The sequence below is a fragment of the Aptenodytes patagonicus genome, chromosome 7 (genome assembly GCF_965638725.1).
Source record: "Aptenodytes patagonicus chromosome 7, bAptPat1.pri.cur, whole genome shotgun sequence".
NCBI classification, from domain to species: domain Eukaryota; kingdom Metazoa; phylum Chordata; class Aves; order Sphenisciformes; family Spheniscidae; genus Aptenodytes; species Aptenodytes patagonicus.
In genome coordinates this window covers 2,182,712-2,234,874 of record NC_134955.1, presented here as the reverse complement: position 1 = coordinate 2,234,874, position 52,163 = coordinate 2,182,712, and the positions used below count along the sequence as shown (strand labels likewise).

The following is a 52,163-nucleotide window of genomic DNA, read 5'->3' as shown; positions in this document are numbered from 1 at the left end:
GCTGTGCGGGAGAGCTGGGCTGCCCGGGGACCGCGGCGGGGGTCCCGGGCCCTGCGGGGCCGGCCCAGTGTTGCCATGGGGATCAGGCCTCCGTGTCGTGGAGTGATGACGCCGTCGCAGCGCCGCCAAGCGGCGAGGCGGCGCGCGGCATGCTGGGAAATGTAGGCCGGGGAGGGGGGCGACCGCGTCGCGGGGAGCCTCTCCGGGGGGGAACGCGGCTTGTGGGTGTGCTGGTGCCCGACAGACCGCTGCCTGAGGCCGGGGGAAGAGGGCCGGGAGCAGCCCAGGCAGCCGCCAGCTCCTGGGCTGGGTTCTCCAAGTGCTCTGGGGTGAGGGGAGGGGGGGGGGCTCAGCAGCCGGCCCGCAGGCAGCCGGGCCCCGGGCTGCCCCGGGCTGAGGAGCCCGGCGAGGGGGACGCGGCCTGCACATCGCGGGGGCTGGTTGATGTGTATCAGTAGTGGCTACAAACGAACGGCAGCCAGGATTTAACGAGCTCCAGGGTAGACATTTGCGTGGTCGCTCCTCTGGTAGGACACGGAGGAGTCTCCACCGGCCAGGCAGGCCTCGGCCTCTGCCTCCTCCCCGGGGCAGAAGGGCACCATTGCCAAGCTGCCATCGTTCGCCACATCCAACACCAGGACACTGATGACACCGGTTCACAGATGACTGGCAGTAACAAGTGACAAGTAACAAGTGACAGGACGAGAGGAAACAGCCTCAAGTTGCGCCAGGGGAGGTTTAGATCGGATAGTAGGAAAAATTTCTTCACCAAAAGGGTTGTCAGGCATTGGAACAGGCTGCCCAGGGAAGCGGTGGAGTCACCGTCCCTGGAGGTATTTAAAAGATGTGTAGACGCGGTGCTGGGAGACATGGTTTAGTGGTGGATTTGGCAGTGCTAGGTTAACGGTTGGAGTCGATGATCTTAAGGGTCTTTTCCAACCTAAACGATTCCATGATTCTATGATTATTTCCCTGTTTTCATTCTCTTTGTGATTATAATAATTTCTGTGCTGGTATTCGTCCTTTTGATCCTGTGAGCTACTAGCAACTCCAGACTGAACAGTCTAGCTCTGCCTCTGATTGTACCGTAGCTTCCTACACACCATCGCACAGCTCTTTCCACAACCTGGTTTTCTCAGCAGCCTGAGCCAAGGTCACGCAGTTGGGCCATCTTAGAGTTGGACCTCGGGTTCCTGACACAGAGGGAGGTGAAAGCTGGGGAGAAGATGAAAGGGGGAGGGTTCCAGAGAGACGTTTACAATCTATAGGAGGAAGGTAAAGAGCAGTACGCTTGGCATATCTTCTTAATGGCAACTGCACCAAATACAACCGTACGTTGCAACTTCACAGAAGAGTTAAATTACGTCTTCAATTTTCTGTTGCTGACATTTGTACCTAACAGGCGCACACACACAATTTTCTTCCACTGAGGTTGCTAACCTAAGAAATTACCATTTTCACTGTTTACAAAAAGCCATGATTATCTATTTTTCGGTGGGGACATGTGAAAGAAGATGAAGAAACCCAGGGCCAAGTCAAGTTGGTCTTCAGGAGATAGAGTCATTAGGAATCATCGAATCACTTGGATTGGGAGGGGTCTGAGGGAGTCATCTAGCCTTGCCTGCCAGCGTCCCAGTGCTTTTCAGCTGAGCTGCTCCAACCAGTGGGTCCGCAACCCGTCTTGATGCTTGGGGGTTATTCTGGCTCAGGGACAGGACAGGGTGTTTTGTCTTCGCTGAACTTCAGGAGGTTCCTCTTGGCCCATTCCTCCAGCTCGTCAAGGGTGCCTCTGAAGACTAATCCTGCCTTCATGGCTATGAACTGCTTCCCCCCTCCAGTTTACCGTTACCTGCAGACTTGCTGAGGTGCCTTCTGCCCCTTGTGTTGGTAACTGATGATGCTGATGATCAGGATCGGCCCCAGTGTCGTTCCTTGAGTGATGTCGCCCATAATTGGCTGCCACTTGGACTTCAAGCAGTTGACTACCGCACTTGTACCTTGAAGGTCCTGCCCCTCATCTTTACCTTGCCCGCCTGGCAGGGGGGCAGCTGCCGTTCCCCATCTCCTTCACCACCGCTTTGTAGGAACAGGCTCCCAAGGGCCAAGAGGGAACACAGGAGCATTTCTTGGGCTTGCAAAGGATGGGATTAGGAAACCTGTAGTTTAGCTGCAGATTCGAGTGACGAGGAACGAGCAAGGGCAATTAGAAGGGCTTCTACAGACACCAGCAAGTGGAAAGCCAACAAAAAAAGGGTCCAGTGCTGACATGACAGGAGCCAAAGCAGAGGCCCACCGCACCCATGCTGTACCAGTGCATTACGCAGGATATAATTAATATTTGTTTATATTGAATCCAGACACCAGTGTACTACAAAAGCGTATCTTGACATCGGTGTACGTGTTTTGTAACACTGCTGATACCATAACCATCAACAAGCATTTCATAACACAATTAAGCAGAAATAATAAAGTAATTATGCCGTGAGAAGGGAGACAAGAGCTTGCGGTATAGAGGCAGAAACAGATTGTGGAAAAACATATGCAAGTAGTAAAATCTTCAAGGTAAGAAAACGGGATGAGAACAAGCATGAAAGATGTCTGGTGGGAGCAGAACAGGCAGGAAGGACGCCTGGTGAAACTTGAACGAGTCCAGTCCTAAAAATACCATAAACTGTATCGTGAGCAGATGAGATTCCTCTCTCTATAGAGGGTATGGCAGAGCTGGCTGCCAGACAAGGGAAGTCTTTTCTGCTGTACAAAAGCTTTTAGTTTTCCAAATTTAATACATACAATCACACCCATATATAGTAGTTGTCTAAATTGGACTTCTCTTCAAAACATCTCGGTTGAGAGCTGTCTCAATAATTGTAAGCTGCAAAAATAGAACTTTCTTCTGCATTTGGGGTAGACTGCCTTTACAGACAGCGAGGAGAAAGAGATCCTTCTGGGCTGGGATCCATCTGACCTGGGCTTCCATTTTGTGATAAGGTGAATCACTTTCTAAGGTGACTACTTTTTTCCAGTGATTACCAAATGAACCTGGGAAGCTAGTTCAGGTGCAGATAACAAGTCACCTACATTTAGTCAGGTGGATCCCATCGCTTGTGGTTTTATTGTGTATTGCACCAGAAACACACTATATCTTTTTCACTTCTGAGAAAACACTCTTCCCTCTACTGTTCTCCTTAGGGCATCCTTCACCAGTTTGTTCCTCAGGCTGTCAATGAGGGGGTTCAGCACGGGAAAGACGACGGTATAAAACGCAGAGATCACTTTGTCTGCGTCCAGCGAGTAGCTGGAGCTGGGCCATAAATACGTGAAGAGGAGGGAGCTGTAGAATAACCCGACGGCCGCCAGATGCGAGGTGCAGGTGTAGCGGGCTTTGCGCCTGCTATCTGCCACGTGGATCCGGGGGATGGTGCTGACGATGCAGGCGTGGGAGACAACGGTAGCCGGGAAGGTGCTGGTTTGTATAAGGCCACACAGGGTGAAGAGGAGGACCTCGTTGATGCGTGTATTGGAGCAGGAGAGCTCCAGCAGTGGGGGATGTCACGGAAGAAATGGTTGATCACATTGGAGCCACAGAACGGCAACGTGAACGTGAAAGACGTGTGCACCAGCGAGGTCAGACCCCCGCTGAGATGAGCCCCAGCTGCCATGGAGGTGCAGACCCTGCAGGACGTGGCAACAGCGTAGAGAAGAGGATGACAGAGGACCACGTAGCGGTCATAGGCCATCGCAGCCAAAACGAGCCACTTGGCATCAGCAAAAAGAAACATCTGTGTTGCACAGCCAATTAAAGAAACGGTCTTCCGCTGTGCTAGCAGATTCACCAGCATCTTGGGAGCAATGGCAGATGAACAGCTAAGGTCTAAGAAAGATAAGTTGCTTAGGAAATAGTAGATGGGGGTATGAAAGCAGGCATTGAGCTGGACGAGCACAACGAGGCCAGCATTCCCCACCAAAGTGGTGGCGTAGATGAGCAGGAAGAGCCCAAAGAAAGATATCTCCACCTCCGCACGGTTGGTGAAACCCAAGAGCATGAACTCGGTGCAGTGCAGGTTTCTTCAGGCATTTCATTGCCTTGTGTTTGGCTTCGTACACGTAAGATTTGTCAGGGGATCAGTCAATCCTAGTGGGTGAGCAACGCACAAACACATTACATCCTCCACAAGACAGAGGTAGTGGAAATGCAAGCATCTCACCCAATATCAGAGGGGGAAACCAGTGGCTTAGATGATGCCCATTGAAAGGGAAGCTTAGGAGGACATTCGGAGAGACCTTTAAAAACACACTCGGTGTGTGGAATTCCTTCCTGAATATTCCTTTCATTCATATGAAATAGGACCTCAGAGGGGGTTTTATTTAAGAGCTAGACCACAGTGCAGATATAGAAGAAACTTTGTATGGTATCTCACTTGAGGAAAAACATATTAATTGAGTATAATAGCTGCTACACATTTACCTGTGTGAACAGTAGAGTAAGGAGTTCAGGCACAGTTAATAATGACCTTTCTGAGTCAGCAGTGAAATTCAACACTGGAAAAAGTGGATTGAAATGCTGGAACATAAGCAGATTTTTTTTTTTTTTTTTTAGACAAAAAAGACATAATTAGTTTGGAACAAACACAAATCATTGAGTTTAAAATGAAATTAAACGTTGCATCTCATTCTGGGATTTCTTACAAAATATTTTGTGGGTTTGTTTTCCTGAGGCTGATTAATTGTTAAGCAATTGATGAAAAGAAAGCCATGAATATTGTTTTTAAATGTTCAAACACAAACATTTTTAGATTTTCCAAGCAATTTTCCCCACTTTTTTTTTTTTTTTTGGCTGAAACTATTAATTGAATTTGAATTAGACTCAGTCCCCTAGAAAACTAATTCTGGATATTAATTTTACCTTTCCAGAAAAAGTGCGTAATTTAACTTAACTTTGCAAAAGTTAAGAAACATTTCTGCTGATGCCAGTAAAAATTCTAGGCAGGGCAGATATATCTTGCTCACCTTTACGTTTACAGGAAATACAAAAGGACATCTAATAAAATAACTGCTAACACAGGTCAGTTAAATAATCCTGTAAATATCGGCGCTATGTGGACAAAATCACAGACAAACCAGAAACGTCTGTGTTCCTGAAAAAATAATAATAATCTAAGCTGATTCATTCAGGATAGGATATTAGGTGGTTACAGTAGAGTCTGGGGGTTCAGAAAGGAGGGCTTCAGTTCCCACCTGTGTGTCCAGGCACTCTAGCCGCGGTGACTCTCACCTGTATTTGGCTGTCTAAAGGTTGGTCTGAGTGCATCATCTTCAGTTCCGCCTATAACCGTTGCAGAGGGATAGGTGGGATGCATCACATCCCGCATACGTGCGTGTCTGTTGGTGAGAAAGGAAGCCTGGATGACCAACATAAATTCACTGCCAAAATTTTAGGTGGTTACACTCGAGTGAGATGAATCCCATTTTAGACGGCTTGTGCTTTGATCTTGTCTTTCAAGATCCTTCATTCTTGGTGCAGGCTTGGTGCATCCTAAAATCTGAACCATTTTCTGGGTGTGACTGTTTACTCCAGAAAATGTCTTGGGTGACTCAGGTCATGACATACGTCCCCCAGTTACGTTCCTAGAATAAGGTGACGAGTTCCCCAAAATTTCAATTGCGTTTTATTTTGAGCCAAGACCAGTTAAACAGCGACCATGTAACCTTACAATTTATTTTGACGCTATCACAGGCAATTGGAGAGATTTCTGCTGAAAGTAAAAAAGAACCTTTCTGCCCTGAAATGTATTCCATAGTTACGCATATGTGACTGCTTCTTCCTATTTTCAGCTGTTGATCATACTCAAAAATTTAGGTATGGAAATCCTACAGCTGCTAAAAATTCAGTGGTCTCTGATGAAGACCTGCAAGAGATTTCAGTTCCCAGATCAATATTTTAGGTGCAAAAATTAATAAAAAAATTTATCCCCCCTTTTTAAAGATATATTCCTAATTATTTTTTCTTTTGTGGTATCATGATGCAGCAACTCTTTTCCTTTAGTGCATCTGAAATTCATTCAGTCAACAAGGCAACTGACTTAGAACAATTTCTACACAATTCCCTGCATGGAAAGAAATTTTACTCATTAGGAGGCTTACCTGCTAGGGAAATACTTACTTTTTTCCTGGATGCAGGAAATGTTTCTTTTGGGGAATGTCAGAGATTTTATATCTTCCTTTTGGACACGGGAGACCATGATGCTCTCGAGGGAAGAGCAGAACAAACAATTAAAACGCTAGTGGTGTTGTCTCGGCATGGAAATGTTTCAATGAAATGGTACGCTCTAAAGATATTGTAAGCACTCTTGGAAATGCTTCTAATATTTCCTTTGACTGGAAACACATAAACTATTTTTTTTAAAGCATCAAAACAGTGCTGAAATGAGGATGGACATTTTGGCAAAGTGGAGGCCCAACCTGTGATCTGGAGTCACGGATACCAGGCCACTGGGACCTTGAAGCAACCACTTCTTGGAAAAAAATTCAAATGCGCCTCGAAGTGATCATGACAATTTAGAAAATGGATTTCAGGCAGTCATTAGAACTTTTGGTAACGTGATTATGATCATCTCAAATTAAGAGGTGCTGGTTCTCACTAGCTAAAGACCCTATGTAATACAGGAATTGTACACCCGGAGGAAGATTTAGAGCAGTTTAACTTATCTTACTCATACTTTAAGCAGTAATTGCTTTCATTAATATCAATTTGGTTTTTAAAAAAAAGGAACTAATCGTTGTTCTTTCATAGAAGAGTTGTGATATTAATTGACCTAAAGGTGTTCAGTGACTACAGTAAGAATATCAAGCAGCTATCTAGGTGGACAGATACAATAAAAAAAAAGCTTTCAATTCAACTGCTCTTCACTAGCAGATGTTTAACTTGTTGACAAATGTGCAACTGATGTCTTTTTCTGCGAGGAAACTTGGGTAACTCTTTCAACCTTTTTATTCCAACCAACAAGCTTTCTTTGCACTGCTTGCCTTTTCCTTCCTTCTCTCTAGTTCATATGTGCAATGGAGGACATCTATACGTTCACAGGCAAGCACTTAAGGTCTTACCGTTTTATTTCATCGGAACTGAGCCATTCCTCCCAGTGGTCGCCAAGAACGTCTAAATGGGATGAGGACAACTTTGAGGTACGCTATTTGTGTTGGGCAATACACCAGACCTCAAAGGTTCTGGAGATCAGAGGAACACCCAAAATGCATGAAAATTCATCTTAACTAGTTTTAGACATCTAAAAGTTACTAATCTAAGTAAGTTAGCTGGGTTCTTTTAGCTATCATTGGCAAGAAATAGGCACTTCCAAAGGACGACTCATCCCATTGTAAAATAAGTTTCTAAGGAAAATGGCATGTGTTGCTTTCTGCAGGTCTCTCCCTCCCTACGCTAACTATAAAATAAGCCCAGACGGCTAGGTTAGGCTTGCATAGCTCAATTTTATGCTGCTGAAATGATACAAAATGGATCCTACCCCATCCCTCAGCACTTATGCAGAACACAGCTTGAAGCTCTGGGATACGAGTTCACAGATGACACCCCTGAGGCAAGACCCTAGATACTGATCAAAGCAATCACATGGGAGGAAAGCAAAACACCACAGCCGAACTGATTTTTATTTCTCCCATTTCAACAAACTGTCTGTGAAGAGATGGAAAAGCTCCACGGAGGCTTCCAGTAGCCAGTGATGGATGTATTTGGACCTTCTGAAACTCTGGGCAGGGGCTAAGCCGTGACACATGACAGGGATGTAATGGATGCTCTGGTTTGTGGGGGGAGTGATGTAGGAAAGCCCCTCCAGAGGAAGATGGGAAAATTACCATGTTTGGATTGTTACTCATTTCTCTGCTCTTTCATTTGATATTCTTAGTATGGGGTTCATCACTCAACTTAAACAATTAAAAGTTACTTGTCTAAGCCTAACTTCTAGGCTACTCCTGTAGTCCATGTAGAGAAATAATCACTCAAATCCTAGAAAGTATCCAGAACACAAACATCTACGTATAGGCTACTGTGGACATCGCTTGTCTGAGTTCAGGAGAGGACTGTGTATCTCTCTTCTGATCCAGTTGTGCTTTCAGGGACCAGTCACGTGTCTCATATTAATCAACTATCTCATATGACTACGGACTGTAAATCGGTAAAAATACACCTTAATGGTCCAATAAGGAAGACTGCCAGCGATGTAAACTATCTTTAGATGGAATAAGGAGAATGCAGACTGGAATTCAGCTTGCATGCGTTGGTATTGTTTCATGAGGGCCAGCAAAAACTTGAAATCGTGATTACCCTCCCTTCAAGTCAGCTCCTTCTAGTTCTAGTATAAAGGCTGATCATTTCACGAGGCCAGCAACCCTCTGCAGCCTCTTGCTCTGTATGACCCCAGGACTTAGAGGATCTGTGGCCAGAGAGAAAATGTCATTATGTAAAAACAACACGAAAAGAAAGCTCCAACTTGTTGTCAAAATAACATTACCTAGAGAAGAATATGAATCTTCTGCTTATGTTCTGGAGGGTTTTTTTCATTGTTGCTATTTTTTGTCTCCTAATGAGCTCTGTATTCATGAACCAAAGACCTCAGCAGACCGCAACCATTGCCTCGCTCCATGGGATCCCCCCGGGACACATACAGCACTTAAGGGAAGCTGATTGGGAAAGTTGATTGTGAAGACCTTGCCATTCCCCTGCTGACTGTGCATCCCATTTGTAGTCGCTGCCAGACAGGGAGGGGCAGAATGTGCCAACAGCTTACTTGATCCTGTAGTCAGAGCTTCTCTAAATGCCATTGTGTCCAGCTTTCTGGAAGCATTTGTTCCTGAGGAAAAGAAAGCATCATTTTTAACGTTAGTTTCCAAGGTAGGAAACATATCCATAGCCTGAAATATTATAAAATCTGACCGTTAATTGTGTCACTTTTATTCTCTATCCTTACTTTGTACTTTAAATCTTGCACAGAATGCACATAATCGCAGTCTATGCTCATATACACAACAGTAAAAAAATTAATTAATGAATTTTCATATAAGGAATGCTGAAAGTAAAGTCTACAAAAAAAATAATGCAGTCAGAGAGGAAAATTGTTTTGACCTGAGCTGGATTCTTTTTCTTGTTTTGGAAAATAGGAGAACAAATACTTGTGAATGTCCATGTGGCTTCTTTTCCTAACGTGGAGACTTTTGGACTCCTGCTCCTGGAAGTTTGTACTTAGAGTGAGAAATGACATTCAGGTCAGTACTTCACAAGAGAGGTCTTTGCCCTCAACTGGGGCAGATCTGTGATAGCTGCAATTCAGCCATTCCCTGTGGTTACAGCAGATGCAGGGTTGGTTTAAGTTAAACACATGTTTAAGTCTTAAACCCAAATGACCAAAATCCACAGAAGTTCTAACATTGGCTTGATGAGCACTGAAATGTGGGGTTACAGCAAAAGAAGAATCATTTAACAGCATCAACTTGTCATAGAGACCGTAGCGTTGGTCACTACAAATAGTCCAACTGACTTGTCTAGAATTTCCTATAGCACAGAAAATTATTAGCAATGAAGCTGTTGGGCTCTGCAAGTTGCTGCTAATCGGTTGAACTACTGTAACTGTCTGAAATTATTTTCTTAATTAACTGTCTTAATTATTCTCAACACAATGCAAATAGCAACAGCTCAAAAGATCTTTCAGTCATTCAATTGTTTCAGTAAGAAGCTCCACCTTGCAAGCTCGGGCATTCATTTAATACACCTGCAATTAACAGTTCTCATTTTCTACAGAACTCTAAACAGAAGTGTCAAAACAAGACCACAATCTGAAAACGAGAGGCATTTTTCTTGAAGTCAACGTTTTAAGAGAAGTGAAAAGGTAATTATGAGATTAGTGTTCTTTCCTTTGGTTCACCCATAGACATGCTGTTATTTAACATGCCTATAAAAGTCTGATGGTCTGATTTGTCTGACAAAATATTGTCCCCTACAGAGACAGACTGCCACAGTTTATCTAATCATTGTGTGCTCTTTATAAGCAGTGATGAGAAACCAGCACCTCTAGGAGGCAATTCATTTCGCCCCAAAGTAAGTAGACATTTTAAGTAGCTTACATGAATTTTGCCTTAAAGTGCCTACTTCTTTTCTATGACTGTCAACAAAGCCTTGAATGGCTACCTCAAATGTAGCTGTCCACCTAGGAAGTAGGTAACGTTAGGCAAGATGGATTCTGTCTTCGGTGTCAGGTCCTATGTTTCTTTTAATTTATACGCAACTCCTTCCTTAACGTTGGACAAAACAAATGTGATTTTGTGTCAGGACAGACTTTCTTCCTGCTGTTAGCATGAACAGGTTCAGGGACGCAGGGCAAGGTCCATGACTACACTGCTCCTGTCTTCTCCTTTGATTTGTTATGTTTGGAATCAGCAAATAAACTTTGATGAAATTATCATCTGCTCTTTAACATAAACTGCTTTTCTACATGGATTTTTTTTTTTTTTAAATTTGGGGGTATCTTCCTATGAGGACTTCTCAGAACTGCACTGGCCAACTTAAATGTTATACTTAGAAGTCGCGAGCAATTTATTACTCCGCTATTTAAGAACAACAGAGCAGATAATCAGAATCATCCTGTTATTCCTCCTAGGCACCATGGACACAGATAAGCATTTGAGAAAATTTAACAATAGAACTAAGCAGGAAATATTAAAAAAGGTCAGAATGAATAACAACTTTCTCCTCTTTCCTGGAACAATCTCAGTAATGGAATAAAAGTAATCCTTCTTTGAGACTGTCATTACAGAAGTGTTAAATGGATAACAGCAAGCTTCTCAAGAGAATTGAGTTAAGCATCCACTTCTTGCATACTAACAGACAGCTAGGTTTCCATTAAAATAAAGCAGCATCCAGTTTTCTTCTACTACATTCCTGCCCGACATTCCCAGCATCATTATGACTTACTCTTCTATCCAGAGTTGTAACTTACTTGTGTTCTTTGATTTTTCTCCTTCTTAAAGATTCAGGCTCATTAAGGGAATGGTCAGAAGAAACAAGACAACTGTTGATGAGTTCATTCTCTTGGGAATCACAGATATTTGGGAGCTGCAGGTCTTTCTCTTTGTGCTGTTCCTTCTGATCTGTGTCACCTCGTTGGTGGGGAATCTCGGCATGATTGCATTAATCAGGCTTGACTCTCGACTCCACACCCCCATGTACTTCTTCCTCTGCCACCTCTCTCTGGTAGACCTAAGTAATTCCTCAGCAGTTGCTCCCAAAATGCTAGTGAGCTTCTCTGAAGACAGGAAAGCCATCTCTCTGCCAGGGTGTGCAGCCCAGATGTACTTTTGTGGAGTCTGCATAATCATCGGGTGTTACCTGCTGGCTGCGATGGCCTACAACCGGTACATGGCCATCTGTTACCCCTGCTCTGCGTGGCCACCATGTCTCAAAAGGCTTGTGTCCAGCTGGCTGTGGGATCCTACACAATAGCTACTGTGAATGAAATGGTGCTTGTCAGCTCAGTGTTCAGTTTACACTTCTGTGGCCCTAATGTTATCAATCATTTCTTCTGCGACATTCCTCCGCTCCTGAAACTTTCCTGCTCCAGTACTACTGTCAACGAACATGTGCTTTTTACCATTGCACTCAGCACTTTAGTATTCATTGTTGTCTCTTATGGTTATATTCTTACCACTGTCCCGAGGACCCACTCCTCAGAGGGCGGGCACAAAGCTTTCTCCACTTGTGCCTCACATTTGACATCAGTCTCAATTTTTTACGGGACTATGATCTTCATGTACCTCCGCCCCAGTTCTAGCTACTCCCTGGACCAGGACAAAGTGGCGTCCATTGTCTACACCCTGGTGATTCCCATGCTGAACCCCCTGATCTACAGCCTGAGGAACATGGAGGTGAAGGACGCTCTCAAGAAACTCCTAGAAAAAGTTCTTGTTTCCTTTAGAAGTCAAACTGGTAAAGAGGTGTCAAACTAAACAAAATAAACTTGGACATTCTTGAATTTCAGTCTCCATTTGGCTGCTGACCATTTAAACTAAAAGCGAAAAGAAGATGGCAATCATGAGGACCCAAGTGTTTGCGCATGTCATTGCTAGAAGATACAGTGAGCCACTGCTTGCTTTCTCCTCTGTCAGGGTGTAACTGTACCGTCCGATTTCACCCTTAAACCCACTAATTATACTCAAAGCCTCACATGCACTCCTTTCCCACATGCCACCCCCTACTTTAAAGACTTGGTGTTCTTTGCGTCACTCCATAAGGAGCTGTATTTTTCAGATTGAGAAGCATCCCTCACATTTAGTTCTTCTGGCAGATCTTCAAGAGGGGATGATGGGGCAAAGAGGAGATCCAGGTCCTCATGGATGTTTGCTAAGAATAAACCTGGGCTAATATGTTTGAAACCAGGAACATTTCCAATTGGCAGTGTAGTATGAGTTTGCAGAAGCCAGGTTTAACATTACTAATGAGCAGTGCTCTTTTAAGATCAAATAAATGAATGCTACATATGTGCATTCCCCAGAGAAGGTTCAGCAATCAGACACAGCTTGATGCAATCAATTCTATGTGACATCTTTACAGGACCCTTTGCTGATACAGAAAACCCATCTATTTTTAAAGGACAAAAAAAATTTGCAAGTCCCAGCTATGGATTTAAATAGAAAACGTCATCTAAGGTGATGGATCACCACTCACAAATATTTATTCATTAGCAGAACCAGTGCCAGACCACACCACATCAACTGAAGCCCTTAGCAGCAGCAGAGAAAAGCAGAGCTTTTGTCTCAAAATACTTGTGGGGAAGCTCTTCCTATGTGCCACACTTAGGAAAAATTACCTTAGGAGATACACATTTCACCCCTTTGATAATGAAGTGCTCAGAGACAAGTAAATACAAATTGGCCATTTCCCTGTTAGATACACAAAACGAGGGACATGAATCTTAGCCATGCAGAAACAGAGTGGTTCAGACACACCTGTAACAACGTTCATCTTAGAAAAGATATTTGGGAGGATGACTAGTCCCTAGCCTGATGTCAAACTCACTGAGCAGACCATGAAAAACGACTGGACATGACATGAGAAACCACTGGACATAACAAGTAACAGTGAGGAACTGTTGAATTAACAGCACCATGATGGATAGCCAGATTTCACCAGTGGTTAGGAGGGCACCAGAGGTGCTAGAGATGGGCAGATGGTTGAAGGGGAAGCGTTGGACACCCTTTGGGGAGCAGACCCTCACAAGGCCAGCAGTGCCTAGGAACCACACCAGAAACACCACAGGTCTATTTTACCTGGGTATCAGGAATAGCAAAATCAGGTGTGAATGTAGCAAAACAGGAATGAACGTGGGGAAGTGATCAGGGTGGGTCATTTATCTGGGAGGAGACCATGGTGGAGAAACATGGCTGATGAGGGAAGAGCAAGAAGGGGACAACGAGAGAAGGGAGGCATTAAAAGGGGCTGGTGGCCTCTAAGCAGGCTGCTGGTCAGTTTGCTTGTCTGGCCAAGCCCTGTGCTTGACCACCGCAACTGGTCCCATCCTCTTATTAAATTGCATTCACAATGACGAGCTATGTACTTATGACTACTACTGCCAACAACTGTGTTTTAGAGCTTAGAAATTCTTTTGGGGAAAAGATGCAACTACATGCCAGGTATAAGCAATGCAATTAGTTCACCATAGTCAGCTGGGACATCAAACTGAATGAAAATCTTCTGTCCACCTGGCCGCGCAGAGACAGGAGAAAATGCACATGCCTAGTAGAATGAGAGCTCCTCACCACTTCTGCTGTATGCGATAGGTGGGGACCACAAAGAAAATAGCTTTAAGGAGAGATGGAGCAGAACATCAGAGTCTAGCCCTAAAAACAAGAAGTTTTGTGAAGAAAAAGGAAAGGGGTTTAATATTAAAGATATTCAGGGATAGTTCATACCTGGGCTAGACGGACAGAGCAGTGTTTTCTTTCAGAGTCCATGGAATTTTAGAAGTAGAGGCACGTTCCTGCCACGTATCTGCATGGCTGCTGTCAGGGAGCTGCAAGAGCCAGCTGGTGCCCAAGGGACAGGGAGCAAGGAGCTAAGGAGGACCCCGGGGCAGGCAGTGCCTCACTCCCAGGGGACAGACCTGCAGGGGCTGAACACAGCAGGCAGAGCCATGGGCTGGCATCAGGGTCCATCAACAGCCACAGCAAGCGATGAACTATGCTCAGGGCCCATCCACAGTGAGCCATCAGGAGCAAAGGGAGACGGGCCAGGAGCAGGGTCAGAGACAGAGCTGCACTCTTGATCTGGGGTCCATCCAGGAGGCAGAAACACAGCTGCAGCCCAACACACCTACTGTGTAGTCAAGGAAGGACTGATGGCCCTGGACTGAGCTTAAATGGGGCTTCTGGGCCATAGGCAGGGGCACATGTGTGGAGTGGTCCAGGTGAGGCTGGTCAAGGCCATCAAGTCTTATTAGTGCCCTCAAGGCCCTGGCAGCTTCTAGGTGGAGTCGGGAAGTAGTAGCAGGAAGGCTGAGTTTTGGCCATGAATTAGCAGAATAATACTAGTGAGAAGGTGAATCTCTGTAAGAGGAGTCGTTCTTTTGGAGAAGTTGAGGAACTCGTTAAGACTCCACTGATAAGGATTGTCCTATGCCATTTAGCCCCTCCTTTTGCTTTCCAAATTGAAAGAACTAAACACAAATCTCACTTTCTGAATCAGCTGAAATACCTGCTTTACATGACAGTAAGTTTTCAAGGATCCACAGCTTCCCAAGTAGAGGAAACACAGTTTCTAATATGAAGATGCAAAGTACTTAAAGGGTGTCTACCAAGAGGACGGAGGCTCTCTCTTCACGAGGAGCCATATGGAGAAGACAAGGGGCAACAAGTAGAGGTTGCACCGGGAGAGATTTCATCTCGGCATAAGAAAGAAATTTTTTACAGTAAGAACAGTCGTTCACTGAAACAACCTCCCCAGGGAGGTGGTAGAGTCCCCATCGCTGGAGGTTTTTAGGATACAATTGGACAGGGTGCTCGATAGTCTCGTCTAGGTTCCCTTTCCCACGGAAGGCTGGACCAGATGATCTTTTGAGGTCCCCTCCAACCTGGGCTATTCTATGATGATTGTATGAAGTGCCACCAAAATAATAAACACTACTCCATGTGCGTGTGCGTATGTATGCCTGTGCAGTGCAAGGTGAATGACAGTTATGTGTTAGTCTTTAATCTCCTTGTTCTCAGTGTTGATGTTGGATCTATGGATTGCACTGCGTCTAAACAGCTCATCTCACATATTGTATGTGCATAAGTATTTAAGAGAGAAAAAAACTTTCAGTGGAAAACAGCCCGCTTAGAGGAAACAAGGTATCTTAGCAAAACATCATTAGATTTACTCAGCTACTTTCTGCAATAGGAGTCTTGGGTTTGAAGTTTTGAAAGTCCTTGATTCCAAATTTATAATGCTCCATGGGTATAAGGAAGGTGGTCGTGACAGATATGTGCATCTTTGCACGTAACTTTGGGCAACCTGATCTAGTGAAAGATGTCCCTTGCCCATGGCAGCGGAGGTAGACTCGATGATCTTTGAAGGGCCCTTCCAACCCAAACCATTCTATGAATCTATGATTCTATCTTTTGTATACAGAATTTTAAAAAATACAGAGGAAAGGGAGGAGAGAATGGCACCAAAACGCTGAATGCTGACTTTTTTTGATCCCCAAAGTCTTGGGAATTTTGAAGCCAGAACTATAGCCTGACCTGAATTTCACGACTGGATAGTATTTTTAAAGGAGAAAAATAAATCATTCACAACCTCTTTCATGTTGCACTTTTTCATATCTGACAGCACCATACAAAAGACAGATAGGAAAATCTGCCCTGGTTGCATTGCAAACAATAAAAAAGCACATATTAATAATTTATTTGAATTTTGCTTAGGGAAAAAAACCCTTTTTTTCCTTAAGAAACGCCTTTTCCACAGCAAATACGGAGAAGTGAGAAAACAGACGAATATTCGCAACTTAACCGTATTCTTGTGCACTGGTTCTACATTTTGGCTAACATACACTTTGTAAGAATGCAAGGTATTCATATGAGAAATGAAATATGGCAGTGATTGTCAGAGTAGCTCAGGAGGCATATTAAGCCGTCTACAACTGGTCTATATAATTATATTAAGCAGTAAAAGTCAATGTCTTTGTCAAGGTTTCAACTGAAGTTCAGCAGCAATAGGCATATGAAATTTTTTTGAAGGCACATCAAGAATTTCAGGAATCCTTTATCTTTAGGAGCAGATACATGAAAATGGTTCATTTTCATCCCTCACTGGTTATATGAGATTAGCCAGATGATACGCAAATAGGTGAAGTCTGATTTTCAGTGGCAAATGTGAAGTGCAAATGTGCAGATGATGATTATGGGGATTTCATTGATACAGGGTATTTTTCTTCACTTCATTTGGACTCCCCCATATTTTATTCATTTACAGGGATAGCTTTATAGAATTAGAGGGGAACTCGTTCCAGAAATTCAGCTTCCCTTCCCAGCATCCTGGTGCAAAAGAACATGTCAGAGAAGACTGTATGTGTAAAGATGTGAGTGAGCAACTGCAGGGAAAGAGTGGAGATTCTCCTGAATCAGCAGTATAAAAAAAGATCACCAAACAGAGCTTGCCAACATTTTTCTGCCGGTTCCAGCTGGCCGTTGGGTGATGGCGCTGTCTGTACTCCCACACTGCTGTTCCAACAGGGCAGCCCCACTGGTGAGAATATGAGAATAGCGCTGCGGTGTGAGACGAGTCAGCCCAGGGGTATCGATTTCTGATGGCAGCCAAAAATAGATGTTCAGAGAAAGAGTATCAGAAACTGGATGTGTATGATCCTTCCCTGTTAAAATTTTTCCAGCTCTGGCAAAGAAAATCACAGCTGTCTGACAGAGCTCCCCCTCTCTGGTGTTGTAGGCTATTGGGCACAAGAAAAAAAAAAGAATGTCTCGTTTTTGAGGAACAATTATGGATGAGCACCTAGCTCCAGGAGGGGGTTACAGCTGATGACCTCTCCTCAGAGATGAGTGCACCTCTTTATCCTGGCTGAAGATGCTTATATTCCTAATGGAAGCAGGTCCAAAGTGAGGTCTTACTTCCCCTCAGGCCTCCAAAAGTTTGAATGAACCTTTGGCACACCTCATCCAGCACCGACACCTCATCAAAAAAGTGTCATGAAACAAAGCAGGTCACTGAGCCCAAAGTTTTGCCGTTCAAACAGCTGAAGTTAAAACCCCAAACATATTTGCTGAATCCTGTGCAGTTCCCTCAGAAGCTCTTCTGACTTCTTAAGGTGTCCGTCTGGCGTCCAGGCAGGTGGGAAAGAGATTAATACCTGGTGCTAGGGGAAATTATCTAGACTATCCATTCCACCACTGCCTTCCCACTCCACCAGCCGTTGGGAAGTCATTTCACCAAATATAGGTATTTCTCCTCCTCCTTCCAAACAGAGAGATCAATCGCTCTCTAGAAATGCTGATTCCTCTGAGCTGAATATGGAGGAAGCGTTGTTTCCCTTGTGCGCTGAAAATGGCTATTTTCCGCTGTTAACTATACAGAAAGTTAGTAGCTTTGACCTAGATAACTAACTTTTGGCCATCTGAGGAGGATTTCACCTTATGACATGTATCAGATTCTGCATCTCCTGATGTCTTCAGACCAAAATTGGAGTATTAATGTGTTTCACCCTCACAGAAGTCTTTTGGCTCAAAATAGGAATAACTGGATAAAATTCTGTGTTTAGACAAACCTCTAAAAATCCCACAAATCCATTAAAATATTTGGTCTCTTAAGATTTGAAGTGTAACGTACGGTTCACCAAGTCTTGAACAGGCAATTTTAAAAACTTTTACCTAAACTACAATTGTTTATGACTTAAATACTTAAAATTATACTTGGGCTTGTGCTTACAAGAAGTAATTGCAGTGCTACCCCCGGGGCCACTTCCCTTTGGCATTTAAAATTGGTTATGGTGTCTCAAAAGGGAAATTTTGAAATGTGATTTCAATTCTTCCACTACTTTGCTATCACTTTGAATGAGCTAAATCTTTGTGAAGGACTAAGCCACTTTGCATTTATTTCTTACCTACAAATATCTAACATCTCTGGAGATTGGGCAAGGGGTGTCTGCAATTTTCTTTTGTGTATTCTGCTATCAGTATTCCTGTTATTGGATGAGTTTCAACCTTCTTGCAGATTGGACATTTTCAGGTACAGAAAAAAACATTCTTTAATTTTACAAATCTTGAACAGAGATACGTCAGGATGATTTCAAGGTATTTTAGTCTATATGAGAATTTATATAGGTCCAAGGCATGTTTGTCGTTGGTGATAGATACGCCATGATAAGACAATGGTTTCTGTAAGAAACCTCTTTTAACCTTGAGCAAAGTACTTACTTACCTTGTTTTTGTCTACTTTTTCTCACCTATAAAGCATAAATGACTCTCATCCTTCAAATTGCTTTGAAATCAAAAGATGTAAAGTTCAGAGCTTGTGCTATCTACTAATGTCAATAATATAAGGAGATGATTTTCAGAAGTAGGTAAGTGATCTAGAAGCACAGATCTCAAGTCCATGGAACTTCTCATGAGCCACTTGGTCTCAGATACTCCAAAGTATTTAGAAAACTAAATCCTATAGAAAATTCCACTCTAGTTATTTATACTATAGCTGGAGTAAATTTCTCTTCTCGCTCCCAGAGGCTTACGGTTTTCAGATCCTGAAATATGTTTTTTAATGTGGTATGATATTCATCAAAAACATTACCACAACGGGTTTACTGAAGGCAAAATTTAGTTCTTTGCCTACGCAGTGTAGTTATGGAAATTATAAATGCCTGAACAGAATCAGAGGTTGAACGTAGCTGTTGATGTTGGCACAGGCTTTAAAATGATTGTGCGTATATGTGCTTAAATGAGAGAAAGATGTCTCTCGAGTTCCACATCCATCTTAAGAAAGATGCTGAGTTTCACATCATTCAGGTTCTTATGGTTGACATCATAACTGATAGAGTCCACCTAGTCTAGAGAGTTCATGTCTTGAATAAGAATTGGATTAATCTCATTAAACATCAGGGATCAGACTCACCTCACCAAAATTTAGGTGTTTACATATGAGCTGATTGCCACATTTGCACAGGTGCCAGTGAAAAGCTAGTTGATACAGTTGATACAAGTCTTCTGCAGCTCTTCTATCATTTCTGCTTGTCCCATACAGATGTCTTGGCTACCACAGTGTACCTAAAATGGCAAAAGGCACGGATGCTTTGGCACCTTAGAATCATAGAATAGAATCATAGAATAGTTTGTGTTGGAAGGGACCGCTGAAGGTCATCTAGTCCAACCCCCCTGCCGTGGGCAGGGACATCTTCAACTAGATCAGGTTGCTCAGAGCCCCGTCCAACCTGACCTTGAATGTTTCCAGGGATGGGGCATCCACCACCTCTCGGGGCAACCTGGGCCAGTGCTTCACCACCCTCAGCGTAAACAATTTCTTCCTTAGATCTAGTCTGAATCTCCCCCCCTTTAGTTCAAAGCCATTCCCCCTTGTCCTGTCACAACAGGCCCTGCTGAAAAGTTTGCCGCCATCTTTTTTATAAGCCCCCTTTAAGTACTGACAGGCTGCAATAAGGTCTCCCCGAAGCCTTCTCTCCTCTAGGCTGAACAACCCCAACTCCCTCAGCCTTTCTTCACAGGAGAGGTGTTCCATCCCCCTGATCATTTTCGTGACCCTCCTCTGGACCCGCTCCAACAGGTCTGTGTCTTTCTTATGCTGAGGGCTCCAGAGCTGGACGCAGGACTCCAGGTGGGGTCTCACCAGAGCAGAGCAGAGCAGAGGGGCAGAATCCCCTCCCTCGACCTGCTGGCCACGCTGCTTTGGATGCAGCCCAGGATACGATTGGCCTCCTGGGCTGGGAGCGCACATTGCTGGCTCATGGCCAGCTTTTCATCCCCCAGTCCCCCCAAGTCCTTCTCAGCAGGGCTGCTCTCCATCCCTTCATCCCCCAGCCTGTAGTGATACCGGGGGTTGCCCCAACCCAGGTGCAGGACCTTGCACTTGGCCTTGTTAAACACGGTTCACACGGGCCCGCTTTTCCAGCTTGTCCAGGTCCCTCTGGATGGCATCCCGTCCCTCTGGCGTGTCAACCGCACCACTCAGCTTGGTGTCATCTGCAAACTTGCTGAGGGTGCACTTGATCCCACTGTCTATGTCGTTGATGAAGATATTAAACAGTACCGGTCCCAATACGGACCCCTGCGGGACGCCACTCGTCACCAATCTCCATCTGGACATTGAGCTGTTGACCACTACCCTCTGGATGCGACCATCTAATCAATTCCTCACCCACCGGACAGGCCACCCATCAAATCCATACCTCTCCAGTTTAGAGAGAAGGATGTTGTGGGGGACCGTGTCAAAGGCCTTACAGAGGTCCAGACAGACGGCATCTGTAGCCCTTCCCATGTCCACTGATGTAGTCACTCCATCATAGAAGGCCACTAGGTTGGTCAGGCAGGACTTCATCCTTCCTTTCAAGTCAGGAGGGATGCACCTGCCTTTGCTGACTAGGAGATAAGTGCTGAGCAGTCTGGGCTCCCTGGGCTGCAGTGGAGACAGAGTCCTCCAGTTGTATTGACTGGGGTGATGGCTCAGCCATCTCACCTACCTGAGACAATAACCTTGGGCTAAGGCAAACTGCCTCCTTGAATTGAGCTTTTTAGGATTATTTCTTAACCTCCCTTCCAGAACAGTTTCTAGTTTGGAACGATGCTTCATTTTGCAACACTTTCCCTTGACGGCATGATTGCTAATTCAGGTTGTGAGAGTCTGCTTGGTCTTTAAAACACAGGATAGGATTCAGTTTCAGGTTAAGGCATCAGATTTAGGCATCTACTTATAAACGTTTATATGTAAGTTATACATCTAAATTTCTGTCATGAGTGAGGAATAAACCAGGTGTCAAAGTTAAGTCCAGAAGGCTACTCAGGGTCTCAGGAACAGCTGAGAAGTTGAGATAGCTAAAGTTATCACCTACTAGCTGGTCATCTGAATCGCCCTTTAGAGTCCATTGACTGTATCAACTAGGCATCCACATAATTTGCGCAGCCGTAGCAGTCTGGTACCACTTGAGACATCCCGGTGTGACCTGTCATTTGTCCAATTTTCATTCCAGAGGAGCACAAGCCCTCCAACATCCCTGCATCAAATGTGTCAGCCGCCTTCAGATGTCTCGGATACCCTACAGCATATCAAGTGACATTTATTAGTGTCTTCCACAGCACTATTAATGTAGGCATTCTGCTGCTCTCCTTTTACTGCATGAAGACTCAGGATCCAGCAACTGTGACCATATACTACTCGGAAACTTTCTTGTCATGGTAAAGCCTTAAAACATCTTAGACAATACTGCATAAAGACAGAACATGAACAGTAGGAGCTATAGTGATGAGAATGCCGTAAGATCCTAGATATACGTTAAAGTGGTTGGACATATTTAATTTGTTAGATGTGGTCTGTGTGCTGAATTTTGGCTTTATTGCAGGAAAAGGATACAGGTCTATGGATATTTGTCCAAAAGAGTAGATCTGTGTCATAATGAGAGTGTCTGAAGGATTGTTTCACTCCAGAAGTCTGTTGCGTGTTTCTTCCCGTGTTAAGAAAGGATATCGAGAAGTGGGATTTTAACACATAGTCTTTTGATCTAACATTGAATTTTGATTTTCTAAAGACGGTAGTAACTCTGTTGGGCATTAAAGTGTGTATAAATTAGGCATTCTTCTGTTAAATCTGTGTAATTAGACTGCAACCAACGTGAACAGGGGTTCAGCTAAATGTACCATGAGAAAACTTTCTCAACATTTTCTCATTTCTCTGGTCACCACAATAGATAATACAAAATGGATGGTATGTTGTGTCTGGTACATTATTTTCCATGGCAGATTCTCTCCCCTTCAGAGAGAAATACAAGCTCTTGTTACACTTACCTTGCAACAGATTTGAGTTGACCTTGTTACTATTTCTTATCTTGACAGTTAAACCACTGGAAGAATAATGGCTAGGGAAAACCAAAGTGTAGTGACAGAATTCATCTTTCAAGGCCTTTCCTCCCAGCCAAGGACACAGACTGTTCTTTTCACAGTGTTCCTGGTTTTTTATCTGTTCACAGTTTTTGGGAACATCATGATCATTACAGTGATCAGAGCTGATTGCCAGTTGCAGGCACCCATGTACTTTTTCCTTGCCAACCTGTCCTTCTTAGATATCTGCTACGTCTCCAGCAACATCCCCCAGATGCTGGTGAACCTCTTCACCAAGAAAAGGACCATCTCCTTCTCTGGATGTGCTGCTCAGATGTATTTCTCTCTGGCTTTTGGCATGACAGAGTGTGTTCTGCTTGGGGTCATGGCCTATGATCGATACATGGCAATATGTCACCCTTTGCTGTACACCACTGTCATGAACAGGAAGGTTTGCATTCACATGGTCATGGCTTCCTGGACCAGCAGCCTGCTGAGCTCCATGGTCATCAACAGCCTCACCTTGCGGCTGCCCTTCTGCGGGCCTGACATCTTGAACCATTACTTCTGCGAAGTGCCAGCAGTGCTGGCCTTGGCCTGTGCCGACACTGCCCTCATGGAGTTGGTCATCTTCATCTTCAGCATCCTCATAGTCTTCATCCCCTTTCTTCTGATCATCACCTCCTACGCCCATATCCTTTTCGCCATCTTGAAGATTCAGTCTGCACATGTGCAATCCAAGGCCTTCTCCACCTGTGGATCCCACCTGACGGTGGTAACCATATTCTATGGGACAGCCATCTGCATGTACATGAATCCTAAGTCAAGGCCTCCACAGGACAGGGACAAAGTGGTTGCAGTGTTTTACACCATTGTAGCCCCAATGCTGAACCCCCTCATCTACAGCCTCAGGAACAAGGACATGAAGCGTGCCCTGAGAAGGGCAATGAATAGACCCAAATCCCTGTTTATTTAAAGGCTTTCCAGGGGTTGGTAGTATTGCATTTAGTTCTGAGTTGAAACAAAACTCAAATGTGATTATTTCTCTACCTGCAATTGCCCTAGACTTATTTTTACAAAGACTGAGATGAAATCATAGATGTGCTAAATTCAACAGCACCTAAACAAAAGGACTTGTGTAGAAATAACTTTCTAAATAACATTTGGGATTTGGCCTAAAACCTGGAAGCTAAATAAAGACATTGTGACTTCAGCCTGCCTCACTCTGGCAATTCATTTAAAACAGAATTGGAAAATGCCAATAGCATCATGACAAGAAAGAAAAAAAGAAGAAAAAAGAAAAAATATTTAAAGAACTATGGGAAAAATTAAGTGCTTTATATAAAGCTTAAAATGTATTTTGCTTCTGAAGGGTTTCATAATTAACTTCAGAGCATACAAACATTTAAGTTATGTTGCAAACATGACCTGCTACTGTGATTTCTCTTCAGACCTGAAGATTTCCCAACATCTGTTATGTTGGTTAGCAAACAAAACTGCCATCTTCTCCCATAAAGGGCGTAGTTGTTTGCAACTAATATTGATCCCTTTGCGCTGTGAGTATTTTCTCAACCCTGTTTCCATAACCCGCTTTGCTTCCTCTGTAACTGATTTCTGCCCCTCTTAATTCCTACTGTATTTTAGTCCAGCTCTGGGTCCTCGTCGGCCAAGATCAGTTGTTAAACTGATTTAGGTGTGTTAACAACACACCTAAAAATAACAGTTGTCCCAGATACACAAATTTGTAATTATAATTTTGTGGTGTACATTCTTTTTTTAACGTTTGCCAACACGAAACAACCAACCTCAATAGGCGGGATTTGTACTGCTGTGGTTTCCTCTGCAAGCTAGCAGAAAGCAGAGTCCCAGCAGAAAGTAAAGGAAGTTTTTCTGAGCAAGATTGGTACTTCTTGTCCCTGCCTAAGGAAGATCACAGCAGCGACTAGAAAGGTGTTTTGAGGGAGGTCGGTGACCCTGCCTGGAGGTTGAAGTGTGGAAAATGCAATTAGTGAACAAATGTCGCTCATTAGCCAGTATCCCAGCCACAGAAGTGTGCTTACACCCGTCCTGCACAGGGAAGGACCAAACTAAGGGATAGTTTCAGCCCTGGCTCGTTATGCTGCTATCAAGCACCAACATCTGGAGGTGGCATTCATGGGTCTGAGCCTAGAAACCCACCCCAGAGAGACAGGTCTGGGCTCTCCTGCAGCTCAGAGCAGGGCACATGGCCCCAGCTGTGGCTCTTGCCTTCCTAGCAAGGGCAGGGAAAGGAGAAAGCTTATTTAGTGTTGTACCTTCAGCTACTCCCTCACTCTTATGCCATGTAAGATATAAAACATATGAGGACAAACTCCTTGCTTGGGTTTTTGGGCAGATCGCTGTCCCCTGGGGGAAGGTCACATGCCAGATGTCTGTCCCTACTGCTATATGCCACCTTTGAGGGTGGCCAGGGGAAAGGTTTGGGTCTGACATCTGGCACGGGTCCTTGCTGGGGTAGGACGTAGTGCCACTTTGGTGAACGACTCATTCTTCACAGCCCCAGCAGAGACGTGCTAGGCTGGCGGATATTCCTGCTGCTCAGCACCATCCCAAACCAAGACCCTCCAGCCACCTACCAGGAGCATTAGTTAGCCTTGAATTATGTCAGCCGAGCAAGCCCAGAATTGAGTTTGGACTTGGTGGGCTATGTACTGGGGAAGTCTGCATCTCCTGCAAAACCTCTTGGGATAGCTAAGTGAGCCCTTGGATAGATGAAGCCTTTAGCAAGACAAAGATAAATGCAAAGATATTTAGTGCAGAGTAAGCCAGAAAAGGGGAAGTGTAGCCAGAGCCAGACACCAGCTTTTTCCTAGACCAACCCAGGCTCGAACCACACCTAAAGGACTCTTTACTTTTTTAAAATGTTCTTCCCATGACTTAAAGATAGGGAAGATAAGGCAAAGATAAAGTATCTGATTAGCGAAGGCAAACAAATGCATATGAGCTGTACATGTAGGGAGAACAGGCGATTTCTTAACCCTTAACAAGACTAAATAAGAGGCCTTGTCTAGCAGTAGGTGGAGGCAATAGTCATAGCATGACCCACTGGAAGCCCCTCAGCAGGCCTGAACTCCATCACCAGCTAAGTCGTTAAATCTATTTCCATCACAAATTACACTTCTCCCCTTCCAAAACAAGGAATTCCCCTGGGGGCCAGTCACCCAGGAGTCATCAGCTTAACAAGCCCTTCTGGGCATCGGGAAGAAGCCTCTAATGATCTTGAAACCTTCTTAGAAAGCTCATAGTAAAGTACCTGTTCTTCCTAACAAGCCCCTGGGGGACAACTTCATAGATACCAAGGAGAAGGAAACTTTCCTCTTTGTTAAAGGCAATGAGCATGTCTAAAGCAATTTAGTTTGTCACAACTACTCCACACCCTGAAGTCGGCGGTTGGAGAGTTTATGGGTTGGCATACACCTTTCCAGTCCTCCACTCGGTTGGTACAGAAGTTACCATTGGAGTTTGAAGGACAACAGATCTGTGCATCACACCACCAGCAGCTGAGAGAGCAGCTGCCCCTGGCCAACAACTTCTGGTTGGCAGAAGTCACTCAGCACCTTGCAACAAGTGCTTGGGACGTCACAAAGGGTCCATCAACAGCCACAGCCATGGCAGATGATGAACCAGATTCAGGGTTCATCAAGGGGTCCAATCAGCAGCAAAAGGAGATGTGGCTGGAGGTAAAATACAACGTACATACATTTGCCCATCCAGGAATAAAACTATCTACAGCACAGGTCCAAGGTCCATCCAGGAGACAGATGCAGCCAGGCACATCTACAATGCGGCGTAGGGAAGGCCTGAAGGCCCCCTAAAATGGGGTTCCTAGTCCATGGGAGGGGGTGAGTGTGCATGTGGCAGGGCAAGAAGACACCAGATGAGGCTCATCAGGGCCACTACGACCTATTGTTGCCATCATGGTCCTGACCCACATGAACTACCCCCAGTTCACAGATGCTAACTGTGCTGGTGGTTCTCAGTTGCTTTCTGCTGCCTGAGGGGCTGAAGTCTGTGAGGTGGTCTCCTCCGTAGCCAGCTCTATCAGTAAAAGCATGGCTTGATCTGCAGCCATCCAAGGCTCATCCCGACATTTACCCTCCAGCTCCTTCCCCTGCACAAGTCAAAACATAGTCCTGTCTGCTGCTGCGTCGCAGGCTTGCATCTCCCTGAGACATGCTGCTGCTTAAAACCAATTCACTTTGATAGGGTATTGAATAACATTAATATGTTAAAAAGGCTAAATGTTGTGAAAAATGCTATCAGTCCTAGTGAATTCACTGTTCACGCATGCCAACGTCTTGGCAGGCTTGGGGGAGTTCATAACTTCTCATTTCAGACTGGGGAAGGGGACATTAGGACCTTATTTCTCTTAGAGAACCTCTTGGAAGCGAGCGCTTGCCTGAATCACGAGTGGGGTGGTGCGTGGTGTGAGCTCCTCGATGCGACCTGGAGCTAGCCCGTGTGAGCACGGGGAGAGTCGAGAAACACCAAGCACAATGCAGGGGTCTGCACCCTGAGGTGCTCTCATGGGAGTCATGCATGAGGAGAGGCTGAGCAACAGGATGGCTGATGAAATTCAGCATATCTATATATAAAGCAATGCACAGGGGGGAATAAAAAGCATTAACTTCAGTTCAGAGCCCCAGGTTTTGTACTTCATTGCTGTTTCATATTCTGCGCTGAACTAAGCAAATGGAGAAAGTGCCTCTGGCTCTTAATAGAATCTAGAGAAGAAAACTTACTTTAAGGAAAGACTCAGAAAATGAATTTGAATAGGTCATTTAATGTGTTCTTTATATATACAGAAAAGTATATTCAGTTCAAGGGTATGAAGTTATACAGCTGCTATCCTGGAGGCTAGTGGTGATCAACAAGTAAGTTAGTGCAACATTTTATGATTCAGCCTAGAAATATTCAGATATATCATAGAATCATAGAGTGGTTTGGGTTGGAAGGGACCCTACAGATCATCTAGTTTCAACCCCCCCCAGGCACACCTTCCACTAGACCAGGTTGCTCAAAGTCCCATCCAACCTGGCCTTGAACACTTCCAGGGATGAGGCATCCACAGCTTCTCTGGGCAACCTGTTCCAGTGCCTCCCCACCCTCATAGTGAAGAATTTCTTCCTTGTATCTAATCTAAATCTCCTCTCTTCCAGTTTAAAGCCATCACCCCTTGTCCTATCATGACTGGCCCTTGTAAAAAGTCCTTCTCCAGCTTTCTTGTAGGCCCCTTCAGGTACTGGAAGGCTGCTATAAGGTCTCCCCGGAGCCTTCTCTTCTCCAGGCTGAACAACCCCAACTCTCTCAGCCTGTCTTCACAGGAGAGGTGCTCCAGCCCTCTGATCATCTTCATGGCCCTCCTCTGGACTCGCTCCAACAGGTCCATGTCCTTCTTACGCTGGGGGCCCCAGAGCTGAACACAGTACTCCAGGTGGGGTCTCACGAGACTGGAGTAGAGGGGGAGAATCACCTCCCTTGACCTGCTGGTCACGCTGCTTTTGATGAAGCCCAGGATACGGTTGGCTTTCTGGGCTGTGAGCGCATATAGCCGGGTCACATTGAACTTCTCATCAACCAACACCCCCAAGACCTTCTCCTCAGGGCTGCTCTCAATCCATTCTCTGCCCAGCCTGTATTTGTGCTTGGGATTGCCCCGACCCATGTGCAGGACCTTGCACTTGGCCTTGTTGAAATTCATGAGGTTCACATGGGCCCACCTCTTAAGCCTGTCAGGGTCCCCCTGGATGGCATCCCTTCCCTCCAGCGTGTTGACCACACCACACAGCCTGGTGTTGCCAGCAAACTTGCTGAGGGTGCACTCGATCCCAATGTCCATGTCGCCGACAAAGATGTTAAACAGCGCCGGTCCCAATACCAACCCCTGAGGAACACCACTCATCACTGGACTCCACTTGGACATCGAGCCGTTGACCGCAACTCTTTGAGTGCGACCATCCAGCCAATACCTTATCCACCGAGTGGTTCCATCCGTCAAATCCATGTCTCTCCATTTTAGAGACAAGGATGTTGTGAGGGACAGTGTCAAATGCTTTGCACAAGTCCAGGTAGATGACGTCAGTTGCTCTTCCCTTATCCACCAACACTGTAACCCTGTCATAGAAGGCCACCAAATTTGTCAGGCATGATTTGCCCTTAGTGAAGCCATGTTGGCTGTCACCAATCACCTCCTTATTTTCCATGTGCCTTAGCATAGTTTCCAGGAGGATCTGCTCCATGATCTTGCCGGGCACAGAGGTGAGACTGACTGGCCTGTAGTTCCCTGCGTCTTCCTTTTTTCCCTTTTTAAAAATGGGGGTTATGTTTCCCCTTTTCCAGTCAGTGGGAACTTCACCGGACTGCCACGACTTCTCAAATATGATGGATAGTGGCTTAGCAACTTCATCCACCAGTTCCCTCAGGACCCATGGATGCATCTCATCAGGTCCTATGGACTTGTGCACCTTCATGTTCCTTAGATGATCTTGAACCTGATCTTCTCCTACAGTGGGCAGTTCTTCATTCTCCCAGTCCCCGCCTTTGCTTTCTGTGACTTGGGTGGTGAGGCTCGAGCACTTGCTGGTGAAGACTGAGGCAAAAAAGTCACTGAGTACCTCAGCTTTCTCCATATCCCAGGTAACCAGGTTTCCTTCCAGAGAGGGCCCACATTTTCCCTAGTCTTCCTTTTATCACCGACGTACCTATAGAAGCTTTTCTCATTGCCCTTTACGTCCCTGGCCAGATTTAATTCTATCAGGGCTTTAGCTTTCCTAACCTGATCCCTGGCTGTTCGGACAATTTCTCTGTATTCCTCCCAGGCTACCTGTCCTTGCTTCCACCTTCTGTGGGCTTCCTTTTTGTGTTTGAGTTTGTCCAGGAGCTCCTTGTTCATCCACGCAGGCCTCCTGGCGTTTTTGCCTGACTTCCTCTTTGTTGGGATGCATCACTCCTGAGCTTGAAGGAGGTGATCCTTGAATATTACCCAGCTTTCTTGGGCCCCTCTTCCCTCCAGGGCTTTGTCCTGTGGCACTCTACCAAGCAGATCCCTGAAGAGGCCAAAGTCTGCTCTCCTGAAGTCCAGGGTCGTGAGCTTGTTGTGCGCCCTCCTCGGGGCCCTAAGGATCTTGAACTCCACCATTTTGTGGTCACTGCAGCCCAGGCTGCCCTTGAGCTTCACATTCCCCACCAGCCCCTCCTTGTTGGTGAGAACAAGGTCCAGCATAGCGCTTCTCCTCGTTGGCTCCTCTACCACTTGGAGAAGGAAGTTATCATTGACACATTCCAGGAACCTCCCGGATTGCTTATGCCCTGCCGTGTTGTCCCTCCAACAGATATCGGGGTGGCTGAAGTCCCCCATGAGGACCAGGGCTTGTGAACATGAGGCTGCTCCTATCTGTCTATAGAGGGCCTCATCCGCTCGGTCTTCCTGGTCAGGTGGCCTGTAGCAGACCCCCACCGTAATGTCACCTGTCCCTGCCCTCCCTTTAATCCTGACCCATAAGCTCTTGGTCGGCTCCTCATCCATCCCCAGGCAGAGCTCCATGCACTCCAGCGGGTCATTGACATAGAGGGCGACACCCCCTCCTCATTTCCCCTGCCTGTCCTTCCTAAAGGGCCTGTATCCCTCCATGCCAACACTCCAGTCACAGGACACATTCCTCGGCAGCCTCTCTGGTTGACCTGGCTCTGAGCAGGTGGTTGGGCTAGGTGATCTCCAGAGGTCCCGTCAAACTTCCGCTATGATTCTGTGTGAAGATCCAGATTGTCACCGTCTCTGGCTCATAGACTTACCTTTTACCTTGTTTTGCACAGTGGCATCATGATTATTGCATGGGAGGTAGAGTAACTAGGCAAGAATTTTGTACTTGAGACAAGGCTGATGTAGCTATGTTAGTGGGCGCAGTTTGAGAGCAGTCTAATTAATTTTTCAACCCTAACATATGAGGTGCCAAATGGTTTTGAAGGCAACAGAGACCTGCATGAAACATTCTGCTTAGAGAGAGAAAAAAAGGAAAATAATCTAATATGAGATTGTCTTTCAGAAGTACGTTTTCCTCCTGATAAAACTGGTTAGGGCATGCTTCACCTCCTTGTTTCTCAGGCCGTAAATCGTGGGGTTCAGCATGGGGACTATAATGGTGTAAAAGATGGATGCAATTTTCTCGCTCTCCAGTGAGTTTGATGAACTGGGTCACGTGTAATTAAAAGTAGCAGACACATAGAAAACGATGACAGCTGCCAGGTGGGAGGCGCAGGTGGAGCAGGCTTTGCACCTGCCTGCAGCAGAGCCCATCCTGCCCACGGCCACCACGATGCAGGCGTAGGAGGTCAGGATGAGCAGGTTGGTGGTCATCATGTTGAAACCCACAAATATTAAACCCTCATTGAGGTGCGTGTCAGTGGAGGTGACAATGAACAGCGATGGCCCATCACAGTAGAAGTTGCTGATGACCAGGGGGCCGCAGAAGGACAACCGGAGCAGGGCGCTTGTGTGCACGACAGCATTCAGCAACTCTGCAAGGTAGGACACTGCGACCAGGCTCATGCAGACGCCAGGAGACATGATAACCTCATAGAGTAGGGGCTTGGAGATGGCCACATACCCGGTCATAGGCCATGGCAGCCAGCAGGTAAATCTCGGCTGTGGCAAAAACAGCATAGAAATAAAACTGCATGAGGCAGCCAGCAAAAGAAATGGCTTTGTTTTTTGTTGGAAGGTCCAGCAGCATTTTGGGGCTGATGGTGGAGGAGTAGCAAATGTCTTAAGGACAGGTTACTGAAAAAAAAAGTACATGGGGGTGTGAAGCTGGGGGCTGACCCTGATCAGGGCGATCAGGCCGAGGTTTCCCGCTAACATCAGCACGTAGGTGCCCAGGAAGAGCGCAAAGAGGACGGGCTTCAGTTGTGGGTGCTCTGTGTGTCCCGAGAAGGTGAACTGGGTCACCTTGGTGCAGTTCTCATCAGCCATTTTTACATCACTGCAGAGAGACGTGGAGGGAAGAGGGTGAAAAAATTCCTGATGCAATTTCCACTTCATAAATACCAATGTAAAAAGTTGACACCGTCATTGAATTTAAATGGAAAAGACAAAAATGTAAGAACTGCTGATTTTTTTTCTTGCAGTGACAGTGCCATCTCTGGAAGAAACATCAGCAGTTCTTAGAAGGTTTTTTTTCTTAAGTCCTCAACAGAAAGCAGTTTGTCACAATCTCTCCTTTGACCTACAATTCCCTTCCAGTTTCAAGTCCCCTATCTGCACAAGGATTTTTCTGGGCACATGAAGTATTTCATAAATATCCCATCCACAGTTGCAATCATGTAACCTTGTTCACGCTGACGATTTTTCCTGTATTTCAAACACCTAGTTCATTTCAAACATGTTAAGGCTACAGTTAATACAAGGTCCCATCACAAAGTGAAAGCGTAACTTGGAATTTAACATCCTGGGGGACAGTGGCTGTGCTTTTTAGTCTAGGAACTGGTATCTTTTTATCTATCCACAGGCTCGGTGTAGTCCTTCCTTCTGGCATTGACTCCTTGGTCGTTAGAAGTAAGATCCATCTTGCTTTGGATGACCGCGCTATACACAGCTCTAAGTGAGCTGACCACCTGGCCTCCCGGGCAACATACAAAATTGGCTCTTCTGACCTATTAGGAACTATTTTGCTTGGGATAAAACTCACCCTGTGAGGGTACCTTGACTATAGGTACCCTCAGAGGGTAGATGACCTGTTCAGACGTTGACACTTGCACTGTAGATGTTGAAAGGGAGAGGATATCAATCCCAGCTGTCTCCCTGCAGACCATCATGCATGCGACATAACTCCTGAAGATTGACACTTTCACTTTTAACATTTTGACCAAAGATTGCCAAAGTGGGTAAATCTTAAGGAAAATTTTCCCTTCATTACTTCCTTACCAGTTCAGGATTTTGGTCTCTTTTGCATAGCTGATGTGAAACTGCTCAAGCAGACATCTAAAATACGTATCATTCCTTTAAAAATCCAGAGCCAATTGTAGTTAAATAATATAGATTTTATTGAACATATCTAATCAGAAACTTCTGGGATCAATCAAGTGAGAATAATCTCAGCATTTTTACAGAATGACACATTACTTCTCTATAAAGAATTTTCATCGTTCAACCTTCTTCAAACAGCCTCAAAGATACCTACAGTTTTATACCTTCCCCTTTCAGAATACTAAGACATACCTTAGGCTCTCATTTTCATTGGCTGTAGAAAGGATTTTCCAATGTGTAATAGGGTGCCAACATGCTCCTCCATCTCGGTGCGTGATACAATCCTCGTCTTTCACTCCCACCGACGTCTTTATTGAAAAGCTCTCGATATCATTATCAGAAAATATGCTCGCTAAGATTGGAGTCAGAGACTTCCACAAGGCAATTCTATCCAGCTGGAAAAGCTCTCGGATCGTTGAGGTGAATTATCACTTGTAGTTTCTTACTTCTTGCATTTGGCAAGAAGGTAGACAGCGTAGAGCTACACTTACGAAGTTTGAGTGTCTAAATTTATGTTAAGATTCCTAAGAGGAGAAAGGTCTGCACATACGGCAAAGGAATGAATGATCTAAGGTATAACCCAGTGCGTATAACCACTGAAACAACAATACTGATGAAGAATACTTAGTGAGAGCAGGTGGCCTTCGTATATTATGTGACCCTCAAGTGAAGGTCTGACCCGCCTGATCTGGAGAGCTGCTCCCAATGGCTCATGGTGATGGGTTTCACAACTGGACACTGGAGCTGATGGCTCTGCTGGGACAGCTCTGGGAGGGACCCGGACAGGATGGTCGTTCCTTGCAAGTCCTTGATTTAGGTTCCCACCTGCCGCTGTGCATCCCTGTGCTCCTCTGGCTTGTGCAGGTGGGCTTGTGATGGGCTTACTTGATGCTCTCTGCTCACAGCTGTGCTCATTTGTATGAGGATCAAGCTCTGCTTTCACCAAAGCATCCTGCTCTCCACATTTTATCCAGTTCCGTGATGGTAACTGAAGCGTGCAAAGCATGGAGGGCAAAATAGGGACAGTTCCCTCCAGAAAGGTAACACCCAAGACCAGATCAGTTTGGGGATTCCTTTAACCTGCCAGTTCCAGCCAGGGGAGCCAGCTGTTTTCCTAGCCGACTCCAGTGGGAGGCCACTTCTTGAAGGTGATGGAAGCTAAAGGCGGATGCACACTCAGGAAATAAGCTGTTGTAGCAATGCAGATGGTGCATTGTATCTCCCTTAGCACTTGCTTATAAAACCAACATATCCTCTTTGGTGCTTCTGAGGGCAAGTGGTGGAAGTGGTGGAAGGCAAGAAGTGGTGGAAGCCACTTCTTGAAGGTGATTCATCCCATTGTAACAGGGCTGCCTGAAACATTTGGGATCTTAGAGTTAGATGTCCAGACCTAAGTGGGATGAGCCCCAATATCTGCCTGTGAGGATGCACTTGACCATAGACTGGCCTGAGGTTGCTGGAGGAGCTGCAGAGCCAGCCCTGTCCCTCAGCTCTCTTGGGGAGACTGAAAGGGCCGTCCGTTAGCTCTGGTGTCCGCACAACTCACAGCCTTATGTCCCCAGGGAAAGCACTGGTGGCTTCAGCTTCTGCCAAGCCCCTGCAGAATAAGCAGCAGCTTTGGGGGCTGTGGGTGTGCCTCTGTGACATTGAAGTGAGCACCCTGGGTGCACCCAGGGACAGCCCCACACCAGAGCCCCATAGCACCACACCAGCTGGGGAAAAGGCTGGGACTAGCACCGAGCCCTTCTTGTCCTGCAGGTCCGCTCCCTCCAGGATGTTGTCATCTAGGGAGGACCATTTTCCTTCCATGGAGGACATCACTGGCTTGCGTAGCCTTTTGGTAGGCACCAGCTTACGCCAACATAGAGTTGGCCAGAGAGCAAGTGGCAATTCAGTCAGGGCTTCTCTTCTGTGGCATTTCTTCCTTCCTTTTCTGCCTGCCTGGGGCCATGACGTGGAAAGGGGAGCAGTTATCTGTCCCTCAGCTCCACCGGGAAGGGCCCCTGGTGCTGCTGAGCTCTTCAGCTCCCTGGCAGCAGCAATACAATCGCTGCAAACAGCAGGAGAAGGGATGCACAGGAAGCACCTGAGAGCATCTATTAAAGCAAAGAGGTACGGTAAATTAAAGCGAAGAGGCATGGTAAGCAGAAAACACTCCAAGGGCCGTAAAGAAGACACGTCCAGGAGCTGCTCTGCCATACTCGTGCCAGCAGAGAGCATTGGCGGAATAGCGAAGTATCCTGCCTGGATGCATGGATGTAGCAGCACATCTCATTCAACATGCTGGCTGATTTAGCATTACTGTTTCCACATCACGTATTACGCATGTCTGTGCAAAGGTCCTGGCTCTTCAGCACGGTCAGAACTGATCACAAAATCAGGCTGCTCACAGACTCAGGTTGGAAAGACCTTGGGATGCCTCTGCTTCCAAACTCCTGCTTAATAGAGATTCAACATGGAGTTCACATCATGTTGCTTAGGGATTTCTCCAGTCCGGTCTTGAAGACCTCCAAGAATGGAGGCTGGGCCCCTCTTCCAGTGCCTGACTGTCCTCTTGTCTTACAGAGCTAATCCCTTGTACCTGGAGTCTCCGCTCCAGGTAGATTTCACATCTTTTGGATTTCACAGATCCCTCAGGCTCTGCAGAATCACAGAATCATAGAATGGTTTGGGTTGGAAGGGACCGTTAGAGGTCATCTAGTCCAACCCCCCTGCAATAACCAGGGACATCTTCAACTAGATCAGGTGGCTCAAAGCCCCATCCAGGCTGACCTTGAATGTTTCCAGGGATGGGCTGTCTACAACCTCTCTGGGCAACCTAAGAAGCTTTAGCAAAGTCTCCCTCTGTCCTTCAGAGCTTCAGGTCTGCTTCCCGGCTGCCCCAGCCAGCCTCCCAGGAGCCAACCATCTTCCCAGAGCTCATGCTCAGTTCTTCCCAGAGCCAGAAGTCCCCTGTCTTCCAGAGCATCGCTCTGGGCAGGCGGGCACCTCTCCCCACACTGTATGACTTTTTTTTAACTTCATATATAGTGTTTGGATGCCATCTGGCAAGGAAGAAAATTGACCATTTAGCACAGCACGGCTGGTTCAAGCTATGCAGTAAGAAAGTAGGTGGCAAGCAACTAATTCCTAGATTAGCTCCTGAAAAGAACGATTTGGTAGAGCTGCCCACAAGGGCTAAAGATGATTCAGAGACGTTTCCAGCCCTACATCCCATTTCTATAGAAAAGCAATCTCCAGCCCTACAAGATTATCTCCTAGGACTACCAGGGCATGGCTACTGAGCTGTCTAGCTCTAGGCTTACAAAGAAAGTGAATAGGAATAAGCTCTTATTCCCAATTATTTTTAATTCTTAAAATATTTTATTTTTAGTGATTATTTTTTTTAACCTGCTCTCATGATTTTGCGGCATTCTCTTGAGATTTGTACTCATTCACAGCATCAAGGAACCACTTTAAAAAAAAAAAAAATCAAGCCACTTTTAAGTAGCTCCTTAGACATGGGTGTAGGGATTTTCTTTTGCCATCCAAGTGGGGAGTCTTTAGGTGACCCCACAACCAGTGACATCAAGGAAGGATAAAACTGGCTACCGCTCTTTGTCCAAATACTTGAAGGAAAAAGAACACCCTCTGTAAGTTACATGGATTCCCGAGTAATTCAGCTGTTAAGCTCACCTATATCTGTTGCTATTTGACTTTGTTGAATGATGGCTATGGTGTTCAGAAGACTAGTAATGGATTAAAGACAAAGGTGACAAAAGAACAATGTATTTGGAGGCTAAATGACCTAGCAGGTTACAGTTTTCAGGAGGCATTTAAACCAACCTTGAAAATGGACTTAAACATCTTAGAATGGTGTATACAAATAGCATTACTGAGCAAGAGATGTGAACTGACATCTCCTTGTCTTCTTGGCACTGGCAATGCCTCGCCCGAAGTGTGATGTCTGGCACTATGCACAATGCTTCCAAAAAGACGAGCGCCGTAGAGAGCAACAGCAACGATCAAAGTCTAGAAAATCTCGCCGACAGGCAAAGGAATAAAGACACGAGGCTGCAAACTGCTGTGGAAGAGAAGTTGAAGGGGAAAATACATAACAGTTCCCGAGTACATAAAGGGACCTGAAGAAAGAGAGGGAATAAATAAGTCTTTGTTGTTTGTGAAGAGAAGAAATAAGGGTTAAATTGCCCAAGAAGAATTCTATTTGATAGAAACGACTATTTTTTAGGATAGGGTAATCTGTCGGGTAGACTGCAGGAGAGGCTGACAATGTCCATCACTGGTAGACATGCTCCTGCAGAGGCTTTTGGAGGGACAGGCTGAGTGACCTCTTGCCCATCCATCCTGATTTCATAGAATCATAGGATCACAGAATATCTCAAGTTGGAAGGGACCTGTAAGGATCATCGAGTCCAACTCCCTGCTCCTCGCAGGACTACCTAAAACTAAACCATATGACTAAGAGCGTCGTCCAGACGCTCCTTGAACTCCGACAGGCTTGGTGCCGTGACCACTTCCCTGGGGAGCCTGTTCCAGTGACCGACCACCCTCTCAGTGAAGAACCTTTTCCTAATGTCCAATCTGAACTTCCCCGATGCAGCTTCATTCCATTTCCTCGTGTCCTATCACTGGTCACCAGAGGAGATCAGCACTTCCTCCACTGCCCTCCTTGAGGAAGTTGTAGACTGCAAGGAGGTTCCTCCTCAGCCTTCTCTTCTCCAAGCTGAACAAACCAGGTGACCTCTCCCACTCCTCCTGTCTTGCCCTCAAGACTTTTCACCATCTTGGTCGCCCTCCTCTGGACACACTCTAATAGTTTGATGTCCTTCTTATATTGAGGCGCCCAAAACTGCACACAGTACTCGAGGTGGGGCCGTACCAGTGCAGTGTAGAGCGGGACAATCACCCCCCCTCGACCGGCTAGCTATGCTGTGCTTGATGCACCCCAGGACACGATCGGCCCTTTAGGCTGCCAGGGCACACTGTTGACTCATATTCAACTTGCCATCAACCCAAACCCCCAGATCTCTTTCCACGGGGCTGTTCTCCAGCCTCTCATCACCCAATTTGTATGTATAACCAGGATTACCCCCTCCCAGGTGCAGAATCCGGCACTTGCTCTGGTTAGATTTCATACGGTTGGCTCTCCTAGCTTGTGCTCTTAGGTGTTTGGCTGCTCTCATGTGCAGTCTCCATCTGAGCTTGGAAGGTTGATTACCCTCTTCCAGTGTGCTCTCAGTCCCTGCTGGTACATTCAGTTAAGCTAACAATAGACATAAGTATCAGAATTATGGTGTGAAATGGTGGGTTTGGACGTTGGGTACATGAGGGCTTGGGAGGCTGGTACAAACCTGTTGTGGAGAAAGAGCACAGAAGGCACATTATGCTGGGTGTATGGATGAGAATGTCGGGTAAACTCAGACTCTGGAAATTCAGTTCACAGTTTATGTTAGCTTGAGGTATTATTCCAACACGAGAGCCATCCTGCAGGTGTAAGAGAGCACTGGGATTTATTCGGGTCCTATGAAAGCAAGGCACACTCCAGTTTGCCCAGCAGTTTCTGTCATCTTGAAGATCTCTAATGGACAATTTCTACCTTTGAAATCTGTCCCTGGTGTTCCATGAGTCTCCAGAGATATCTCATGCCCAGAAGTAGCAATTACCAACTACTCCGCTGTTTTGTTTTGCTTCCTTTTTTTTTCTTTTTTTTTTCTCCAGAGGAAAGTCAATTACACCCCGGTGTACTGTCATATAAAATGACCCAAATTAAGTGCAACAACTATTGGGGAAAAAATAATGCAGCCATAATGCAAACGGAGGAAACTCTGCTCCTGAGCAAAACAAGAGGGATTTGTCTCACCTGCATGTTGATATCTAAAGTGTCCCCAGAAGCCACCTCATCCTAGAGAGTACTAGCTAAGGAGTGGACACGTGAAGTTAAGTGAGATGATCCCCACCTGGGGTGTCAAAGCCAGAGTAATTTCCGATGTTTTCTGGCTGCATTCTCCAGCGTTGGAGCACCCTTGGACAATCAAGAGGAAGAGTTATGCATGAGCCCTTCAAGAAGCCATGTACCTGTGAGACCTTATCCCACACCAAGCTGGACTGAAATAGGCCGCTAGGTCTTACTGTTAGGAGAACACAAAAATACGTGCGCATATGTGTGCATGTACAGCATAATGCACAGCATTATGTCCCAAATAAGCCAAGCTAATAATTATTGCGTCAGACAGTAAAGGACTTTGAGGTGTCAAACTTATTTTGCCACTGCTGTTTGGCCATCAAGTTAGAGGGCGTATTTCACAGGAAGTACGAATTCATAATTCTGAACAGAAGAGTCGCATCAAGTTCATTTCTCCTCTATGAAATGCCGTAGAAATAGCAGGTTCATCCTGGTGTACCAGAGCGAGCACCGTTCTGCCAAGCAAGCAAGCTCAGTGAGGTCACAAAATAAGTCCTACTGGGGATCTCAGTCAGACTTTTTAATTTAAGGGTCTCAATTGCAAGTGAAGAACAACCAGTAAAGCAAGCAGCTTTGGAAAGGGGGCGGGGTTCATATAGGGCACCATGGACCTGTTCTGAGGCAAGGACCGCTCCCATGGGACACGCTGGAGACAGTCAGGAAGAGCACGTGCAACTGACGCTGTCCAGCGCCTTGCCCAGGAACCACCCAGGGCTCTGCAAGGCTCCTGTGCCGGGTGGCTGCGCTGCCGGGTGGTACCCGCAGCAGAGGGGAGCGCTGGGGTGATGTGGGGCTGTGACGTCACTGAGGTGTCCCCACTCTCAGGGCTGTGACCTCGCAGCAGCAGCGTTATAAGACACGTGCCATCGTCCCACAGTGTGGCCATATCGGACCCTGCACCATGAGCAACGGCAGCTTTCTCCTCAGCCTCGGCATCCTGTTCCTGGTTGCTGGGGCCATCCTGCTCGCCATCAGCCATTGCCAACAGGTACAGGGCTGCTCGGGGCCAGGGGGGCCGCTTGGGGCCAGCGCTGGCACGGGCTGGCCCCAGGTGGGTGACTGTGCCACGCTCCTGTGCCCGCAGGGTGACGGCCGGAGGCGGCGGCGCTGGAGATGGAGGCGGCGAGCGGTGGCACCGGAGCCATGTAAGTCCCCTGTGGGTCCCCCCGGGGCTGCGCAGGTGCGTCCCCAGGCCAGGCCAGGGCCTCTCAGAGCAGCCTAGCCCTGGTGCGGAGCAGCCCGGCTGGACCGTCCCTGGGTGATCCCAGTGTCCCCGGCGCTCCACAGCTCAGGCAACCCCTCCCTGGTTTGCAGGTGGTCCTGTGGGTCCCCTGTGCGGGCCCTGGTGCTGCAGCCCCAGCTGCACCCACTGCATCAAGGCTGCCCAGGAGCTGCAGCAGCTGGTGCTGTCAGCATGGGCTGGGACCGGGACCTCAGCCACACTGGATGCTGGCACCTGGCGGGCGGCGTGGCAGGACCTGGAGGAGCTGGTGGAGCAGGGCCAGCTGTCCTGCCACAACTGCAGCTCCTCCGGCTCCGCTGAGAGCCTCGGTCCCCTCGAGAGCCTGAGAGAGATGTGCCTGACTCGAGACGGAGGAGCCCCCCTGGAGATGAGCTCTACCTGCTCCCTCGGACCCGTGCGTGTCGACAGAGCCTGTTCAGCCCTGAAGATGCACCTGGCCAGGAAAGGACTGGAAATGCAGCTGGAGACCCTGCACGTGCCCGTGCAGCTGTCCCAGCAGCAAGTGGCACAGCAGCAGGGCTGCCGTGTCCTGCCGAAGGTCATCCCGCCAGGGCAGAGCCAGCCCTTGCGATGGCACGGGCTGTGCACGAAGGCCAATGCCATTGCGGACAACATCCAAGAGAAGGAAATCCATAGGGTGGAGGGGGACCCCAACCCCACCATCGAGTCCCTGGTTCTGCTGATGCTGTGCCTTCCACCGCTGCTGGCTCCCCTGGACCTGCAGCTCCCCCAGGAGCACAGCGTGTGGGGGCCCCAGGCCCTGGGACAGGCCAGCGCAGCGGAGCACCCCGAGGAGGGACGGCAGGAGCCGCACAGCCGGCACGGCTCTGAGGAGGAGCCAGCCATCCAACCACCAGCGCTGGGGAACGTGGTGAGCGAGAGCCTCCTTCGCCTGGACAGGGACCTGCCGCCGTGGGACGAGGAGTGCCTGTGGCCTTCTGGTTTAGCCATGGCCCCCCCAGCCCTTCCCAGCCTGGACAACGGGGCAGCAGGACCAGAAGCAGGACCAGCGGCAGGATCAGCCTCCATCCTGCCAAAGGAAGATGTCGGCCGTCAGAGCAAATTCACCACCCGGGGCGGGGGCCAGGCCGACATTGAGGACAGGAGCCAGCCCCGTGCTGCAGCGCCTGTCGTCATCGCAAGGCTGGAGCTGAGCCAGGAGGTGCGCAGCAAACTCTGGATGCATACAGCAAGAAAATGCCTGGAGATAAAGCTGCAGAGGCTCCCCGTGGCAGTGCAGCAGTCCACGGAAACGCTGCACCGGTCGCTGCCCAAACTGGGGCGGGCAGGGGCTGGGCCCCTGGGGCCATGCAGTGCCTCTCCCCCCTTGCTGAAGCTAAAGCACCCCATCCAGCCAGACCAGGACACGCTCCAGCAGCTTGGGACATCCCTCACCTGCCCGGTGGCCCCCACGACACCGAGCCCCCGCCCGGTGCCTGTCCCCTTCTACGGCCCCATGCCCGGGGAGGGTGGCGGCCAGGCATCCCTGGAGGCCAGCACCCTGCCCAGCACATCCTGCAGCTCTGGCGATGAGATGGGCACAGCCGCCATGGGTGCAGCCCTGAGGACACCCCAGGGGACGGCAGAGGCCTCGGCAGGGCAAGCATCTACCCTGCTCTCCCCAGGCCTCCCCCCAGGGTTCCCTGCTACAGACCCGAGGCCTGAGCCCCGGCGAGGAGCACACGCGTGGGTGCCCCATGGAGGCTTTGTGGCACCAGCCCCAGGAGCCCCACAAGGCCATTGGGGCTGCTGCAAGGCACAGGCCAGAACTGCTGCTGGCAGCTGCAGCTACCCGAGCGCTGCAGACCCTCCGGAGGGGACCACCAGCACGGAGGGGGCTACAGCACCCAAGCCCCGCTGGAATGAGGCAGGCCACGACAGGCAGAGGTGGTCCTCGAGGAGGCAATGCCCTGGCAGCTCCGAGAGCTCCCTGGGCTCGGGGGCGTGCTCCCAGGGCACCTCCAGGAGCACGGACTTGCAAGGCAGATGGACTCCTGTTGGCCTCCCACAGGGAATGCCACCCCAGAAGGACGTGCCACCTGCCACCTTAACACCCTCCAGCCCAGAAGAGACACCCAGCCAGGACAGCCCGTCCTTGCAGCAGCACTGCAGTGCCCCCTCCACCAGGCACATGTGCTCGTGCCACCTGCGCCCAGCCCAAGGCACCCAGGACGCTGCAGCAGTGCCGACTGGCAACACCCTCCGCTCGGTCCTGGAAAAGATTTGCCAGCGGCGAAGGAAGCTGTCCCCCATCTCTGGAGAGCTCTCCCTCTGAGCACAGCTGCCATGCTGTGGGGTCGTAGGGCCAGGCCTCCTGCAGCTCCTGCTCTTCAAAAAAATCTCTCTGTTGTTGTGAATAAACATGTTGACTCGTTCCCCAGAGAGCTGTGTGAGGGGCCCCACACTACTAGCGGGGCAGGGTGCGTTGGGGACGGGAAAGGGAAGGTGGGCTCAGGGGCCCTCAGGAAGCTGTGCTGTCCTGGCAGGAGGATGAAGCCACGAGGATAAGCCGGGCCAAGCTGGCTGCTCCTCCTGGAGCTCCTCCTCACCCTGCCCTGGCCATGGCAGGGGCTCAGCCGCACCCCAAAAGCTGCACTGCCCCATGCCCAGAGGCGACTGCAGGCTCCAGTAGTGGCAGGATCAGGCCGTCAGCCCCTTCTGCAGCCAGTCAGGTTTTACACCCTGCAGGGCAGGTCCTTTGGCCCAAGCCGACCTGTGGTCCAAGCCTTCCCCGAGAGTGGCTCCCTGCAGCCCACCCCAGCACGGGCAGGTTCCCCAGGCACGGCTGGTGTCTGCAGCTCCTGATGGCCCCGCAGCCCACCAGCACTGAGATTCAGAGCCATAAGACAAGCAGCAGAGTTAAAGAGCTGCCCCCGCTGCCGTCTGGCTCCTCCATCCAACCACCAGCACTGGGGAACATGGTGAGCGAGAGCCTCCTTCGCCTGGACAGGGGCCTGTCACCATGGGACAAGGAGTGCCTGTGGCCTTTTGGTTTAGCCATGGCCCCCCCAGCCCTTCCCAGCCTGGACAACGGGGCAGCAGGACCAGAAGCAGGCTCCCGCCCGGCACCTGTCCCCGTCTACGGCCCCGTGCCCGGGGAGGGTGGCGGCCAGGCATCCCTGGAGACCACCACCCTGCCCAGCACCTCCTGCAGCTCTGGCGATGAGACGGGCACAGCCACCATGGGTGCAGCCCTGAGGACACCCCGGGGGATGGCGAAGGCCTCGGCAGGGCAAGCGTCCACCCTGGTCTACCCAGGCCTCATCCCAGGGTTCCCTGGGCACAAGAGGGGCTCAGCCTGGGGTCCCTGCGCTGGGTGGCTGCGCTGCCAGGTGGTACCCGCAGTGGGGGTGAGCGCTGGTGTGACAGAACAGAACATTTCAGTTGGATGGGACCTACAGCGATCATCTAGTCCAACCGCCTGACCACTTCAGGGCTGACCAAATGTTAAAACATGTTCTCAAGAGCACTGTCCAAATGCCTCTTAAACACTGACGGCATGGGGCATCGACCACCTCTCTAGGGAGCCTGTTCCAGTGTTTGACCACCCTCCCGGTAAAAAAATGCTTCCTGGTGTCCAGTCGAAACCTCCCCTGGTGCAGCTTTGAACCATTCCCGCACATCCTGTCACTGGATCCCAGGGAGAAGAGATCGGCACCTCCCTCTCCACTCCCCCTCCTCAGGAAGCTGTCGAGAGGGATGAGGTCGCCCCTCGGGCTCCTTGTCTCCAAACTAGAGAAACCCCGAGTCCTCAGCCGCTCCTCAGAGGACATGCCTTCCAGCCCTTCCACCACCTTTGTTGCCCTCCTCTGGACGCATTCAAGGACCTTCACGTCCTTCTCAAATGGTGGGGCCCAGAACTGCACGCACTGCTCAAGGTGAGGCCGCACCAAGGCTGAATCCAGCGGGATAATCCCCTCTCTTGACCGGCTGGCTATGTGTTTGATGCTGCGTTTGATGCCCCCCAGGATGCGGTTTGCCCTCTCGGCTGCCAGGGCACGCTGCTGGCTCCTATTGAGCCTGCTGTCGACCAGCACCCCCAGGTCCCTTTCTGCAGGGCTGCTCTCCAGCCACTCCTCTCCCCATTTATGCTTGTGCCCGGCATTACTCCGTCCCAGCTGCAGGGTCCGGCATTTCGACTTGTTAAATTTCATCCCAGTAATCATAGCCCAATGCTCCAACCTATCTAGATCCCTCTGCAAGGCCTCTTGTCCCTAACCCGGTTTGGTATCATCAGCAAACTTGCTAACGGTGCATTCAACTCCTGCATCCAGATCGTTGATAAATATGTTGAACGGAACTGGCCCTAGAATTGAACCCTGAGGAACACCGCTGGCGACCGGTCGCCAGCCAGATGTAGTTCCCTTCACTACAACCCTTTGAGCTCTGCCCTTCAGCCCGTTCTTCGCCCGGGGCACCGTGAACCAGCTCGTCTCACAGTGGGACACCTTGTCCCGAAGGATGCTGTGAGGGACAGTATCAAAAGCCTTGCTAAAATCCAGAAAGACTACACCCACCGCCGTCCCTTCATCCACGGGTGACCTTAGCATAGAAGGATATCAAATCAGTTAAACACGACTTTCCCTTTCTGAACCCATGTTGACTGTGCCCGACGATTGCGTAATTCTCTGAGTGCCTTTCAACAGTACCCAGTATAACCTTCTCCGTAATTTTTCCAGGAACTGAGGTTCGACTCAGAGGTCTGTAGTTCTCTGGATTTTCCCTCACGCCCTTTTTGTAGATTGGGGTAACATTGGCTGCCTTCCAGGCAAGCAGGGACCGTGCTGAGGTACGCCCCGTGCGCCCCGTCCCCTCCCCGAAGCGACGACGGCCGCTGGGCGGGAGGGGCCTAGCCTTCCCCCCCCACCCCCCCGGCGCCATCTTCCCCGGCCTCCCACCCCAAAACTGTCAAGCCCCCCACGCCCGGGTTTAGCCGAGCACCTTCCTAAACCTGGAGGCCGGGGGTGTAAAGGACTTTGAGGTGTCAAACTTATTTTGCCACTGCTGTTTGGCCATCAAGTTAGAGGGCGTATTTCACAGGAAGTACGAATTCATAATTCTGAACAGAAGAGTCGCATCAAGTTCATTTCTCCTCTATGAAATGCCGTAGAAATAGCAGGTTCATCCTGGTGTACCAGAGCGAGCACCGTTCTGCCAAGCAAGCAAGCTCAGTGAGGTCACAAAATAAGTCCTACTGGGGATCTCAGTCAGACTTTTTAATTTAAGGGTCTCAATTGCAAGTGAAGAACAACCAGTAAAGCAAGCAGCTTTGGAAATGGGGCGGGGTTCATATAGGGCACCATGGACCTGTTCTGAGGCAAGGACCGCTCCCATGGGACACGCTGGAGACAGTCAGGAAGAGCACGTGCAACCGACGCTGTCCAGCGCTTTGCCCAGGAACCACCCAGGGCTCTGCAAGGCTCCTGTGCCGGGTGGCTGCGCTGCCGGGTGGTACCCGCAGCAGAGGGGAGCGCTGGGGTGATGTGGGGCTGTGACGTCACTGAGGTGTCCCCGCTCTCAGGGCTGTGACCTCGCAGCAGCAGCGTTATAAGACACGTGCCACCGTCCCACAGTGTGGCCATATCGGACCCTGCACCATGAGCAACGGCAGCTTTCTCCTCAGCCTCGGCATCCTGTTCCTGGTTGCTGGGGCCATCCTGCTCGCCATCAGCCATTGCCAACAGGTACAGGGCTGCTCGGGGCCAGGGGGGCCGCTTGGGGCCAGCGCTGGCACGGGCTGGCCCCAGGTGGGTGACTGTGCCACGCTCCTGTGCCCGCAGGGTGACGGCCGGAGGCGGCGGCGCTGGAGATGGAGGCGGCGAGCGGTGGCACCGGAGCCATGTAAGTCCCCTGTGGGTCCCCCCGGGGCTGCGCAGGTGCGTCCCCAGGCCAGGCCAGGGCCTCTCAGAGCAGCCTAGCCCTGGTGCGGAGCAGCCCGGCTGGACCGTCCCTGGGTGATCCCAGTGTCCCCGGCGCTCCACAGCTCAGGCAACCCCTCCCTGGTTTGCAGGTGGTCCTGTGGGTCCCCTGTGCGGGCCCTGGTGCTGCAGCCCCAGCTGCACCCACTGCATCAAGGCTGCCCAGGAGCTGCAGCAGCTGGTGCTGTCAGCATGGGCTGGGACCGGGACCTCAGCCACACTGGATGCTGGCACCTGGCGGGCGGCGTGGCAGGACCTGGAGGAGCTGGTGGAGCAGGGCCAGCTGTCCTGCCACAACTGCAGCTCCTCCGGCTCCGCTGAGAGCCTCGGTCCCCTCGAGAGCCTGAGAGAGATGTGCCTGACTCGAGACGGAGGAGCCCCCCTGGAGATGAGCTCTACCTGCTCCCTCGGACCCGTGCGTGTCGACAGAGCCTGTTCAGCCCTGAAGATGCACCTGGCCAGGAAAGGACTGGAAATGCAGCTGGAGACCCTGCACGTGCCCGTGCAGCTGTCCCAGCAGCAAGTGGCACAGCAGCAGGGCTGCCGTGTCCTGCCGAAGGTCATCCCGCCAGGGCAGAGCCAGCCCTTGCGATGGCACGGGCTGTGCACGAAGGCCAACGCCATTGCGGACAACATCCAAGAGAAGGAAATCCATAGGGGGGGGACGGACCCCAACCCCACCATCGAGTCCCTGGTTCTGCTGATGCTGTGCCTTCCACCGCTGCTGGCTCCCCTGGACCTGCAGCTCCCCCAGGAGCACAGCGTGTGGGGGCCCCAGGCCCTGGGACAGGCCAGCGCAGCAGAGCACCCCGAGGAGGGACGGCAGGAGCCGCACAGCCGGCACGGCTCTGAGGAGGAGCCAGCCATCCAACCACCAGCGCTGGGGAACGTGGTGAGCGAGAGCCTCCTTCGCCTGGACGGGGGCCTGTCACCATGGGACGAGGAGTGCCTGTGGCCTTCTGGTTTAGCCATGGCCCCCCCAGCCCTTCCCAGCCTGGACAACGGGGCAGCAGGACCAGAAGCAGGACCAGCGGCAGGATCAGCCTCCATCCTGCCAAAGGAAGATGTCGGCCGTCAGAGCAAATTCACCACCCGGGGCGGGGGCCAGGCCGACATTGAGGACAGGAGCCAGCCCCGTGCTGCAGCGCCTGTCGTCATCGCAAGGCTGGAGCTGAGCCAGGAGGTGCGCAGCAAACTCTGGATGCATACAGCAAGAAAATGCCTGGAGATAAAGCTGCAGAGACTCCCCGTGGCAGTGCAGCAGTCCACGGAAACGCTGCACCGGTCGCTGCCCAAAGTGGGGCGGGCAGGGGCTGGGCCCCTGGGGCCATGCAGCGCCTCTCCCCCCTTGCTGAAGCTAAAGCACCCCATCCAGCCAGACCAGGACACGCTCCAGCAGCTTGGGGCATCCCTCACCTGCCCGGTGGCCCCCACGACACCGAGCCCCCGCCCAGTGCCTGTCCCCTTCTACGGCCCCGTGCCCGGGGAGGGTGGCGGCCAGGCATCCCTGGAGGCCAGCACCCTGCCCAGCACATCCTGCAGCTCTGGCGATGAGATGGGCACAGCTGCCATGGGTGCAGCCCTGAGGACACCCCAGGGGACGGCAAAGGCCTCGGCAGGGCAAGCATCTACCCTGCTCTCCCCAGGCCTCCCCCCAGGGTTCCCTACTACAGACCCGAGGCCTGAGCCCCAGCAAGGAGCACACGCGTGGGTGCCCCATGGAGGCTTTGTGGCACCAGCCCCAGGAGCCCCACAAGGCCATCGGGGCTGCTGCAAGGCACAGGCCAGAACTGCTGCTGGCAGCTGCGGCTACCCGAGCGCTGCAGACCCTCCGGAGGGGACCACCAGCACGGAGGGGGCTACAGCACCCAAGCCCCGCTGGAATGAGGCAGGCCACGACAGGCAGAGGTGGTCCTCGAGGAGGCAATGCCCTGGCAGCTCCGAGAGCTCCCTGGGCTCGGGGGCGTGCTCCCAGGGCACCTCCAGGAGCACGGACTTGCAAGGCAGATGGACTCCTGTTGGCCTCCCACAGGGAATGCCACCCCAGAAGGACGTGCCACCTGCCACCTTAACACCCTCCAGCCCAGAAGAGACACCCAGCCAGGACAGCCCGTCCTTGCAGCAGCACTGCAGTGCCCCCTCCACCAGGCACATGTGCTCGTGCCACCTGCGCCCAGCCCAAGGCACCCAGGACGCTGCAGCAGTGCCGACTGGCAACACTCTCCGCTCGGTCCTGGAGAAGATTTGCCAGCGGCGAAGGAAGCTGTCCCCCATCTCTGGAGAGCTCTCCCTCTGAGCACAGCTGCCATGCTGTGGGGTCGTAGGGCCAGGCCTCCTGCAGCTCCTGCTCTTCAAAAAAATCTCTCTGTTGTTGTGAATAAACATGTTGACTCGTTCCCCAGAGAGCTGTGTGAGGGGCCCCACACTGCTAGCGGGGCAGGGTGTGTTGGGGACGGGAAAGGGAAGGTGGGCTCAGGGGCCCTCAGGAAGCTGTGCTGTCCTGGCAGGAGGATGAAGCCACGAGGATAAGCCGGGCCAAGCTGGCTGCTCCTCCTGGAGCTCCTCCTCACCCTGCCCTGGCCATGGCAGGGGCTCAGCCGCACCCCAAAAGCTGCACTGCCCCATGCCCAGAGGCGACTGCAGGCTTCAGTAGTGGCAGGATCAGGCCGTCAGCCCCTTCTGCAGCCAGTCAGGTTTTACACCCTGCAGGGCAGGTCCTTTGGCCCAAGCCGACCTGTGGTCCAAGCCTTCCCCGAGAGTGGCTCCCTGCAGCCCACCCCAGCACGGGCAGGTTCCCCAGGCACGGCTGGTGTCTGCAGCTCCTGATGGCCCCGCAGCCCACCAGCACTGAGATTCAGAGCCATAAGACAAGCAGCAGAGTTAAAGAGCTGCCCCCGCTGCCGTCTGGCTCCTCCATCCAACCACCAGCACTGGGGAACATGGTGAGCGAGAGCCTCCTTCGCCTGGACGGGGGCCTGTCACCATGGGACGAGGAGTGCCTGTGGCCTTTTGGTTTAGCCATGGCCCCCCCAGCCCTTCCCAGCCTGGACAACGGGGCAGCAGGACCAGAAGCAGGCTCCCGCCCGGCGCCTGTCCCCGTCTACGGCCCCGTGCCCGGGGAGGGTGGCGGCCAGGCATCCCTGGAGACCACCACCCTGCCCAGCACCTCCTGCAGCTCTGGCGATGAGACAGGCACAGCCGCCATGGGTGCAGCCCTGAGGACACCCCGGGGGATGGCGAAGGCCTCAGCAGGGCAAGCGTCCACCCTGGTCTACCCAGGCCTCATCCCAGGGTTCCCTGGGCATGGGAGGGGCTCAGCCTGGGGTCCCTGCGCTGGGTGGCTGCGCTGCCAGGTGGTACCCGCAGTGGGGGTGAGCGCTGGTGTGACAGAACAGAACATTTCAGTTGGAAGGGACCTACAGCGATCATCTAGTCCAACCGCCTGACCACTTCAGGGCTGACCAAATGTTAAAACATGTTCTCAAGTGCATTGTCCAAATGCCTCTCAAACACTGACGGCATGGGACATCGACCACCTCTCTAGGGAGCCTGTTCCAGTGTTTGACCACCCTCCCGGTAAAAAAACGCTTCCTGGTGTCCAGTCGAAACCTCCCCTGGTGCAGCTTTGAACCATTCCCGCACATCCTGTCACTGGATCCCAGGGAGAAGAGATCGGCACCTCCCTCTCCACTCCCCCTCCTCAGGAAGCTGTCGAGAGGGATGAGGTCGCCCCTCAGGCTCCTTGTCTCCAAACTAGAGAAACCCCCGAGTCCTCAGCCGCTCCTCAGAGGACATGCCTTCCAGCCCTTCCACCAGCTTTGTTGCCCTCCTCTGGACGCATTCAAGGACCTTCACGTCCTTCTCAAATGGTGGGGCCCAGAACTGCACGCACTGCTCAAGGTGAGGCCGCACCAAGGCTGAATCCAGCGGGATAATCCCCTCTCTTGACCGGCTGGCTATGCTGCGTTTGATGCCCCCCAGGATGCGGTTTGCCCTCTCGGCTGCCAGGGCACGCTGCTGGCTCCTATTGAGCCTGCTGTCGACCAGCACCCCCAGGTCCCTTTCTGCAGGGCTGCTCTCCAGCCACTCCTCTCCCCATTTATGCTTGTGCCCGGCATTACTCCATCCCAGCTGCAGGGTCCGGCATTTCGACTTGTTAAATTTCATCCCAGTAATCATAGCCCAATGCTCCAACCTATCTAGATCCCTCTGCAAGGCCTCTTGTCCCTAACCCGGTTTGGTATCATCAGCAAACTTGCTAACGGTGCATTCAACTCCTGCATCCAGATCGTTGATAAATATGTTGAACGGAACTGGCCCTAGAATTGAACCCTGAGGAACACCGCTGGCGACCGGTCGCCAGCCAGATGTAGTTCCCTTCACTACAACCCTTTGAGCTCTGCCCTTCAGCCTGTTCTTCGCCCGGGGCACCGTGAACCAGCTCGTCTCACAGTGGGACACCTTGTCCCGAAGGATGCTGTGAGGGACAGTATCAAAAGCCTTGCTAAAATCCAGAAAGACTACACCCACCGCCGTCCCTTCATCCACGGGTGACCTTAGCATAGAAGGATATCAAATCAGTTAAACAGGACTTTCCCTTTCTGAACCCATGTTGACTGTGCCCGACGATTGCGTAATTCTCTGAGTGCCTTTCAACAGTACCCAGTATAACCTTCTCCGTAATTTTTCCAGGAACTGAGGTTCGACTCAGAGGTCTGTAGTTCTCTGGATTTTCCCTCACGCCCCTTTTTGTAGATTGGGGTAACATTGGCTGCCTTCCAGGCAAGCAGGGACCGTGCTGAGGTACACGTAGGAGGTGTAGAGCTCCAGGCTGATCTGGCAGTTGATGGCGGCTTCGCAGGCCTGGTGGTAGTTCTGGCGCACCTGCGAAGGGGGCGCTGCCATGAGGGGTCAATCGGTGGGGGGCGGGGGGTAGCAGCGAGATCGGGGGTGAGGGGGGCGGTGGCGGTGGGCCCGAGCGCGGCCGGTTCCGTCCAAGCACTGTTGACGCAGGAACCCGCTCCGCTCAGCCGCGCCGACGCGCTCTGGCCGGCGGCCGCCCCGCGCCGGCCCTTTTATAGTGCCGCAGCCTCGCCGCGCGCGGCCCCGCCCCCCTCCCCACCCGACGCGCGCAGCGCGGGGCGCCAGCGCGGAGGGGCGGCGCCTTCCGCCGCGCTTCTGCTGGCCCAGCGTGACTCAGCACCTCCCCCGACGGCGCGTGCCTCGACGACCACCTCCCCCGCTCCGCCCCGCGGGGGCGGGGCCCCCGCCCGCCCCGCCCCCTCCCCGAAGCGACGGCCGCTGGGCGGGAAGGCGTGAGGGGCCTGGCCTTCCCCCCCCACCCCCCCCCGGCGCCATCTTCCCCGGCCTCCCACCCCAAAACTGTCAAGCCCCCCACGCCCGGGTTTAGCCGAGCACCTTCCTAAACCTGGAGGCCGGGGGTGTAAAGGACTTTGAGGTGTCAAACTTATTTTGCCACTGCTGTTTGGCCATCAAGTTAGAGGGCGTATTTCACAGGAAGTACGAATTCATAATTCTGAACAGAAGAGTCGCATCAAGTTCATTTCTCCTCTATGAAATGCCATAGAAATAGCAGGTTCATCCTGGTGTACCACAGCGAGCACCGTTCTGCCAAGCAAGCAAGCTCAGTGAGGTCACAAAATAAGTCCTACTGGGGATCTCAGTCAGACTTTTTAATTTAAGGGTCTCAATTGCAAGTGAAGAACAACCAGTAAAGCAAGCAGCTTTGGAAATGGGGCGGGGTTCATATAGGGCACCATGGACCTGTTCTGAGGCAAGGACCGCTCCCATGGGACACGCTGGAGACAGTCAGGAAGAGCACGTGCAACCGACGCTGTCCAGCGCTTTGCCCAGGAACCACCCAGGGCTCTGCAAGGCTCCTGTGCCGGGTGGCTGCGCTGCCGGGTGGTACCCGCAGCAGAGGGGAGCGCTGGGGTGATGTGGGGCTGTGACGTCACTGAGGTGTCCCCGCTCTCAGGGCTGTGACCTCGCAGCAGCAGCGTTATAAGACACGTGCCACCGTCCCACAGTGTGGCCATATCGGACCCTGCACCATGAGCAACGGCAGCTTTCTCCTCAGCCTCGGCATCCTGTTCCTGGTTGCTGGGGCCATCCTGCTCGCCATCAGCCATTGCCAACAGGTACAGGGCTGCTCGGGGCCAGGGGGGCCGCTTGGGGCCAGCGCTGGCACGGGCTGGCCCCAGGTGGGTGACTGTGCCACGCTCCTGTGCCCGCAGGGTGACGGCCGGAGGCGGCGGCGCTGGAGATGGAGGCGGCGAGCGGTGGCACCGGAGCCATGTAAGTCCCCTGTGGGTCCCCCCGGGGCTGCGCAGGTGCGTCCCCAGGCCAGGCCAGGGCCTCTCAGAGCAGCCTAGCCCTGGTGCGGAGCAGCCCGGCTGGACCGTCCCTGGGTGATCCCAGTGTCCCCGGCGCTCCACAGCTCAGGCAACCCCTCCCTGGTTTGCAGGTGGTCCTGTGGGTCCCCTGTGCGGGCCCTGGTGCTGCAGCCCCAGCTGCACCCACTGCATCAAGGCTGCCCAGGAGCTGCAGCAGCTGGTGCTGTCAGCATGGGCTGGGACCGGGACCTCAGCCACACTGGATGCTGGCACCTGGCGGGCGGCGTGGCAGGACCTGGAGGAGCTGGTGGAGCAGGGCCAGCTGTCCTGCCACAACTGCAGCTCCTCCGGCTCCGCTGAGAGCCTCGGTCCCCTCGAGAGCCTGAGAGAGATGTGCCTGACTCGAGACGGAGGAGCCCCCCTGGAGATGAGCTCTACCTGCTCCCTCGGACCCGTGCGTGTCGACAGAGCCTGTTCAGCCCTGAAGATGCACCTGGCCAGGAAAGGACTGGAAATGCAGCTGGAGACCCTGCACGTGCCCGTGCAG

General features: G+C 50.3%; 4 protein-coding genes across 4 annotated transcripts; 2 read left to right on the top strand and 2 right to left on the bottom strand.

The window, feature by feature from the left end:
- Positions 1 to 3,147: 3,147 nt before the first annotated feature.
- Positions 3,148 to 4,075, bottom strand: LOC143162924 (olfactory receptor 5AS1-like). Its single transcript, XM_076343496.1, is given in 3 exon segments — positions 3,148 to 3,548; positions 3,551 to 4,054; positions 4,057 to 4,075. Coding segments are annotated over 3 exon segments (924 nt in total).
- A 6,972-nt stretch (positions 4,076 to 11,047) lies between these two features.
- Positions 11,048 to 12,003, top strand: LOC143162923 (olfactory receptor 5AR1-like). The gene is given in 2 exon segments (XM_076343495.1): positions 11,048 to 11,434; positions 11,437 to 12,003. Coding segments are annotated over 2 exon segments (954 nt in total).
- A 10,108-nt stretch (positions 12,004 to 22,111) lies between these two features.
- LOC143162922 (olfactory receptor 2D2-like) lies at positions 22,112 to 23,053 on the top strand. The gene has a single exon (XM_076343494.1). It carries the CDS (start codon positions 22,112 to 22,114, stop codon positions 23,051 to 23,053), a length of 942 nt encoding a protein of 313 aa, XP_076199609.1.
- Positions 23,054 to 30,154: 7,101 nt separating this feature from the next.
- On the bottom strand, positions 30,155 to 31,084 carry LOC143162921 (olfactory receptor 5J3-like). The gene is given in 3 exon segments (XM_076343493.1): positions 30,155 to 30,718; positions 30,720 to 30,898; positions 30,901 to 31,084. Coding segments are annotated over 3 exon segments (927 nt in total).
- Between the last annotated feature and the right edge of the window lie 21,079 nt (positions 31,085 to 52,163).

What these genes read in the sequence shown, in the direction of transcription:
- LOC143162922 (XM_076343494.1), top strand. Translation starts at nt 22,112, where the DNA reads ATGGCTAGGGAAAACCAAAGTGTAGTGACAGAATTCATCTTTCAAGGC.